The sequence below is a fragment of the Eulemur rufifrons genome, chromosome 8 (genome assembly GCF_041146395.1).
Source record: "Eulemur rufifrons isolate Redbay chromosome 8, OSU_ERuf_1, whole genome shotgun sequence".
Classification (NCBI taxonomy): domain Eukaryota; kingdom Metazoa; phylum Chordata; class Mammalia; order Primates; family Lemuridae; genus Eulemur; species Eulemur rufifrons.
Window position 1 is genome coordinate 19,205,475 of NC_090990.1, and position 68,619 is coordinate 19,274,093.

General features: G+C 46.5%; 4 protein-coding genes and 7 non-coding genes across 13 annotated transcripts; 6 read left to right on the forward strand and 5 right to left on the reverse strand.

Annotated features, from left to right (window-relative positions):
- Positions 1-1,565: 1,565 nt before the first annotated feature.
- On the forward strand, positions 1,566-1,672 carry LOC138391049 (U6 spliceosomal RNA). The gene has a single exon (XR_011234690.1). It is a non-coding gene; the product is annotated as a U6 spliceosomal RNA (small nuclear RNA).
- Positions 1,673-8,304: 6,632 nt separating this feature from the next.
- Positions 8,305-8,509, forward strand: LOC138391119 (small nucleolar RNA SNORA73 family). The gene has a single exon (XR_011234740.1). It is a non-coding gene; the product is annotated as a small nucleolar RNA SNORA73 family (small nucleolar RNA).
- Positions 8,510-9,032: 523 nt separating this feature from the next.
- Positions 9,033-9,236, forward strand: LOC138391118 (small nucleolar RNA SNORA73 family). The gene has a single exon (XR_011234739.1). It is a non-coding gene; the product is annotated as a small nucleolar RNA SNORA73 family (small nucleolar RNA).
- Positions 9,237-17,133: 7,897 nt separating this feature from the next.
- RCC1 (regulator of chromosome condensation 1) lies at positions 17,134-29,890 on the forward strand. Of its 3 annotated transcripts, none has more exons than XM_069477549.1 (11): positions 17,134-17,216; positions 22,636-22,717; positions 23,277-23,369; positions 24,582-24,769; positions 24,940-25,119; positions 25,920-26,016; positions 26,130-26,252; positions 26,765-26,920; positions 27,158-27,277; positions 27,645-27,797; positions 28,765-29,890. In XM_069477549.1, exons 2-11 carry the CDS (start codon positions 22,645-22,647, stop codon positions 28,938-28,940), a joined length of 1,359 nt encoding a protein of 452 aa, XP_069333650.1. In that variant the 5' UTR covers positions 17,134-17,216; positions 22,636-22,644; the 3' UTR covers positions 28,941-29,890. The 3 variants fall into 3 exon arrangements, with proteins under 3 accessions (XP_069333650.1, XP_069333651.1, XP_069333652.1); XM_069477550.1 differs by having other exon boundaries at positions 23,277-23,327; XM_069477551.1 differs by lacking the exon at positions 23,277-23,369.
- A 4,251-nt stretch (positions 29,891-34,141) lies between these two features.
- Positions 34,142-55,128, forward strand: TRNAU1AP (tRNA selenocysteine 1 associated protein 1). The gene is made up of 9 exons (XM_069477552.1): positions 34,142-34,222; positions 34,680-34,777; positions 40,497-40,596; positions 41,206-41,258; positions 43,746-43,877; positions 45,271-45,390; positions 47,010-47,172; positions 47,389-47,422; positions 53,797-55,128. The coding sequence occupies exons 1-9, from the start codon at positions 34,196-34,198 to the stop codon at positions 53,931-53,933; spliced, it is 864 nt and encodes a 287-aa protein (XP_069333653.1). The 5' UTR covers positions 34,142-34,195; the 3' UTR covers positions 53,934-55,128.
- A 167-nt stretch (positions 55,129-55,295) lies between these two features.
- Positions 55,296-57,791, reverse strand: LOC138389295 (putative uncharacterized protein SNHG12). Its single transcript, XM_069477553.1, has 5 exons — positions 57,755-57,791; positions 56,758-56,862; positions 56,381-56,450; positions 55,982-56,030; positions 55,296-55,420 (listed from the first exon to the last, which is right to left on the reverse strand). Exons 2-5 carry the CDS (start codon positions 56,793-56,795, stop codon positions 55,332-55,334), a joined length of 246 nt encoding a protein of 81 aa, XP_069333654.1. The 5' UTR covers positions 56,796-56,862; positions 57,755-57,791; the 3' UTR covers positions 55,296-55,331.
- On the reverse strand, positions 55,486-55,559 carry LOC138391200 (small nucleolar RNA SNORD99). The gene has a single exon (XR_011234812.1). It is a non-coding gene; the product is annotated as a small nucleolar RNA SNORD99 (small nucleolar RNA).
- On the reverse strand, positions 56,227-56,358 carry LOC138391179 (small nucleolar RNA SNORA61). The gene has a single exon (XR_011234793.1). It is a non-coding gene; the product is annotated as a small nucleolar RNA SNORA61 (small nucleolar RNA).
- On the reverse strand, positions 56,573-56,703 carry LOC138391175 (small nucleolar RNA SNORA44). The gene has a single exon (XR_011234789.1). It is a non-coding gene; the product is annotated as a small nucleolar RNA SNORA44 (small nucleolar RNA).
- Positions 57,201-57,335, reverse strand: LOC138391157 (small nucleolar RNA SNORA16B/SNORA16A family). Its single transcript, XR_011234771.1, has one exon. It is a non-coding gene; the product is annotated as a small nucleolar RNA SNORA16B/SNORA16A family (small nucleolar RNA).
- A 3,867-nt stretch (positions 57,792-61,658) lies between the features above and the next one.
- RAB42 (RAB42, member RAS oncogene family) lies at positions 61,659-63,033 on the forward strand. The gene is made up of 2 exons (XM_069477554.1): positions 61,659-61,897; positions 62,510-63,033. The coding sequence occupies exons 1-2, from the start codon at positions 61,659-61,661 to the stop codon at positions 62,931-62,933; spliced, it is 663 nt and encodes a 220-aa protein (XP_069333655.1). The 3' UTR covers positions 62,934-63,033.
- The last annotated feature ends 5,586 nt before the right edge of the window (positions 63,034-68,619 follow it).

Here is a 68,619-nt window from a genome sequence, read left to right on the forward strand (position 1 = left end):
TGGCTCACGCCTGTAATCCTAGCACTCTGGGAGGCCGAGGCGGGTGGATCGCTCGAGGTCAGGAGTTCGAGACTAGCCTGAGCAAGAGCGAGACCCCGTCTCTACTAAAAATAGAAAGAAATTATATGGACAACTAAAAATCTATATAGAAAAAATTAGCGGGGCATAGTGGCACATGCCTGTAGTCCCAGCTACTCGGGAGGCTGAGGCAGTAGGATTGCTTAAGCCGAGGAGTCTGAGGTTGCTGTGAGCTAAGCTGACGCCATGGCACTCATTCTAGCCTGGGCAACAAAGTGAGACTCTGTCTCAACAAAAAAAAAAAGAAAAAGAGGGCCGGGCGTGGTGGCTCACGCCTGTAATCCTAGCACTCTGGGAGGCCGAGGTGGGCGGATCGTTTGAGCTCAGGAGTTCGAGACCAGCCTGAGCAAGAGCGAGACCCCATCTCTACTAAAAATAGAAAGAAATTATATGGACAGCTAAAATATATATAGAAAAAATTAGCCGGGCATGGTGGCGCATGCCTGTAGTCCCAGCTACTCGGGAGGCTGAGACAGGAGGATCGCTTGAGCTCAGGAGTTTGAGGTTGCTGTGAGCTAGGCTGACGCCACGGCACTCACTCTAGCCTAGGCAACAGAGTGAGACTCTGTCTCAAAAAAAAAAAAAAAAAAAAAAAAAAAAAAAAAAAAATCTAGCCCTAGGAGGCAGAAAGGGAAAACCAGGAATCACCAGCAACCTGGACCTTTTGCTCCATCTGTCTTTTCGTGTGAATATTGATAATTCTCTCAAGAATTTTGCTTCCTGGACGGGCGCGGTGGCTCACGCCTGTAATCCTAGCACTCTGGAAGGCCGAGGCGGGTGGATGGCTCGAGGTCAGGAGTTCAAGACCAGCCTGAGCAAGAGCAAGACCCCGTCTCTACTAAAAATAGAAAGAAATTATCTGGCCAACTAAAATATATATAGAAAAAATTAGCCGGGCATGGTGGCGCATGCCTGTAGTCCCAACTACTCGGGAGGCTGAGGCAGAAGGATCTCTTAAGCCCAGGAGTTTGAGGTTGCTGTGAGCTAGGCTGACACCACGGCACTCACTCTAGCCCAGGCAACAAGGCAAGACTCTGTCTCAAAAAAAAAAAAAAAAAAAAGAATTTTGCCTCCTGTGTAGAGCATAGAGGTCATCTGACAGGAACAAACACCTTTAATTTCCCTCCATTTGGCACCTAGAAAACACACACACACACACACACACACACACACAAACATTTAATTCTTACCTCTTTCCTACCCCTGCCAAAAGAAACAAGAGTCATCTCTTGACTCTGTTTTTGCTTCAATCTATTGCCCTATCACCTGCTTTTCCTATACTCCCTTCACATAATCGATCCAATGTTAAACACCTTAAATTCCTATGCCAGGCAGCTGAGCCAAGTGGTTGACAGAGGGGAAAGAAGTGATGGAGATGTTACCTGAACAGGTTTCTTGGCATTAGTTTATGACCTCTGGTCCGTACCCACTGTTTTCCCTATCTAAAACCATATTCACTCAACTCATTAAAATCTAAACTAAATCTGGTGCTGACTTCAGCAGCACATATACTAAAATTGGAACCATACCGAGAAAATTAGCATGGCCCCTGTGCAACGATGACACACAAATTCGTGAAGCGTTCCGTATTTTTAAAATAAAATAAATCCCAACTAAAATGGCTTTCCCTGTGGTCACTAGTGACTTCTCAGTTAACTGCCATACCCAAAGTCCTATTTTCAATTAAGGTACTTGACCACTCTGGCATTTGTTGCTTTGGGCAGTGTCCTAGTCCTCAAAACTCTTCTTTCTGGGCTTGTGAGGCAGCACTGTCTTCTGGTTCTACTTCTATGATCATGCTTTCTTCGTCCTGCTGGCTTCTTCTCTGACCACTGTTTAAATGTTGGTTTTTGTACTTACACAAACTTAGGTGGAAAAATAAATAAGTAAATAAATGCTGGGTTTTTATGTCCTCTCATCACTTTCCCTGTTCTCCCAAGGTGATTTCCATCACCACTCTTATGCTGACAACTTCTAAATCTGTTTTCCACCAACTCAGATTTCTTGCTGGAACTCTAATCTCATATATCTGATTGCCCTTTGGACACATACACACCCAGGTAACTGATATGCACCTCCAATGTGGACCTTACTCTCTCCCTCCACAGCCTGCTTTCCCAATTACCAGGTTAGAAACCACTATAGGTTCAGCCTTCCAAGCCTGACACTGTGAAATCATCCTTGAGTTCCTTTCTTAAATCTGAAGTTCATTGGGACAACAAATCCTACCTCAGAAATATTTCCTGGATTGCTTGAGGCCAGGAGTTCAAGACCAGCCTGGGCAACGTAGCAAGACCCTGTCTCTACAAAAAAAAGTTTAAAAATCAGCTAGGTGCGGTGGCACATGCCTGTAGTCCCAGCTACTCAGGAGGCTGAATCAGGAGGATTCATCCCTTGAGCCCAGGAGTTGGAGGCTGCAGTGAGCTATGATCAGGCCACTGCACTTTGACCTGGGTGACAAAGTGAGATCCCGTCTCTTTAAAATATATATATATATATATATATACACACACACACACACCTATATCTCTTCTCACTTGGTTTACCATCCAAGTTCAAAGTCAACATAATTTAATAGGACTTTGATATTCTCCTCACCTGTCTCTCCCATCTATCCTCCAATACTTTTACTTCAAAACTTACTGGCCCCCAAATACCTGCAGGATAAACTTTAAACTCCTTGGCCTGGACTGCAAGATATTATATTTTGTAATTCAGCTCTCGCCTACTTTCCAGTCTCATAGAAAGCATGGACGGTTCTTCCTTTAATGTTCCTCGTCGGGCTGACTTCTCATTCTCCCTGAGACACCACAGGCCTACCTTTGTACATGCTAATTCCTCAGCCGAAAATACTGTCAACATCCACACCCCACCCCTTTACTATTCCTATAAGTTTTAGCTCAAATTTTAGCTCCGCAGCAAAACTCAGCCTTTAGTGGACTGTTCAGTTGCTATGTCCTCTGTGTTCTCAGAATACATTATTCATGTCATATAGTACTTATCATGTAGTAGTATAATTTATTGTCATGTCTATTTCCCCCACTGTGAGTTGTCAAGGAGAGAAAAAGTATTTCATTTCTGAATCCCCAGTGTCTAGCTAATGCCTAGCAAGTAATAAGTAATGCCCAATAAGTAAATGTAGAATGAGTGATTGAAACTGAATACTGTGATGTGGCCAGAGAAGTAGCAGAATTATTTGTCTTCCTTCCTCTAAAACTATCAGTTCCTAAATATTTTGGGTTGGTCACCCATTTGCAATCTTAAAAATTATTTAGAACTCCAAAGAATCTTTGTTTCTATGGGTGATATCTATCAATACTTACTATATGAAAATTAAATCTGAGAAATTTTTAAAATATGTATTAGTTCATTTTAAAATAATAATCCCATTATATGTTCACATTGGTAATATATCTATGTGAAAAAAAACTGTTTGGCTGGGTGTGGTGGCTCACGCCTGTAATCCTAGCACTCTGGGAGGCCGAGGGGGGAGAATCGCTCAAGGTCAGGAGTGCGAGACCAGCCTAAGCAAGAGCAAGACCCCGTCTCTACTAAAAACAGAAAGAAATTATTTGGACAGCTACAAATATATAGAGAAAAAAAATTAGCCGGGCATGGTGGCACATGCCTGTAGTCCCAACTACTCGGGAGGCTGAGGCAGGAGGATCGCTTGAGCCCAGAAGTCTGAGGTTGCTGTGAGCTAGGCTGATGCCACGGCACTCTACCCCGAGCAACAGAGCGAGATTCTGTCTCAAAAAAAAAAAAAAGAAAGAAAGAAAGAAAAGAAAAGGAAAAAAACTGTTTTCTGAAAATAATTAGTAAGAAGAGTGGCATTGTTTTATATTTTCTGCAAATCTCTTTAATGTCTAGTTTAATAGACAGTCCAATTCTTTTAACTGCTTCTACATTCAATCTGTTGCTATATGCTGTTTTTGTTAAAGTATATAGTTTAAGGCTTTGGTTTAAATCTCTGATACATATGTAGTTGGAAAAGGTGTCAGCCATTCTTTCAAATAAAACGTTATTCTATGAAAAAATGTGGGGTCAGGTGCAGTGGCTCATGCTTGTAATCCTAGCACTTTGGGAGGTCAAGGCTGGAGGATCACTTGAGGCCAGGAGTTTGAGACTAGCCTGCACAAGAGCAAGTCCCCATCTCTATATAAAAAACAGAAAAATGAGCCAGGCACGGTGGCACTCACCTGTAGTCCCAGCTACTTGGGAGGCTGAGGCAGGAGGATCACTTGAGCCCAGGAGTTTGAGGCTGCAGTGAGCTATGATGATCCCACTGTGCTCTAGCGTGGGAGACAGAGCAAGACTCTGTCTCAAAAAAAAAAAAAAAAAAAGTGGCTATTTCAGCTCACAACTCAATCATATAAGTGATTTCCCTAGAGACAACCAATGTACTTTTTGTATACAGCAAAAGTGATTTATGTGTACTTCCTACTTTGTCACAAGGAATATTAACGAGATAGATGTCAAAGGTTAAGAATAAAACTAATGATTTTTACTTCCTCATCAAGGACATTCCTACATGAAAGGTGATTTCTTTTTTTTAAAACTGATTTTATAAAACAACAACAAGCATGCCTGTATGAAGAATACAATGACAAGTAGAGTTTGGTGACAGGCCATTGAACTGTGCTAAGGCACCAGCAGTTTTACCCACTGATGCTTTTTACACCATCAGTGCAGATGTCAACAGAGCAAAAAAGGCAAATAAAGTCTAAGTATTATTATGAAATAGTTTTGACCTCATGGACCCTCAAAAAATGTCACAGATCCTGCGGTGTGCCGACCACACTTTGAGAACCACTGCTCTGGGGACTGTTTCACGTCTTAAAATTTGCATAATCCTACCCATGTCTTAGAATTGCTGTGAAAGTAAATAATGCCTATAAAGCATCCAGCACAAAATCTAAAATATAAGAGGGGCACCCTAAATGTTTCTTTTTTATTTTCAAGGAATTTATAGCTTAATGAAAGAATAAACAACAGATGTACACACAAAGTAAGAGTATTTTAACAAAAGTAGGCTGTTCATGTTTTAAGTGAGTCAAGAGAGGTTTCATAAAACTCATATTTCTCTTTAAGAAATTTCCTTTAGGCCGGGCGTGGTGGCTCACGCCTGTAATCCTAGCACTCTGGGAGGCCGAGGCGGGTGGATCGCTCGAGGTCACAAGTTCGAGACCAGCCTGAGCAAGAGCGAGACCCCGTCTCTACTAAAAATAGAAAGAAATTATCTGGCCAACTGAAATACATATAGAAAAAAATTAGCCGGGCATGGTGGCGCATGCCTGTAGTCCCAGCTACTCGGGAGGCTGAGGCAGGAGGATCGCTTAAGCCCAGGAGTTTGAGGTTGCTGTGAGCTAGGCTGACGCCATGGCACTCACTCTAGTCAGGGCAACAAAGCGACACTCTGTCTCAAAAAAAAAAAAAAAAGAAATTTCCTTTAGAATACTCGCAAAATATTCTAGAAACTTTCAAAAGAGTTTATTATATATAGAATTCTTACACGGTACTCATACTTTCATAAACAGGCTAACCAAATATTTTAATTGAGCACACACAACATCCTTATTTAGAATTTTGCATGTGTCATATATCATAAGCTGCTTCCAATGTGTATTTTTTTCTTTTCATTTCAATAATTTGAATCACATATTTCTTGTACTTCAGCCTCAGCAGTATACCTTTTCTGGTGGAAGTTAACAATTGCTTTTCAGCTGGATGATGTCCACGCTGTTTTAATACCCCAAATACAGTTTTTAAATTAAATTAAATTATTTTTTAGAGATAGGGTCTCGCTCTGTCACCCAGGCTGGAGTGCAGTTGCCCAATCATAGCTCATCATAACCTAGAACACCTGGGCTCAAGGGATCCTCCTGCCTCTTCTCCTGAGTAGCTATGGCTACAGGTGCCTGCCACCACACCCAGCCAATTAAAAAAAAACTTTATAGAGAGGAGATCTCATTACGTTGCCCAGGCTGGTCTCAAGCCATCCTCCCACCTGGGCCTCCCAAAGTGCTGGGATTACAGGCGTGAGCCACTGCGTGCCTGGGCCCCAAGTTCAGTTTTCTAATGCTTTGTAAAGTAGCAATACAACCTGTCATTATGAAATATTTCTTTTTAGTCATGTTGGGTTGACGCTGACCTTTTTCTTTTTCTTTAAGAATGCTACCTAGCTTAAGAAGCACCTAAACCAAGTGCTCATTTAAAATGAAGAAACAGTGCTGGGCGTGATGACTCACGCCTGTAATCCGGGCACTCTGGAAGGACAAGATGGGAGGATCGCTTGAAGACAGGAGTTCAAGACCAGCGTCAGCAAGAGCAAGACCCCGTCTCTACTTAAAATAGAAAGAAATCAGCTGGACTAGTAAAAACAGAAGAAATTAGCCAGGCCTGGTGGTGCATGCCTGTAGTCCCAGCTACTCAGGAGAATGAGGCAGGAGGATTGCTTGAGCCCAGCAGTTTGAGGTTGCCGTGAGCTACGCTGACACCATGGCACTCTAGCCCAGGCAACAGAGCGAGACTCTGTCAAACAAACAAATAAATAAAATGAAGAAATATACGTTTACCGGTTTATTATAAAGGATATTACAAAAGATACAGATGAAGAGATGAGGGCAAGGTATGGAGGAAGAAACTCAGAGCTTCCACGCTCTCCTGGGCTTGCCACCCTTCAGGAACCTCCACTATTCAGCTATGCACAAGCTCCAAACACATCATAAATGTTTCTACTCAGTATAGCCCAGCTGTGATAGCTGTCAATTTATGCAATATTCACCTAACACCATACTCAAAATTCTATCACATTTGCAACATTTCATGTGTAATATGTATCTTAAGCATTCTGTACTTGCCTCCTTTAAATTAGGAGGGTTTGTGTGTGTGGTACAATATACATAACATAAAACTTATTTTAACCAGTTTTTAAGTGTATAATTCAGTGGCTTTAAAAACATTGACACTATTTTGCATAGGAGGTTTTTAACTTTAGCCAATTCGTCTAGGAGCACTTCCATCCTATTTCCCTACTCATTTAGCAAATGTTTCCTTCACTAGTGACAGGGCAGGATCAATTCTTTTTGAGACTCTGCATTTCTCTAGATGTCTTTTTCTACTTTGCAGACTTACTATTCCAAAGGGGTTTTTTTGCTAGTTTATTTAACGGCGTATCCTACAGACTACGTGCAGTGATTGTAGAGAAGTAAACTTTCTACCCACCTATGTACCTAGAAATCCATTTTTGCAATTTATTTAATACATTCTCCAGCAAGATCCCGAGAGAAAGCCCGAGTGTCGCGAGAGGCCCTAGAGCTCAGTAGGGGTGGAGCTCAATCTGCAGTATATTCCCAGTAGCCTTAGCGAGTTTCCGATTCTCTAACTGCGCATGTTCCTGCGCAGGCGTACTAGGCATTCCTTGACTTCCGGGTACGTCATAAAGTATAAATAGGAATGCTTTAAGGTTAGTCGGTCTTTTGGAGAGCGACGTGCAGGTGTCGAGAATGCGGCTTGGTAAGTGATTTTGCCAATGTGGCTCCTCAGCCGAGTACCTGGGTTTGGCAACCAGGCTTTCCCATGAGGTTCGTGCTGTTGAGGAAGTTTGCCTTCGGGGACGTCGGAGCCCACTGCACTTACGCACGAGCGGCTTTGGGCCGGATGCGGGCCGTGGAGAGCCGGGCCTGCGCCGCTGCCACCCGACTTGCCCAGACGCTGAAGGTGCAGCACCACTTCCTCCGTCCCCTACTATCGCCTGTTGCGCTGTTTGTCTTCTTAGTGGGCGTGTTGTCCTCAATCTCCGTTCGTGTTTGAGAATTTTTATAATTTCGAAGCCAATTGCTCCAAGTTCTGCTGCCTCTTGTCTTTTGTGATGGAGGGGTAATGTAACGACCTCACATGCTCGATTTCAGTTGTTCTTTTGCTATTACCTTTCGCAGAGTACTGAGATTTCTAGTTTAGTTTGGGATGTCTGAAATTAATTAAAATTGCCGATACATGATGGATGATGGGGGGGCGGTTCTTTTTTCTTGCTCTTTTTCTTTCTTTCTTTCTTTCTTTCTTTTTTTTTTTTTTTTAACTTTTCTAGCCAGGATAGTCCATCAACAGATGATCCTTTTTGAAACCGAATTTTTTGGGGGGGGGTTGGATATAGGGGACTGCGGTGGCGTGGCTATACTGGGAAGCCTTGTCAGTTTAGATGCAAAGTTGTTTGTAAAATTGGACTCTACAACGTGGATACACCCGGGAGGTCACTCTCCCCGGGCTCTGTCCAGGTGGCATAGGGGAGCATAGGGCTCTGCCCCGTGATGTACAGTCCCTTTCCACAACGTTGGAGATAAAGCTGGGCTTTGTGTCTGCGCCTGCATATTCCTACGACTTCTCAGAGTCCTGTGGACAATGACTGGGGAGACAAACCATGCAGGAGACAGCTTTCTAGAGCAGCCAGTCTTGATCTTAATTCGTCTTCAGTTTTTTTCACTTACTGATAGGTTAATATTTTGTTTTGCAGAATTCGTTAACGACTCCAAATAACTCTTAGGGGTAAGTAAAACTCTGAATTGTTTTTGGCTTATCAGTGCTTGTGAACAATTTCTGTAATAGAAATGGGAGTGAGGTGACCCTTGTTCTCGTTAATCCAGATCTGTCTCTAAGACATTTTATTATTCTGAACTCAAAACTCTTTGCTCTATATATGCAAGTATAAACTTTGGTACATTTCTGTAGTTACAGTGACATAATTTCTTAAGTGTATGCTCATGTTCTGTGAAAAATTGCTTTTTATTAATCAGCTCAGTAACAACATAGGTAAAAGGCAGGGGTACTAACCCTAGTGGACCCTAGAAACCCAATAAGTTTATTCCATATGTGTAGTCTGAGAAAAAGAATATAGGCCTTGAAAATGTGTTGAGGGGTGATGTCTAGTAATACTGTGTTTGTCACTAACCAGAAGTGATCCAACGTGGATACCCTGGGAGGTCACTCTACCCAGGCTCTGTCCAGGTGGCGTAGGGGAGCATAGGGCTCTGCCCCATGATGTACAGTCCCTTTCCACAACGTTGGAGATAAAGCTGGGCTTTGTGTCTGCGCCTGCATATTCCTACGACTTCCCAGAGTCCTGTGGACAATGACTGGGGAGACAAACCATGCAGGAAACATGTCTAGTGTACCAAAATTTCAAGTTAAAGTCTGATCTTCAGGTGTCTAATCATTGTTTGTTTTCCTTTAGGAAAGAAGAGGAGATGTGCTTCACTATTGGGCATTGAGAATACTTAGTTGGGCATCCTTTAATTAGAGATGGTAAACTGACTTCCCTTTTTGAACAACGGGTTTGGATCTTTGGCACATGACTGGAAAAATTTGGGGCATATTTGACACCTTTTTTAAAATTGCCTTTTGAACAGAAAAATCTGTTCTAATATTAAAGACTTTTGATTCATGGAATTGGTTACAAATTCAAATTTTCATGTCACCCCATGAGGTGACAGATTACTCAGCCTTATGCCCTCCAATTGATTCCAGAAGGGGCTGAATGTTACCAGCTATGTTAAGAAAATATGGTCAACGCTTGTGAAATCCTAACTAATCTTAAATGATCTTAAAATTGCCTAGCTTTTTTGCCCATTCACAAGTACACCTGATTTTGCAAGTAATTAAATGACTAGTATAAAATGTGCAGAAACAAGCTATTATAGATGTCACTAAAGAGGGAGGTTTTGATTTTGTTTAATGTAATTATATGTAATTTGTCCAGCAACCTGTCTAAAGTATATTAAACTAATGTTTATATGGATTAAAAATAAAAATGACTAAAAAATAAAGATGACTGGTTCATTTATATATGGAAATGTTGTGGTGGCTACTTTGAATTGTACCGCTTATGAAAACTGCATGCAGCCTGATTGGTTCAATACTAATGGCTGTGATTCCTGGTCTGTGTGATCAGCTTATGATGGCAATTGTTTGTTACTTGGGAAAATTCCTGTTAGGTGCTAAGCACAATAGGAACCTGGCTATGTTTTCTTTTAATAGATTGGAAGGTAGATAGTGATTAAGGCAGGTTCATTTAAGGGTGTTCTTGCTGGACACCATCTGGGTTGAACACAGAATTAGTTGCTATACTTACCATTCTCCGTTTGCCAAAATGTAGAGGAAAATAAGACTGGGAGGTTTGTTGTAAATTCCGCAGCTGGTATGCTGGTTAGTCCGTTGCTACCTCTGAGTACGATGCAGTTGAGCCTAAGAATTGCCAGAATTAGCCTGATTGATGATGTGGCAGAGTTGAGTCACAATGGAACCCTTGTCAAACGCCTGGCACTGGCTGCCAATGTAGGAAACTAAGGCCCTGAAGGATGGGGACTGGTGGGAAACCATCTGGAAGGTAATGTTAGGTGGGGGCATGTGGAACAGCCTTGAGGCCACTTATAAGTCACTGGAGACAGGATGAAGGTTATGGGTCAAGTTGGGTTTTGAGTGGTGAGTTGTGATACTTTGAGCCTTCCCTGTGGAGGTGTTCAAAGCAGGAGGATATGTGAGGGTGGCAGCAGCTTAAACAAGGTTGATAATTGTAGCCATGATTCTGGACAATAAATAGCTTGATTTTATCTTGTGATACTTACAAAAAAATTAAAAAAATGATTTTAAAGCTAACAAGTACAGCAATGTTTAAGACATTCCTAAACCAGTAGCAATGCCTGCCTGTGCCCAGCACTGTCCTAAAGGCTTGGCATATGTTAGTTCTGTGAGATGGTTATTAATCTAACCCATCCTCTGGTGGAAAAATTGGAACAGAAAGCTAAATTGCCCAAGTCAACAGGTGGAACCTCCGCATACTCACAGGCATCAAATCCCCACTCAGGAAGAAGCTAGCTGAGAGGCAAGGTCTGTTACCCTGGACCAGCCATGTTTCCTTCTTTCACCAATCTTGTATATTAACACACACCATCTCTGGAGTGTAAATGTTCAATGAGATGAATAGTAGCTTTTCCCCAACAACCAGTGGAATTAGAGTTTTCAACTCATTCTCAGGGTGGGATTGGGTAACAGCAGTGCTGGACAGAAATACATGAATTTCTCAAGTTGTAGCTAAAGGATGGTGTCAGCAGGTGTTCTAGGTCCTACTCTGCTAAACTGCTTGCAGTTTGCCTGCCTTCAGACTTTTTCCAAACAGGCCCTTCTGGCCTTTTTCTGTGTGTAGGCAGACAGTTAATACTGGTTGTTGCCAAGCTTAGGCATTAAGACTGCCTTGGGTTGATTGCTGATACTACCACTTGCTGTCCATGAGAACTTGGGTGAGTCACTTAACCTCTGCCTTCATTTCCTCATCCATAGAATGGGGATGATAATAGAACCTATCTCATGGGGTTGTAATAAGGATTAAATGAGTTAATATTTGTAAAAAAAAAAGTTTACAATCTCTAGCACATAAATACGGTGAACTTGTTAAATAACATTCTTTATGTGACTTTTCTCAAAGAATGGGTGTAGTATCCAATACATGTTGTTGAATGAAAAAAGTCTACCACTATTCATTTATCTATTAAACCAGGCTTGGTCTCACTCAGAAACACCCTACCTTTTTAGAAGAGAAAAAGGGGAGATTGAGGAATTGGTAGCTTGCCCAACATCATCTAACTATAGTAAGTAGCAGAACCAGAACTTGAACTACAAAGCCACATTATGATATACTATTAACTTTGAGCCAGGCACTGCGATAAGATGATATATACATTATTTCATCTAATCCTTCATGCACCTCTGTAAAGTAGGTACTCTCTTTGGGCCTATTTGCAGATGAGGGAACAGGTTGGAGGACTTGAGAAACTTGCCCAAGTTTCTCTTGCCAGGAAGTGGCAGAGTGTGCATCTGTGCCAAGGCAATTGACTACAGAACCAGTATTCAGCCTACGTATCCCACCTCAAAAAATATTAACAATATTTTCATCTGGCTTAAACTGCTGGGTGTGGTGGCTCACACCTGTAAGCCCAGCACTTGAGGAGGCTGAGGCAGGAGGATCACTTGAGGCCAGGAATTCAAGACCAGTTTGGGCAACAGCAAGACCTCATCTCTACAAAAACTAAAAAATTAGCCAGGTGTAGTGGCATGTGCCTGTAGTCCTAACTACTCAGGAGGCTGAGGCAGGAAGATTGCTTGAGCCCAGGAGTTCAAAGTTATGGTGAGCTATGATTGCACCACTGCACTCCAGCCTGGGTGGCAGAGCAAGACCTTGTCTTAAAAAAAAAAAAAAAAAAAACAGAACTTTTGTGTTAGGCTAGTGTAGTAAGCACTACACCATAAAAACTCAGATTCAGTTGCAATGAATTATAAACCTATGTGCCTAACTTTAATTGATTGTGTGGAAAATACTAAAGGAAATAAGTACGGTTTCCTGAAGAGCCAGGGTCCTTTCCTGGCCACACTTTCCTGTTTCACCCCTCAGTGTCTTTGTGCACATCTTTCTCATGCACAAAGACATGGATGGAACCCATATATTTTGATAGTACTCCAAATCTGATGAAGACTTACCATGGGGTAGGCATTCTCTAATCCTCATTACAGCCCTATGTGGTGCAGGGACTTTTATTCAATCCATTTGCTAGATAAGGAAAACAATCAAGGTTAGGTTATTTATTCAAGGTCATACAAAATAGGATTTGAAGGTCTGCTGGTCTCTAGAGCCTGAACCCTTAACCATCATCCTCACCTCCCCTTCCCCCTCTAAGCATCCAGAATGGCATCACTGGCTCTTGAAGGTAGGTCTGGAACCTTGAGAATCCCTCATGATCATTAATATTCTGATCTGATTATTTTCCTTTTTTTTTTTTTTTTTGAGACAGAGTCACCCTTTGTTGCCCTGAGTAGAGTGCCATGGCATCAGCCTAGCTCACAGCAACCTCAAACTCCTGGGCTCAAGTGATCCTCCTGCCTCTCAGCCTCCCGAGTAGCTGGGACTACAAGCGCACACCACAATGCCCAGCTAATTTTTATATTTTTAGTAAAGACAGGGTCTTGCTCTTGCTCAGGCTGGTCTCGAACTCCTGAGCTCAAGCGATCCTCCTGCCTCAGCCTCCCAGAGTGCTAGGATTACAGGCAGGAGCCACCGCGCCTGACCCCCATTTACTTTTAATATGATTTATATGCTTAGGTTTGAGTCTTACCATCTTGCTATTTGTTTTCTTTATGTCTCATTTGTTCTTTGGGTTTTTCGGTCCTCCTTTTCTAGTATCTTTTTCTCATTTCATTTTATGGCTTACTAGCTATACCTCTTTGTTACTTTTGTGTTCGCTTTAGGGTTTATAGTATACATCTTTAATTTATGATAGTCTACATTTAATTGATATTATACCACTTGACTTATTGTAGTGTAGGAACCTTACAATAGAGTGATTTCATTTCTCACCCTACAGTGTTTGACATTGTTGTCATGTATTTTACTTTTATGTATTTTATAAAACCCACATCTGTCTGTTTTGATTAGTGTCAATAAAAATTTTAAAAACCCCACAGTACATGATTACAGTCACCCCTCTCTATCTGTGGGTTCCACATCCTTGGATTCAATAAACTGCAGATCAGATCAAATGTGAAACCCGAGGATACAGAGGCAGAGGGCCGACTGCATTTTATTAAAACAGGCAACTATCTTTTTTTTTTTAAGTTTTTTAAAATAAAAAATATTATATATTTACCCATTTAGTTAAATTTCTAGTGTTCTTCATTCCTTTGTGTAGATTCAGATTCTCATCTGGTATCACCTTCCTTTAGTGCAAAGGTTTTCTTTTAACATTTCTTTTAGTATGGGTCTGCTGGTCATCAGTTCTTTCAGCTTTTGTATGTCTAAAAATATCTTAATTTCACCTTCACTTTTGAAAGATATTTTTGCTAGATATACTTTACTGGATATAATTTTGCTGGAATACTTTAAAGATATTGCTCCAATGTCTTTTCGTTTGCGTTGTATGCTTGTCTTGTTCCTTTGTACATAACATGTCTTTTCTCTGACTGCTTTTAAGATGTTCTATCTATCACTGCTTTTGAGCAATCTGATGATGATATACCATGTAGTTTTCTTTTTGTTTCTTGTGCTTTGGTTTCCTTGAACTTCTTAGATCTTGTATTAGTCAGGGTTCTCCAGAGAAACAGAACCAACAGGATGCACATGTGTGGATGGATGAATGGATGGGTGGGTAGACAGAGTTTAAGGAACTAGCTCACAGGATCACAGGGGCTGGCAAATTCAAAATCTGCAGGGCAGGCTGGAAATTCCAGCAAGAGTTTTTAATTTAATTTTTTCTTTTCTTTTTGTCACACTTCTCATCTCGAGAATCCAGCAAGAGTTGATGTTGCAATCGTGGGCCAGAAAACAGTTTTGACAGAATTCCTTCTCTTAATGCCTTCACCTGATTGGATGAGGCCTACCCCCAGTATGGACAGTAATCTGTTTTCCTCAAATCACATCTTTAAAAATACCTTCATAGCAACATCTAAACTGGTATTTGACCATACATCTGGGCACCAGACCCTAGCCAAGTTGACACATAAATTTAACTGTCACAGATCTGTAGATTTACAGTTTGGACATTTTTTAGCCATTATTTCTTCAAATATCTTTTCAGTCTGCAGATCTTCTTGGCTTTTAGGGACTCGCTATCTGTATATTAAGCCATTTAAAGTTGTTCACTGATGCTCCTTTCATTTTTAAAAATTTTTTTTCTCTCTGTGCTTCATTTTGTATAGTTTCTGTTGCTAGGTCTTCAAGTTCACTAATAATTTCTTCTGCAATATCCAATCTATTGTTAATCTCATCCCTACAATATCATCTTTAATATTGTAGTTTTCATGTGGAAAAGTTCACTTTAGGACTTTTATGTCTTCATGTCTCTACTTTTTGAACATACAGAATACATTTATTATATTGTTTTAAGGTCCTTCACTTCTAATTCTATCATCTGGGTCAGTTCTGGGTCTGGTTTAATTGACTGTTCTCTTTTTTAAGGTTCACATTCAATAAATGTGCAAAAAATGATAGGGTGCAAAAAATTAAAATCAACATTTGGGTTGAGAAAAGAAAAAGATAAGTAGGGCCAATGAAGACTTCATGGAGGTAGAGATTGAACTGGGCCTTAAAGTACATCAAGAATTCCTCTAGGTGGGAAGGAAGGCACCCTGGAAGGGAGAACAGCCCAGGTAAAGGTGAGAAGGTGGGCATAGGCGTGGGCACCTTCAGAACACAGCACAGAGGCTAAAGGAGAAATGGGAAATCAATAGCTTGGGGCATTTGCGGCCTGGTGCTCCAAGCATGACACTAAAGAAATGCTTTTTGAATTGGGCTGAGTTTTTAAAGATTTCTAAGCAGGGCTTTCTCACAGAAAGCCACAATTTAGGCTGGGGATCCAGGTGGCATGAAATTGAAGGGGAGAAATGAGAGGCAGGAGCAGAAGCCAGGAGGGTTGTGCTTTAGACAAGAGGGGGAGAAATAGAAATATGAAAAGAAGAGAGAAAAGAATCAGAAAAGAAGTCAAAGTTTGAACCTGTATTTTTCAGAGAACCCTAACCTTGTCTGGAATGATATAGCAGGGGAATGGAGTCTAGAACCCTAGAAAAGTACTGAGTTTTATTTTGGACTCTTGAGTTTAATGTGTTGGGTCTTCTGGGTAGAGATGTAGGAGTGCAACTTGGGTTGGAGCTCAGAACCAGCCCAGATGGACTGACCTGTCAGTTCAAAGATGATGGCCTAGCCCTGAACAAGAGTTCAGGTCTCCTTCCACCACCTGTGTGATGACCCCAGAAAACTTGCTTAACCTCTTTGAACTTCATTGTTCTTATTTCCCGACTGTCATGAGGTTTTTGTGAGGAACAGATGAGCTCCTGGACATGAATGTGTTTCTGTTGTTAAAATACAGGGTTTTACACAATAGGCAATAATAATAATCACTTTTTGTATTTACATTAAGCCACATGAATGAGTAAGATCTTGGAGGAAGACAGCAGGGTTACAACTTGGAGAAATTTCACAGTATATCATCCAAAAGAGGAGTACAAGATGGAGGCAGAGGTAAACTTGGAGAGGTAAGAAGCCCTGAAGACAGGGGAGCGGTCTGGGGTGGGTTTTGCATGGTAGAAGAAACTCAGCTGGTGAAACACTCATCAAAGGTGTCCCTCTAGAGTTCGGGTAGTTCAGATGCCATACGATGACTGTCAGAATCAGAATCAACATGGAATGGAGAAAATACCTTCTGCAGAGGGTGCTGCCCTGCCCTGGGAAATCCCCAGGTACAATCAAATGCCCGGAGAGGTCACCTCAGAGAACTGTTTGTGTCCATCCTGAAGGAAAGCTGTGGTAACAAGAAAGAGTATTTTTTTGGTGCCTATTTTCCATCTCCCGCTCCCAAGCCCAGTCTCACTCTTCTCACTGCCCCCACCCTTGCCTCCCATTTCCCCCAAGTCCATTCTCTCTTTTGTTCTTAAAAATCTGATACTGTCATCCCTGTGCTCAAATCCCTTCCACAGTTCCCTTCAGTTGCCTCAGGATAGAGGCCAGACTCCTTACACACACAAGACCCTGTCATGCCCACGGGTACCCCAGCTCCAGTCTACTTGGCAGTTTCCCACGACCTCCCTGGGTTCTCAGGGCTCCCTGTCATTGCAAGGGCCGCTTCTCCGAGGATGCCCTGCCACTAAATTGGAAAGCCATTCTTAAGTCCCAAGCTGAGTTAGATGCCCCTACGTGTACCCTTGTCATAGCCCTGTGTGGTTGCTGATAATCTGATTTTTCATCCTTCTCCATTGAGGGCAGGGAAGATCAGTATCTTTTTTCTCTGTACAGACCCTACCACACCATATTTTCCTAAACAAACCCAGATTCAAGTAATCTTTCTGGTTGTCCGTCCATTTGTCCCGATTTGGGGTTTCCAAAATACACAACCACTGTAGCCAGGACAGAGGAGAGAGCTTGGCCAAGAGCTCCCTAGCCAGGGAGCATGCCACTTGCACTTCCCTGGGTGGCCGCCAGGGGCCGCTGGGCTCTTTGTTTTCCTTTCTCGCCCGGGGTCGGGGCCGGAGGCCTGCAGAGCGCATGCTCTGGGGCAGTTCGTGGCCCGGCCGGCGAGCGCTGGAGTTCCTGGTGGCAGTCCTGCACGGAGGTAGGTCGCGCCTGTGACCCACGGAGGGTCTGGGCGGAAGGCGGCGCGCGGGGCGGCCACAGCCGGAGCACTGGCTGGTCCGCGGCGGGCCGAGGTCGTTGTCGGCTCTCGCCTGTGTCGCGCGGCGCCGGCCCCACGTGAAGCGGGCGGCAGGAAGGCGCGGTGCGGGCGCGCGAGCCCCTGGCCTCGCGGGGCGCCCGGGCTGCGGGCCCGGCCCCGCCTCGCCGGAGCTAGGGCAGCGCGGCCCCTCTGCCGCCGCGCCTCTTACGCCCGCCCCTCGGCGCCCGCGCAGGCGGGAGATTCAAACGGCCCGAGCGCGGCGGGCGGGGTGCGCGCGGCCCGGTGACCTCGCCGGCCCTGGCGCGCAGACCTGTGGGGCTCGCGGGCTGGGTCGGGCTGGGGCTGTGTTTCCGCAGAGGGGAAGGTGGTTTTGTCCGGCATTCATTTGGAGGAAGCGGTTTGCAGAGCAGGGAGGGAACCCGGTGCGGGAGAGGGTCTGCTTTGGGGGCTCGAGGGTGAGTGGCGAGGGTCCTCTGCAGGGAAAGAAACCTCAGCGTCAACAGGCACCCAGATGACGACTTTTGACCAGTAGGTGCGGTGTGCCGTGAACTCCGCATCAGCTCAGTCTACCAACAAATTATTTGCTGGCCGTCTATTCCGTGCCGCTCTTGCAGGACTGGGGTACAGTGGTGAGGAGGGCGGGCCCCATGTGGCCTTAATGGCGCTCCGAGACTCCTTGGGGAGACCTCGTGTGGCCCACTGTTATGGTCCAGTGTGATCACCAAAGTATGCACTTGGAGTCTGGGGCGATGCTGCTGGCAAGTCATTCATTCACCAGATATTAATTGAACTCTGACCACGTGTGACATGTGTGCCCTAGCAGAGGTTGAGTGTGTGGAGTGTTACGGGAACCCCCAGCCCTGCCCAGGAGGGTCAAGGATGGTTTTCCAGGTGAGGTGACTCTTGAATGGGGTTTTGAAGGAATAGTTATTCAGGCAGCCTGGGAGCGGTGGGGTTAAGGTGATCCAGGTAGAGGGCACAGCTCAAGCAAAGGCATGGAGGTATAGGTGAGTGTTGTGGTTAGGGATACCACAGGTTTTTTAGTGATTGGAGGAGGACAGTAACAAGATACAGCAGGGACTGATGTGCAAGGCCAAGGAACACTGGGTGGGGCTGGGGAGGGAAGGTTTCACCCAAGAGCAGCATCAGAGTGGAGCTTGAAGAGATGAATTGGGAGTTCACGCAGCTCGTGTTTTGAAGACATCCTAAGAGCAGGAATCCTGTTCTGTTCGTCTTTGCAAATTCTAGTCGGGTATCTTTGAGCGACCCACCCAATCCCTCTGAGATTAGTTTCCTCATCTGTAAAATGAAGGTAAGAAGCATGTGGCTAAGGTCTAACATCTGGTGGATGCCGTGGCCCCTTTATTGGAGGAAATGAATGCACAGGCCCAGGCACAGCTTGTACACAGGGGGACCTGGTGAGGAACTCCTGGTGTGAAATATACCAGCTCTGTGCCTGGCATAACAGCAGTTCAGCAAATGTTTGTTGATACATGTGCCTTCTCCTTTCCCTCCTGGGGACCTTCTACACAAAGACATTCTTCAGCCTCTGAGTCTGGTTGGCAAGTTCTGCCACGGGCTTGGGAGAGGGAGAGGACAGCTGCTGTGCCTGTCTCCCTTTGCAGAAATGAAGCTGTGTTGAGGTCACAGGGGGGCATAGCAGGAGCACCAAGCTCCTGGTGGACTGTCTAGTCTGGTGTGCCTGCCCCCGTCATTCAACAAGGAAGGAAACTGGTGCGGTGAGGCAGGTCTGACCCTGCTGGGGTGTGGTCAGGAAACCTGGGATTTCATCCCACCTCTGTGTGGCCTGGGGCACCTTCGCTGAGCCTCTTCTCATTTGTAAATCTGGGGTAATCACACCACCGGAGGAGGGCAGGTATGAGCATTTTAGGAGAGGCTGGCACACCGAGGGTGCCTGTTAGTGGAAGTTGACACAGTATCTGACTTTTATTTGTGACTGTGTCTCACTCTTCTCCCAGATTGTAAGCTCCTTGAACATGGAAGCCGTGTTGAGAGCTCAGGGGCACTCAAAGACAAAAGAGGACTCCTTATTCCCGGCCCAGATACTCAAGACTGGACAAGGGACACACCCAGGGCAGTTAGGGAGTCTGTAAAGGACCAAACTGTGCAGTAGAGGATAGGCAGGTCTCGGGCACAGGGCTCCACCTTTTAGAAGGTGGCCTCCTCGACCTCCGCTGCCCAGTGCTGGGGCTAGAAGAGGTGAAGAATCTGGGGCAAAAGAGAACTTGTGTCTGTGGGACTGAGCCAGTGCTCTCTCCACTGCGGCAGGGAGTTGTATCCGGTGTCCTTCCCCACGTTTTTCAGTGGATCTGTCACCATGTAGCCGTCCCTCAGGGCCTCGCTGCCTCAGTGTTTCCTCTCTGGTCTCACCGTCCTCTCTCAGCTGGCTTCTGTTCTCTGCTCCTTGTACTTGGCTGAGCTCATGGGGATCCTGGGGGGGCCTGCTCAGGCTGCCTTAGCCCCTGCCTGGATCATGGTCTGCCTTTACCTGACCTGTTCTTTTTTTTTTTTTTTTTAAATCAATTCGATATACCTGGGTTCTTTTTCTGGCTCTCCTTTACTTGCTGTGTGAACTTAGGCAAATAAAGTTACCTCTCTGAGCCTCAGTTTTCTTAACCGCGAAGTAGGAGTGATAGCGCCCCCTTCTTTAGCTTGTCAAGAGAAGTAAAAGGTTTTCGCATATGGAGGACACAGTGAGTGGCCAGTGCCCCCAAGGAGGCTCATATTTTAGGAAGTAGAGTGGTATGGTTGTTAGGCATGTAGATTAAAGTCATGATCCAAAAGCCTGTCCCAGTTTTTCTGGGAGACAATGATTAGTTTAGGATGGGAGGAGGGTTCATAGAAGGTTTACCAGAGGAGGTGACTTTGAGACGGGGAGTAGAAGCTTTTCCGGTGGGATAAGGGATGGGAAGGGCTAGCCGGGCATGGTGGCACAAGCCTCCCAGCTACCCGGGAGTCTGAGGCAGTAGGATCGCTTAAGCCCAGGAGTTTGAGGTTGCTGTGAGCTAGGCTGACGCCACGGCACTCACTCTAGCCCGGGCAACAGAGCGAGACTCTGTCTCAGGAAAAAAAAAAAAAAAAGGGATGGGAAGAGCGTTCGAGGTAAAGAGATCCAAAGGGTGTGGAGAGGACAGTTAGCAGTCCATCCTGGTGTGACTGACAAGGAGACTGGAAAGAGAAGGGAGGGTGGGTCAGATGAGGAATGAGCCCAGACGTTCTGTCAGTACCAGACCCTGGAGGCCTCTGGTACCAGTCTGAGAAATGTGGGCTTTATCAGCTAGGCAGAAGGAACCACAAAGGAGTCTGAGCAGGCAAGCACCTTATTTCTAGTTTGAGGTTTGGAAAGATCGTGAATGACTTATAGAATGAGATGGGGCGGGAAGCAGGAAGACCAGAGAAAAGATGCTGTCTTTCCTCTCCTTTAGGACAGGAAGTAGGCAGAAGCAATTTCTTATAACACTCAAGGGCACCAGCTCTGGAGTCTGACCAACTTGGTTCAGTCAGATCTTGGCTTCCTCTTCCAGTCTTGAGCAAGATACTTCACCTCAGTTTTCTCATCTGTAGAGTGGGAGCGTTGTGGCCAGCTTGCAGTGAGATGCCCCAGGACATTAGCCAACAGGTGGCTAAGGGGATGTTTATTCGGTCAGCTTCAGTGCACAATGACAGACTTTTTTGTTAGTGCTCATGGTGCCAGCCACCTCACACAGCTCTTATTGTCTGATGACATTCCAGGCTCTGCTTACAGGTCATTCCAGCATCAGCGCCAAACGTGCTGACATAATTCTGTTTCCTGGCTTTTCACTTGACTTCTTGTTTTGAGTGCTTTTCCACGCTGCTACCTTCCCTCCTGGGCCCAGCTAACTACTGCAGATCCTTGTGATGAGCTGATGGGATATTTGCTTTGGAGCACAGCATCTACCTAAAACAAGAGGATATCTGTTATAGCCCATGCCCCTAACCCATCTAACTTTGCCCATCTGACATCCCTTCTCGGATGGCTCCCAATGAAAACACCTGGTAAAATGAGGCTCCAGGCCTCTCCTGTCCTGTTGGTTCTACAGTGTTCTCCATCTCACTAAATGGAAGTCTACCATCCGCCTATTATTTAAGCCCAAGCCTGGGCATCTTTGTGTTTGGCCAAGCTCATAGGGGGATCCTGGGCAGGTCAGCCAAGGATCCCCCAGATTTTTTAGGATGAACAAGTTATTCCTGATTTCCTCCCCACCCCTCACTCTCCACGTCTAATCCACCAGCAAATCTAGTCTGTCTCCTAAGTTGATCTATTTCATATACTTTTCTCTGTTGCCTCAGAGCAAATCAAGTCACTACCATCTCATTTGGTTGCCTGCAATAACCTCCTAAAAAGTCTGCCTGTTTCCACTCTTAGTGACCCTTCCAGTCCTTTCCATTTTCTTTACAGTAGCCAGGACAATCTTTTTAAAATGCAAATCTTGGCAGTGCTCCGTGGCTTACACCTGTCATCCCAGCGCTTTGGGAGGCAGAAGAGGAAGGATCGCTTGAGCCCAGGAGCTGAGGCTGCAGTGAGCTATGATGACACCACTGCACTCCAGCCCAGGCAATAGAGTGAGACCTATCTCAAAAAAATAACTAAATTAAATGGAAATCTCACGAAGACATTCTTCTGCCTAAAACTTGTCAGTATTTTCCCTACAAGGCTTGGGTGATCCAGCCCCTGCCTGCTTTGTCCCATTTGACTGACAAACTAAAGAATTTGAAAACACATGTTAATGCTCCTTGTTATACATCTTAGATATTAATAATATAGGAAAATATAAAGAAAAAAGCAAAAATTGTCCATAATCCCATTTTCTAGAGGTTACTATTGTTAATATTACATATATTTTCTTCCACTCATTTTTCTACACATTTTCATGAGTGTAATGCTTTTTTTTGTTTGTTTGTTTGTTTTTTTTTCAGAAATGAGATGATGGGCTGTTTTTCAATCTGCTTGTTTAACTTGGCAATGGTGACCGATAAATTCATCTCTGAAAGCATCACTTCTAATGGCTTCATACTGTTCTATCATGAATATACCATGTATTATTATCTAGCTAGTGCACTACTGGGACTAGTTAGATGTCTAGCAACATGGGTTGCTCTGTTTTTCTTGTTTTTTATAATGTTATGAAGAATACAGTAGAGAATATTAGGGGAACTTAATCTGTGGGTGCATGCATTATTCTGTTCTTGGCATAAATTTTGGGAAGTTGGATTGCTGGCCGTTCCTCTGCTTTTTTTAAAGTTTTTTTTGATAAATATTGCCAATTAGGAAAATGTTTGCCATTTCTGACATGTAGTATTTGACTGGGTTTTTCAGGACACAAAGATGCCACCCAAGCGCATAGCTAAGAAAAGGTCACCCCCAGAAGATGCCATCCCCAAAAGCAAGAAGGTGAAGGGTAAGTTGGCCTTCTCCTCTTTCTGGGTGGGTGCCGGCAGCCTCTTGGAGCCCTGAGAATCTGGGACTGGGATCCTTCCTCCCTGACACTTGAAGCTGAGGGGCTTGGATGACCAGGGATGCCACCTAGCTGAAGGGTTTCCTATAGCTCATTGAACCCCACCCTTGGAGAATCAGAAAGGGGCAGAGACTCGTCTAAAAGGCAATACTGGCAAAAAACTAGGTCCTAGGGCAGTAATGCATTATGGTTAGGACCACTGACTTCCAGAAGTGGGTTCAAGTCCTGGCTCTGCCACTTTCTAGCTGTGTAACCATGGTTGAGTCACTTAACCTCCCTAAATATGGATTATCCACTTCATAAAATGGAGGAGACAGCAGTACCAACCTCTGGGGGCTGTCATGAGGATTAAATGGGATAATGGCCTGGCAGCATTTGAGAGAGGTGGCTGTGGCTTCCTGTTTCCTGGAATCCTGGAGGAGGACAGGGAGGAGAGAAGAGCCAATCCAGTCTGGGAGGAGGGAGCGTGGACTCAAGCTCAGACAGTGTCTGTCTTTTGCAGGCGCGAGGGCTGCTACCTCTCGCCGCGTTCCCGGCGCCCGCTCCTGCCAAGGTGCCTGCGGGCCGAGCCCTCCTGACCAGAAAACTCGAACAGGTGGCTCCCTGCCCAGCGCACCCTCTGCGCAGCCGCAGCGGCCCTGGCAGCTGTGGCCACACCCCCGGGGGGAGGGGTAGGACACCATTGGCCCATTGCGGCCCACTGGTTGGTGCCTACGTGTCTGCAGGTGGCTCTGTCCGCTCTCCTGCCTTTTTCTCTTCAGCTGCTGGTCTGCCGCAGGATAGGGGTGGAAGGGGATGGTTTTCCTCTGTGAATAGGTCCGGGAGTTGAAAATGACAGCCTGGGGGTAGAGAGAGGCTAGGATGGAGGTTGAGGACTGTGCTCTGACCCAGATGGTCTCCCTTGGTTTCAGGGCAGACTCAGCTAATTAGCTTTATGACCCTGGGAAGGTTACTGAACTGGAAGGCTCTGTTCCCTTCCGTATAAAACGGGATCCAAATAATGAAAGTAAGTCCGTAGCATAATTTGAGGGACCACAAAGCAATTTAGAAGTAGGAGAGTAAGCAGTCAGTAAAGGGTAGACATTCTTACCTGACTGCTGGCACCATAGCTCCTTACTAATAGCTTACAGCTAATTAGGAAAACCGTCTTGTGTCCTCACTGTCCTCTTACCCTCCCACCAAGATTCATTTCACGGTATTGAATGTTTCCTTGTTTCCATTTCCTCCCTCTCACATTAATGTGTTCAGGTTCTTTTTTTTTTTCTTTTTTTTTTGAGACAGAGTCTCACTCTGTTGCCTGGGCTAGCCCGCGTGGCGTCAGCCTAGCTCACAGCAACCTCAAACTCCTGGGCTCAAGCAATCCTTCTGCCTCAGCTGCCCAAGTTGCTGGGACCACAGGCATGCGCCACCATGCCCGGCTAATTTTTTCGATATATTTTTAGTTGTCCAGATAATTTCTTTCTATTTTTAGTAGAGATGAGGTCTCACTCTTGCTCAGGCTGGTCTTGAACTCCTGACCTTGAGCAGTCCTCCCGCCTGGGCCTCCCAGAGTGCTAGGATTACAGGTGTGAGCCACCACGCCCAGCCATGTGTTCAGTTTTTAATCTTCACAAAAACCCTAGGAGATGGGAACTTTTGTTATCGCCATTTCACAGATGAGGAAACTTAGGCTTGGAAGAGGTCACACTAGTGGTCTGTGGCAGAGCAGGGGCTTGAACCCAGGTCTTTGTGATCCCAGAGCCCATGAATTGACCTCTCGTCTCTGCTGTCATCCTACACACTCAGGGCTGTCTTCTTCACCCCTCAGTCTCACACAGGTCCCATAGCACAGAACCAGGCTTGGTGCTGACACTGGGCCAGGGCGACGTGGGCCAGCTGGGGTTAGGTGAGAATGTGATGGAGAGGAAGAAGCCAGCCCTGGTGTCCATTCCGGAGGATGTTGTTCAGGCCGAGGCTGGGGGCATGCACACCGTGTGTCTAAGCAAAAATGGCCAGGTAGGTTGTGGGGATTGGCAAAGGGTTGGACAAGGCCTGGGGTCGGGGGGTTTGGGGCAGGACCTTTGAGCCACACATGAGATGGAGCTGGCTGGCCAAGCAGGGAGTGGCCTAAACAAGAATGAGCTGAGAGGCCAGATCTTGCACTAATGGGGGCATCCTGGGCACAGGTCTACTCCTTCGGCTGCAATGATGAGGGAGCCCTGGGAAGGGACACGTCAGTGGAGGGCTCGGAGATGGTCCCCGGGAAAGTGGAACTGCAAGAGAAGGTGGTACAGGTGTCAGCAGGAGACAGTCACACAGCGGCCCTTACCGAGGACGGCCGTGTCTTCCTCTGGGGCTCCTTCCGGGTAAGGCTGGGTCTGGAAGACTGCATGGGGGCCCAAAGATAATCCACCTCCATGCCTCCACTGTACTTACTGTTCGGGAGATGAAAGCCCACAGGTAGAGCCGAGGCCCGACCCAGGTCACTGGCTGCTTCCTTGACTCTGACGTTATGAAGTGTATTTCCTGGGCAAGGAATAGGTCAAGGCTGCTCCTGGGTTGAGGCTGATCCAGGAACCCTGCTGTCCTCACCCATGTCCCTGCCTTCAGTGTCCCCCTCACCTTCCCAGCTCCCTTCCACCCTTCCCAGAAGGTTAGGAAGGCAGAGATTATTGCACCTCAGAGATCTCAGTTTCCAAGGCAGGGAAGTATAGTTTAAAAAACAGATTAAACATTAAAATTGTTTTGAAACTTTGGCATTTAATTTATTTTGAAATGTCAAAAATAAAGAAATCTGATGGGGTGTTTCCTCATCTTGGCTATTTTTTTTAATTTTTATGGAGAATTTCAAACTTATATAAAAGCAATCAGAATAATATATTGAACTCTCACCTACTTGGCACACAGCTTCAACAGTTATCAGCGTGTGGCCAGACTTGTTTATTTCCACTCCGACCCACTACCCCACTCCTTGGTTATTGTAATGCAAATCCTAGGATTTCATTCATAAATGTTTCAGAATGTAGCCTGGCTCCTGTGTGCCTCTCCATACCCATCTAGTGCCACTGCCCTTCACTAGACAGCTCTGTGGCTTCCTGCAAGCCTGGATTTGACTGGTAGGGAGCAGGCAGAACTAGCCGGTAAGTGCTCCGTCCCTCCCTTCTAGGACAATAATGGTGTAATCGGGCTGTTGGAACCCATGAAGAAGAGCATGGTGCCCGTACAGGTGCAGCTGGATGCTCCTGTGGTGAAGGTAGCCTCAGGTGAGTCTGGGGGTACTTGCTGTGGGCAGGAGACTGAGAACCCTGCTCTGAGGCCGGCCCAGCCTTGGGCTTTATAGACAAGCCCTGCATCCCTGCCTTGCTTTCACCCTCAGGAAATGACCACTTGGTGATGCTAACAGCTGACGGCGACCTCTACACCTTGGGCTGCGGGGAACAGGGCCAGCTTGGCCGCGTGCCTGAGTTATTTGCCAACCGTGGTGGCCGGCAGGGCCTTGGTAGGTGACTTTGGTACCTCCAGGAGGGAAAATTGGCAAGCCACACCCTGGCAAAGGCCAAAGGCAGGACGGATTCCCTGTGTTCCAGCTCACATCAGATGGACCTGCAGTGTTGGTTAAGAACTCAGACTTTGGAGACAGACGACCTTGGGTTTGAATCCTGGTTCTGCCACCTACTGGCTAGGGGACCCTGAACATAGTTTCTTCATCCCTAAACCTACCTGCCTCCAAACCTACTTTCTTAGGTTGTTGTGAGGTTAAATGGATTAATTAGAAGAATGTCTGGCACGTGGTAGTTTCCATGTAAATGTTACTTGTAATGGCTGTGGGACTCTGAGCAAGACACTTGTATTCTCTTGGCCTCGGTTTCCTTTTCTATACAATAGGGATAAGAGTCCCTGCTTAGCCTCCCTCCAAGGGCTTTTGTAATGAAAGGGAAACAGACTCAGGGGCAGAGAGAAGAGAGGCCATGTGTGTCTGTCACTAACCATGGCTTCCTCTTCTGCCTACAGAACGACTCCTGGTCCCTAAGTGTGTGATGCTGAAATCCAGGGGAAGCCGGGGCCATGTGAAATTCCAGGATGCCTTCTGCGGTGCCTATTTCACCTTCGCCATCTCCCGTGAGGGCCACGTATATGGCTTTGGCCTCTCCAACTACCATCAGCTTGGTAAGTGCCACGCTCGGCATCAGGCATGACTCAGCGATCTGGGTTCCAGTCCTGGGTCCACCAGTCATTCATTGTGCACCCTTTGAAGGGTCATCTAACCCCTCAGAGCCACAGTTTTGTCATCGGTAAAGGGAGAATATCCATCTCCTGATGCGGATGGCCTCACTATGAGGAGCTTGAGAAGGGCAGCTCCCAGAACACTGTCACCCCTGACAGCTCTGTTCTGCTTTCCCCCAGGAACTCAAGGCACAGAATCTTGTTTCATACCTCAGAACCTAACATCCTTCAAGAATTCCACCAAGTCCTGGGTGGGCTTCTCTGGTGGCCAGCACCATACAGTCTGCATGGATTCAGAAGGTAGGGCCTCCAGGTTCTTCTCTAGGTTGGGGGTGGTGTGTTCCCTGGGCCCAGGTCTAGTCAGATTCCTGAGACCCTGGTGCCTGGAACTTGGGCCTATTCCATGGGCTGTGCCAAACATGGGTCCATGAGGGTCACCCCCGTCCCCTCAGAGTCCTCGTGCTCTTCCAAGTGTGAGTTCAAAGGGACCCTATGTGGAGGTTCTCCTAGGCCTCCCCCAGAACTGGGAAGAGACACTGCAGACCTTCCTCTGACGGCCCCGGGAGTGGGGACAAGCTCCCTTGGATGTGGGGACTCACCTGGCCTACCGCCCATTTTGCCCAGAGCATGCCCTCTGCTACTGCTCATCTCTCTCCTCCTCCCACAGGAAAAGCGTACAGCCTAGGCCGGGCTGAGTACGGGCGGCTGGGCCTTGGGGAGGGTGCTGAGGAGAAGAGCATACCCACCCTCATCTCCAGGCTGCCCGCCGTCTCCTCAGTGGCTTGTGGGGCCTCAGTGGGGTACGCTGTGACGAAAGATGGTGAGTGAGGCTGCCCACGCTCGGTCTGGTGGGGGCCTGGGGGTCGCGATTCTTGCCAAACTCCCCAGCAGGCTGTAATGTCCACCCTCAGGTGGAGCTGAGATGCACAGAATGGTATTTGTGACAGCACTTTGTTCCTGATCCTCACAAGCTCTGGCTTTGATAAACATAAAACGAGTAAACAAAGTATTTTAATAAGTGATTTGTTCCGCAGAGGAGAAAAACAGCAAAGCGGGAGATATCACTGGGGCCCAGGGAGGCAGTGGGACCTGCAGCGAGGTTTGCAGGTTCCTAACCCAGGCTTCTCTGCACTGTCCATCGCGGCCACCCCTTTCTGTACCAGCTCGTGTGTGCCAGCTTTCCAGGGAGTTGCACTTAGAATCTTATCAGGAAAAACAAGGCTCAGTAGTCAGGGTCCTGGCAAGCACCCCAGAGGAGGGTGTGAACAAGTGGCTTCCAAAGCCTGAGTGGGTGAGGTGGGCAGCCGTGGAGATTCTTTAGAAGTCAGGGGCTGGCAGAGGTGGTTGATCTGAGATTATCTGGAAAGACTTCTTGAGGAAATGGGGCTTTCACTGTACCTCAAAGTTTCAGTCCTTTGTGAAAAGCAAAGGATGGTGCCGCAAGCACGAGATCTAGAGCAGTCTCAGAGGGGGCTGGTCCTGAGAACAGGGTGGTGTAGGGCTTGGGGGTAGCAACCAGTCATGGGGGGCCTTGAATGCCATGCCTAGGAGCAGGGAGAAGCCTTTGGCAATGTGTAAGGACTGTGGTCTCTGGTTTACAAAGTTCTTTTTTATCCATCATCTCCTTGGCGTCTCCCAACTTCCCTAAACTCTCTAAGAGGCTGGGACCTTGTGAGGCTGCTATTGGCCAAGGCCAGAATTCACCCCCATGTCCCAGGTTTCTCATGCTACAAAAAGATGGGGCCAGGTGTCCTGAAGATAGCTGTCCCCGTTTCTCTCCCTTGCAGGTCGTGTTTTCGCCTGGGGCATGGGCACCAACTACCAGCTGGGCACAGGGCAGGATGAAGACGCCTGGAGCCCTGTGGAGATGACGGGCAAACAGCTGGAGAACCGTGTTGTCTTATCTGTCTCCAGCGGGGGCCAGCACACAGTCTTACTAGTCAAGAACAAGGACCAGAGCTGATGAAGCCTCTGAGGGCCTGGCCCCCCACAGCCTCCCTCACAGAATAGGAAGATTCCAGCAGGCTCTCCCCAGCCCTGAACACTGTGTCATCTGCCTTTTTCCTATCAGCAGAACAGAATCCGTTTCCTCTTTTTCTTCCTCCTCTTTGGAATCATCCTCGGACCTGCAGGATGATGGGGGGGATGGATGGGAGGTCTCTCAGAAGGAATACTGCTCACCAGGGAGCTATGTGGTTTGACTTTTGCTCCCATTTCCCTACCTTCCATGGTCCTGGGTGGGCCTGGCTTTGCCTACCAGGAAACTAAAACTTCCTTGCTTGGGAGTTTGGTGCCCACACTCTGAGAAGTTGGGGCTCCATCAAGCTCCTTTCTAGTCATGTGCCCCTTTCCTGTCCCCAGCAATCCACTGGCAGACAAATGGTACAGTCATCAGACCGGCTGCCATGGACCCATGCCTGAGGGAATCTGGAGAAAAGGCAGGGCTGCACAGCCAGGGCAACCCCAAGCCAGATGTTTGGTTCTGATCAGGTGTCCATGGGACAAAACAGAATGATCCCCCATTTGACCAAGAAGGAAGCCAACTAGCTGTTCTCCCAGAAGCACAAAGCATACACCTGCCCCTCAGGCAGTGCCCGTGTCTGCCCATCCATTTGGCTTCACCTACAGCTAAGGGCCTGAAACCTCAAAGAGAAGCCACATGTGCCGGGCAGGGTAGGACAGGGCAGGGCAGGGTGTGGGGTGAGAGAGGATGGAGGGTTTTATAAGCAAATTTACAGCAATATTGAGCGGGAAGGATGGGGAAGAGGGTTGGAGAAGAGGCTGGTCCCAAGAAGGAAGCAGCACCTTGTACAGTGGCTGAGAAAATAGTTTTGATTTTTTTAAATTGTAAAATATTTTGGAGGGGAGAGTGAAATCTTTTAAAACTTTGAATAAATCTAGAGTTTTATAAAACAGGCCACTTGTTTTCTACATACTCCCTGCTTTTTCAAGGGAGCACTGCTATGTGCCGGGCACTGTTGGGAAGGGCAAAACCTGGTGTCAAGGGTACACCTTCAGTGATGTCAAGATGTCCTGAGGTGCTGGTGTATGCCCACCAGCTGCCAAGACAGCTATTCCAAGGGCTCTTCAAATCCATCAAGAAAGGAGAAAAGAGTTGATTGAGTTTCATTTGGGTATTTATGTTTTGGGAATCGCTGAGTTTTTTTTTAAATGCTGCATATTACAGGAGAAATAGGGTAGATCTTTTAATATCCTAACCTGTGGTCCCCAAACCCTGGGCTGCAGATGGTCTGCAGTCTGCTATGGACCAGGCTGCAGAGCTCTGCCACGCCCCCCTCCCTTCCCTGCCGTTCCCCCCGCTTGGAAAAATTGTCTTCCATGAAACTTAGGAAGGGGGGACACACAGCAGGAAGCAGGAGGTGAGCTGCATGGGAGCCAATGACGCTTCATCTGTATTTATAGCTGCTCCCATCGCTGGCCTCACCATCTGAGCTCTGCCCCTCCACACCCCCAGCGAAGGGCGGTGGTGGGGGGCAGCCCCATGGAAAAATTGTCTTTTATGAAACTGGTCCCTGGTGCCAAAAAGGTTGGGGACTGCTGTTCTAATCCCAAACCAAGATTTTTGAATACAGTACATCTCAAGAAATGCTTACTGAGCTGCTTATTTTCAGCACCTGATGTTTTTATTTAAATATGATTCATTGCACAATAACTTTTCAGACAACTTATGTATATTAGTGTAGATTTTCACAAGCATTTGAGCAACCAGATCATACAATGCTGATGTGTTCAGTATGGTGGTCACAAGCTACGTGTGGCTATTTACAATTAAATAAATCTTTTTTTTTTTTTATTTGAAATAAACTTTCTCAGTTGTACAAGTCACATTTCAAGTACTCAGTGGTCACATGCAGCTAGTGCTTATGGGGTGGGACCATGCAAATAACATTTCCATCATTGCAAAGGTAGAATGGGCAGTGCAGATACTGAGTCTGTATATGTGTAACAGGAAAGTTTAGCACCAGGAGGATGCTTGGATGTCAGTGACTCTTGGAGAAATGAACATGATGTAAAAAATTTTTAAATGTATTCTGTGTTTTTTTTTTCTTTGAACTTAGTTTTGATGCGGGCACAATATATTTTTTACTTTTTCTCTTTTATTTCAGAATATTAAGAGGGTGCAAACATTTTGGTTACATAAATTGCTTTTGTACAGTTTGAGTCAGTTTTAAGTGTGCCCATCACCCAGATAGTGTGCACTGTACCAGTTAGGTATGAATTTACTCATCCCCTCCTCCCCCTCCCACCTACCTGATTTTTGATGAGTTTTATTTCCATATGTAGGCACTATGTTTTAATATTTTCTTTGTGAAAAGCATTTCTATGTGCTACTCAAACCCTACCCTCCAAAAAGTCCATTTAGATTATATTTACTGGAGTTTAACCTTTTGGCAATATAGCAGGTTGGAAGTGCCCCATTCTTAGTAACAGCTCCTGTAATTGGGACTTAAAAATGGCCTAGGCATTGTGTTGAACACTTTACATGCAATAGCTTGTTTAATCCTCACATCAGCCCTGCAAAGTAGGAATTACTGTCCCTCAGGAAAAGTCCCTGAGTGTTGAAGTGACTTGTTAGAGGTCAAGAAGTCATGAGCGAGTGGCTCATGCCTGTAATCCTAGCATTCTGGGAGGCTGAGGCAGGAGGATTGCTTGAGCTCAGGGAATTACTCAAAGTTCTAACATGCCATTATATTTCTGCTTTTGATGCCTTTGTACTTAGAGTTCCCTCTGTCTGAAAAGCTCTTCACACACACCCCCTTCCAATTGGCCTAATTCCCACCTGTCCTTCAAGAATCTACTGACAGGCGGGGCAAGGTGGTTCACACCTATAATCCTAGCACTCTGGGAGGCCAAGGCAGGAGGGTTGCTTGAGGCCAGCAGTTCAAGACTAGCTTGAGCAAGAGCAAGACCCCATCTCTACTAAAAATAGAAAAATTAGCTGGGTGTTGTGCATGTGCCTGTTGTCTGAGGCAGGCAGGAGTTTGAGGTTGCGATGAGCTATAATGACACCACTGTACTCTAGACAGGATGACGGAAAGAAGCCACAAAGTATACAGACTAGGCTGGACTCTAAATCAGTCTCTACCTGCGCGCAGAACATGTTTCTCTTTCTCATTTTGCACCGAAGAATTAATATAAAGCACTCTCTAGATGCTTTAGGTATATTAGAACATTGCCATGTACATAGATGCTCTACAATTCTTTGCTGTTGTGATTATCTTAATTTTTTTTTTATTTCCTGTAGTTAATAATTGCCTTTTCATACACTTAGTTTTATTTGTATAAGTATCAGGAATTCAGTGCCTATATCTATACCAAGTTTAAATCTTTTGTATATTCCAACATACTAAGTACTTTCAATTTTATCTTTTCCTCCATTCTTCTCCAACCTGAATTGGTTACCCCTAAGCAAAAGTACTTATAGTACAACATATGGCTCAGCTATAAGTAATATTTACAGGGTCATAATGAGAATGTTCCATTGTGCTTTAACAAAAATTACAATTAGGAGATGGAGAGAGAAGTGTGTATAGGAGGACGGTCGGTAAAGTATCTGAAACTGCAAATGAAGAGAAAGTGGTGTAAGTATACTATTTAGAAATACACAGATTCTTGGAAAAAGATTTGGAAATAGTCGTCTCAAGGGGGAAGGGAGGAGGGGGCAGAGATAGATGCGGTAAGGGCCTGCTATCATTTGTCATAAATTGACAAGTATGTTTCCAGTGCCTACTATATCCCAGATGTCATTGTAGGAATTTGATTAGAAAACAAAGTGGACAAAGATTCCTGTCTCATGAAGCTTACAATCTAAATTAAACATTTAAAAATCTTCCACATGTATAATACATTTTAAAAATAATAAGCAAAGAGCACAGCATAGTGACGGGCAAATAGTACAGAACAGCTGCCAGTTAGAACTGCCAGGTTGGAGAACTTGCTGAAGGCCTGGCATGGGGCCAAGTGCAAGTGCTTTCCCATCTTCTCATTTTTTCCTCGCCACCCTGTGAGGCAAGCACTGTGGTTACCCACAGTTAGGCTCAGAGGTTAAATAACTTGTCAAAATAATTAGCAAGAGGTGGGGCTGGGATTATGCTGTATTTGTTTGAGTCTATAGCCAAGGCACCTAACCACTACACTATTGCAGTGACAGCATAAAGCTGGAAATTTGGCAACTCGGGATTGGACCCCAGGTTTTCAGACTGATGAGTTCTTGGCTTGGGAGCACAACATCCTAAATTTAGGATATTTAGACTGGTAAGGAAGGACTTCAGGGGCCCACTGAGCCCAGAGGGAGCCTCAGAAAGAGGCCCTCAAGCACTTGGGGTGAGCTTCACTGTCAGAGATACCAATCACCACGTGCAGAGTCTTCCCATTCTTAGCACACAAGTGAGGCTGAGGGCGGGACACTCCCAGACTAGGCGCACCTCAAAATCAAACTCAGGATTATCTAGCCATTCAAATTGTTTATGATGGCCTTCTATGGGCAGGTCACTGTTCTGGGACAGGTTAGCACTCCTCGTGGTTTGGAGTAGGGTAGTGAGATTCAAGCAAGTAGGGTGACAGGACTTGGGGATTGGTTGTTGAGATGGCAAGGTTACAGTTTAGAACTCCTTTTAACCCTCCTCTCCTCCCGCCCCGGGGTCACATATAGGAATAAGGGAAGAATTCCATTCCGGCTCCAACAAAAGTCTCGTGTTTTGTGAACTGAGAAATGCGGAGTGAGGGGATGGCTGGAACGGAGCAGTGGCTCGCCCACGGTCCCAGAGGTAGTGGAACCGGATTGTCCAGGCTCCCTAAGGGGGCCTTTCACTTTTTTTTTTTAAAGTGCTTATGTTTGCAATATTTTGCAAGCATATATTAATTTAGTAAGTTGGTGTATATATGTGTATATATTGGTATTGTTTCTTTTTTAAGTATATAAAATCACAAACCCGAGAGCGCCAGTACGCCAGCGGCCCACCGGCCCGCCCACCCCGGGACTCCGCCCGAGCCCCGCCCCCCGCGGCCGGAAGCCCAGCGCCCTGCCGGGTCGCCTCAAAAACCCGGAGCGGAACATCCGGGCCCAACCCTCGCCGCTGAGTTTCGGAGCGTGCGCAGGAGGCATCGGAGGCGCATGCTCCGTGGCGGGCCCCGCAGCGCGGACTGGCTCCCGCGCCGGCCTTTGAGGCCCGCAAAGCCCCACCTGGGTGCGCGGGCATGGCGGCCAGCCTATGGATGGGCGACGTGAGTGAGGCGACCGCCCGGGGTCTGAGGGGGAGGTGGCATCTCGGTGTCGTGAGGGAAGACTGGGGAGTTTGGATCCCAAAAGGGTGGACGTGAACGGGGAGAGCGGTTCTTTCTGGTGACACAGAAGCGGGTCCCAGTTTATCCAAGTGAAGAGGCAGCGTTTGCAGGGAAGGGGTCCTGGGGCCCCACCTGAGTTCGTGGAAGGGAAAGGGAGGTGCTTTGGGGGATAGAGTGAGAGGCATCCAGAGGATTGAGGGGCGCTGTGGCTCTAGGACTGGAGGGATGGGGTTCCTAGTTCCAAGGGGGAGGCTCCCTAAAGGGGAGCAAGTTTGAAGAGGACTTGGGAGTTGAGACCACTCTGCAAAGGGAAACCTGTGCGGAGGGGGAGGGGCTCTGGAACCCAGGACGGGAACCTGGTCTCTGGCCTGAGCCCTTCTCTCTTGTTTTTAATCAGCTGGAACCCTACATGGATGAGAACTTCATCTCCAGAGCCTTTGCCACCATGGGGGAGACCGTGATGAGCGTCAAAATTATCCGAAACCGCCTCACTGGGTATGTCTGTCTTCTCAGTGCTCCCTTAATAGATCTTTCCGCGGCTGTCATTCAGGAGAATGTGAACATGGCAGAGTAAGGGCTTCTCACCACCTCCTAATAATTGTAATTATAATGTTATAAAAGCTAACATTCTGAGTGCTTAATGAGCGGAAGTGTAGCACATTGCTTAAGGACAGGAGTGGAGCCAGGGTGGGTTTGACAGCTATTTCTGCGGCGAGAGCTTGGGTAAGTTACTTAACCACTCTGTCTCATTCACATTGACTGTAAAAATGGGAACAATAATAGCATCTGCCTCCTAGAGTTATGGTGAGGATTAAGTGCGTTAATTCACGTTCAGCATTAGAACGATGTCTGACATACATGGTATATGCTCAGTAAACATAATCAGATTATTATCTGCTAGGTAATAAGGACCTTGCATTCATTATCTTTTTAAAATCATAAAAGCTATGAGCTAAGTACTATTTTTTTTTTTTTTTTGAGGCAGAGTCTCACTTTGTTGCCCAGGCTAGAGTGAGTGCCGTGGTGTCAGCCTAGCTCACAGCAACCTCAAACTCCTGAGCTCAAGGGATCCTCCTGTCTCAGTCTCCCAAGTAGTTGGGACTACAGGCATGCACCACCATGCCCGGATAATTTTTTCTATATATATTTTTAGCTGTCCATATAATTTCTTTCTATTTTTAGTAGAGATGGGGTCTCGCTCTTGCTCAGGCTGGTCTCGAACTCCTGACCTTGAGCGATCCGCCCACCTCGGCCTCCCAGAGTGCTAGGATTACAGGCGTGAGCCACCGCGCCCAGCCTGCTAAGTACTATTATTAGAGAAGCTTAGTAACTCTTTTTTTTTTTTTTTTTTGAGACAGAGTCTCACTTTGTTGCCCAGGCTAGACTGAGTGCCGTGGCGTCAGCTTAGCTCACAGCAACCTCAGACTCCTCGGCTTAAGCGATCCTACTGCCTCAGCCTCCCGAGTAGCTGGGACTATAGGCATGCGCCACTATGCCCGGCTAATTTTTCTATATATATTTTTAGTTGTCCAGCTAATTTCTTTCTATTTTTAGTAGAGACGGGGTCTCGCTCTTGCTCAGGCTGGTCTCGAACTCCTGACCTTGAGCGATCCACCCGCCTTGGCCTCCCAGAGTGCTAGGATTATAGGCGTGAGCCACCGCGCCCGGCCAGTAACTCTTAAAGTTACACATCTATTAAATAACAAGCCAGGACTCAAATTCAAGTCTGTTCTCAAAGCTCATGAGTGCTCTTAATTCTTAAGCCATTCATTTTAAAAAATTATTTATAGAGACACTACTATGTATTATGTTCGAGGTTCCTGGCTGAAATAAGCCAGACATAGTCCCTGCTCATGGAGTTTACTTGATTCTACTGAGGAAATGAGACAATAAATAAATTTAAAAAAAAACCAAAATGCAGAATATTTTCGGATAGTGGTGCTCTGTTACTTCTAGTTTCTTCTTTCTCTTTGGGGTCATAGTTTTTCTTCAGGTTCTGGTTAGAAATGAGAGGATTTTCTTATCAGTTTGATAGTATTTATTGAGCATCTACTGTTTGCCAGGTACTTTACTACATGTGGCTTGCTAAAACATCAAATGGTTTAAAAATAGATTCCTTATGAATGATCTGTGGGACAAAAATAAATAAATAAAAATAGAGGTGAGAGATCTGAAGTGTGGCCCACTCTGTGGCTCTTTGGTGAACAGGTACTTTGTGTATTTACAACCGCATTACTCAGTGACAGATTTTCTGACTGGTAGATCATGCCCACCTAAATATTTCTCTTTCTGCTCTTGTAGACAAAAATGCCCAGATATTCAGCTATTGCTATGAAAATTCATTCTGTAATACTTTCTACTTTTTAAAACACTGGCGTAGGGGCCGGGCATGGTGGCTCATGCCTATAATCCTAGCAATCTGGGAGGCCAAGGCGGGAGGATCGCTCAAGGTCAGGAGTTCAAGACCAGCCTGAGCAAGAGTGAGACCCTGTCTCTACTAAAAATAGAAAGAAATTAGCTGGACAACTAAAAATATATAGAAAAAATTAGCCGGGCATGGTGGCACATGCCTGTAGTCCCAGCTACTCAGGAGGCTGAGGCAGTAGGATCACTTGAGCCCAGGAGTTTGAGGTTGCTGTGAGCTAGGCTGACGCCACAGCACTCTAGCCCAGGCAACAGAGCAAGACTCTGTCTCAATAAAAAATAAAACACTGGCATAGACTCTCACATTTTAATATTTATTGAAATAAGATTTGGAAGTATCTTTTCTTACTCATGGTTAGTAAACTCTAGCTGTTACTTATGGTGGTACCTACAGACATATTTACATCCTGCCTCATTTAACAAAGGCTTTGGGCCGGGCGCGGTGGCTCACGCCTGTAATCCTAGCACTCTGGGAGGCCGAGGCGGGTGGATCGCTCAAGGTCAGGAGTTCGAGACCAGCCTGAGCAAGAGCGAGACCCCGTCTCTACTAAAAATAGAAAAAAATTATATGGACAACTAAAAATATATATATAGAAAAATTAGCCAGGCATAGTGGCGCATGCCTGTAGTCCCAGCTACTCGGGAGGCTGAGGCAGGAGGATCGCTTGAGCCCAGGAGTTTGAGGTTGCTGTGAGCTAGGCTGACGCCACGGCACTCACTCTAGCCTGGGCAACAAAGTGAGACTCTGTCTCAAAAAAAAAAAAAAAAAAGAGATGGTGTGTGTGAAGTGACTAGCACAGTGCCTGGTCCACAGTGCTCACTAATGGTCAGCTCTTACTGGTGGTGGTCTTTATACCTGTGGACCTTAAAATCCTAGCACACTAGACAGAAGTCACAGATTTGGCCCATAGTTCTTCTTAGTATCGGCAAACATTTATAGAGCTCATAGATACTGTTCTGCTATCCCTGGTCTCAGATACTCTGCCCTCCCATCTCCTCATGGCTGTGTGTTATTCAAACTGAATATGTAAAGGAGTATTTCCAGAAAAGTTTATTTCACTGGTGCTAGCTGTATAAGGTGATGTTAAGAAAAATTGACATTTTCAGTATAAATCTCATAGTAGGAAGGGATGCCAAAGGGTATGGCCATATCCTCCTACTTATGTCTCCTAGTGAGACACTTTCAAAAGTAGAATATTGAGGCCGGGCGCGGTGGCTCACGCCTGTAATCCTAGCACTCTGGGAGGCCGAGGCGGGTGGATCGCTCGAGGTCAGGAGTTCGAGACCAGCCTGAGCAAGAGTGAGACCCCGTCTCTACTAAAAATAGAAAGAAATTATATGGACAACTAAAATATATATATAGAAAAAATTAGCCGGGCATGGTGGTGCATGCCTGTAGTCCCAGCTACTCGGGAGGCTGAGACAGGAGGATCGCTTGAGCCCAGGAGTTTGAGGTTGCTGTGAGCTAGGCTGAAGCCACGGCACTCACTCTAGCCCGGGCAACAGAGTGAGACTCTGTCTCAAAAAAAAAAAAAAAAAAAAAAGTAGAATATTGGGAATGTCACAGACACCCCGCAGTTTGGTACTGTCCATGGGTTTACATTGTCTGTCCTACTAGACTGTTTCCAGAGGAGGATGTTCCTCAACTCTGTATCACCCTGTCACCCTGGCCTGTGATAGGTTAGCAAAAAACCTTTTTTTTTTTTCTTTGCAAGCAGGCAAAGTGCCAAAGTTTATTAAGCATAATTCATTCTGGAGAAGGAATGGGTCAAATGTTGAGTGGAGGACACCAAAAAACTTTTTTAAATTATGAAAACTTTCAAACAAAACTAAAGATAGTATAATAAACACTCATACTCACCACCTAATTTCAACATTTATAAATATGCTGCCAGATTTACCTTATCTATCTACCTATATATCTATATTTACATAAATATATCTATATTACATATAGATATTAAATATAAGCAAAGTCAGGCCAGGCATAGTGGCTCATGCCTGTAGTCCCAGCACTATTAGAGGCTGAGGCGGGAGGATCACTTGGAGGCCAGGAGTTCGAGACCGGGGCAACATAGATCCCGTCTCTACAAAAAATTTTTAAAATTAGCCAGACATGGTGGCCTGCACCTGTAGTCCTAGCTACTCAGGAGGCTGAGGCAGGAGAATCACTTGAGCACAGGAGTTTGAGGTTGTAGTGATCATGCCTCTGCACTCTATCCTGGGTGACAGAGCCAGACTTTGTCTCTGAAAAAACAAATGTCTTCAAACATTCATACATGAAGTTCATGCTGGTAAAAAAGGAAAAGAAAGAGAGAGAGGGAGGGAGGAAGGAAGGAAGGAAGAAAAGATTTTAAAAAGAGATTTAGAAAAAAAAAGTCTATCTGTATTTATCTAAATATAAGAAATATCTTCCTATCTATATTTACTAGATAGATGATTTCTTTTTGCTGAACCATATGAAAGTAAGTTACAAGCATTGGATACTTCACTGCTAAATAAATATCTCTGCATATAAATATTGCCAAAAACTGAACATTGTCTTATCTAACCACAATGTTCATATTGCACTAACAAAATTAACAATGGGCTGGGCGCGGTGGCTCACGCCTGTAATCCTAGCACTCTGGGAGGCCGAGGCAGGAGGATCACTCCAGGTCAGGAGTTCGAGACCAGCCTGAGCAAGAGCGAGACCCGCCCCCCCCCCCCATCTCTACTAAAAATAGAAAGAAATTATCTGGACAACTAAAAATATAGAAAAAATTAGCCGGGCATGGTGGCACATGCCTGTAGTCCCAGCTACTTGGGAGGCTGAGGCAGAAGGATTGCTTGAGCCTGGGAGTTTGAGGTTGCTGTGAGCTAGGCTGACACCAGGGCAACAGAGCGAGACTCTGTCTCAAAAAAGGAAAAAAAAAATTAACAATGATTCCCTAATACCATATAATAACCAGTCTCCATCTAAGTTTTTATAACGGCCCTCAGGATATCTTTGATAGTTTTGTTGTTTCATAATGAATTAAGATTCAAGATTCCTGCATTGCATTTAGTTCTTCTAAGTCTCTTTTAACATATGAAAGCCCACCTCTTTCTCTTCCCATTAACATGGATGTTTTAAGGGGGTAGGATTAGTTGTCTTACATAACGTCCTATCGGTTGGTTTATTTCCTTGCAGTAGGTGTTTTACTTAGTCTGTCCCTAATATTTCCTGTCAACTGGATTTTAGATCTAAAGACTTGTTTGGATTGCATAATATAACTTTTTTGCAAGACTACACATGATACAGTGCATAAATAAAATGTTTACTAAGTAAGTCTGAGACTGGCCCAGATTGGCAATCCTTATATTAAGTCTTGTTAGGTATGGCAGGGAGCAAAAACAGTGTGGGCTCTTAATTAGAAAACCATTTCTCCCTCCCTTCAGGCCAAGACTCATCTGGGTATCCCCCCCAGTCCCCTGGGCTAGAGTGCTGTGGTGTCAGCCTAGCTCACAGCAACCCCAAACTCCTGGGCTCAAGTGATTGTCCTGCCTCAGCCTCCCAAATAGCTGGAACTACAGGCATGTGCCACCATGCCTGGCTAATTTTTTCTATTTTTAGTTGCCTGGCTAAATTTTTTTTCTATTTTTAGTAGAGATGGGGAGCGGGAGCAATGGCTTGTTCTTCCTGAGGCTGGTCTCAAACTCCTGACCTCAAGCAATCCTCCCGCCTCAGCCTCCCAGAGTGCTATGAGCCACTGTGCCTGGGCCTCATCTGGGTATCTTTAACCATTCTCTTTCTCTGCTTTCTTTCCAGAATCCCAGCTGGCTACTGCTTTGTAGAATTCGCAGATTTGGCCACAGCTGAGAAGTGTTTGCATAAAATTAATGGAAAACCCCTTCCAGGAGCCACACCTGTAAGGACATTTAGATACTGATGATGTAGCCATTTTTATTGTCATTGATTACTACCATCTATTGAATCGCTACTGTATACTTATATCATTTTATTTAATCCTATAACTGCCCTGTACAGTGGGCATTGTTATCTTTGACAGCCCATGAAACTGAAGCTCAGGGAAGTGAAATAACTTGCCCAAGGCAACAGGTAGTAAGTGGCAGAGCCAGGATTCAAACTGAAGATTGGTTGACTTCAGAATCCATGCCCTTCCCACTCTGCCTCCCATAACAGAAGACTTGAAACTCTAGACCTCTTGCCTGCTTGAGAAACTAGAACAGGCTGGCAGCAGCAAGGACACGTTTCAAGAGAGTTACATTCTGCTCTTCCCACAGTTACTTAGCTTACAGCTGCACCAGCTGGCACACCTGGGCTCATAGAACCATGGAGCTGGCAGTGCCCTTAGCGGTCATCCGTGCAACCCCCTCATTTTATACAGGAGAGAAAGCTGAGGCTTAGAGAGGGGGAGATGTTTTGGCCAAGGTAATTTATTTCAGTTTTTTTCAAATATTGTTTGACTCTTGAAACACCTTTCTCTGTTTTAGTTTGTTTGTTTTTAAATTTCCAGGCAAAACGTTTTAAACTGAACTATGCTACTTATGGGAAACAACCAGATAACAGGTAAGCACAGAGTAATGTCTAGCTAGAGGCACAATATGTCACTGTGCCAGTCACTGCTAAAAAGGAGAAATGGGTCCAGGTACAGTGGCTCATACCTGGAATCCTAGCACTTTGGGAGGCCGAGGCAGGAGGTTTGAGACCAACTTTAGCAAGAGCGAGGCCCCATCTCTACGAAAAAAAAAAAAAAAAATTAGCCAGGCATGGTAGTGCACGCCTGTAGTCCCAACTACTTGCTGCTAATGCTGAGGCAGGAGGATCACTTGAGCCCAGGAGTTTGAGGTTGCAATAAGCTGTGATGACACCACTGTACTCTAGCCTGGGCAACAAAGGGAGACCATCTTCAAAACACACACAAAAAAAGGAGGACTGGGAGCTGAGTTTGGCTGCACTGTGCCCCCTCTCAAGGAAGATCTTCCTGGTGTGCCTTCTGTCAAGGCCATGTCTTTTCTATGTGTGTCCCCTCCCCAGCCTTCCAACTTATTACTCCCCACAGTATGGAGGTTTTATTTTGTACAATTGACCTGTTGTAGCAAAATACATCGGTTGGCAGTTTCACATTGCTGTTTGAAAGCTTTAAGACAATGTATCGGGCCAGGCGTAGTGGCTCAGGCCTGTAAACCCAGCACTTTGGGAGGCTGAGGCAGTGGGATCTCTTGAGGCCTGGAGTTGGAGACCAGCCTGGGCAACATAGAGACCCAGTCTCTACAAAAAGATGATTATTATTATTTTTTTTTTTTTTTTGAGACAGAGTGTCTCTCTGTTGCCCCAGGTAGAGTACAGTGGTGTCATTGTAGCTCATAGCATCCTCAAACTCCTAGGCTCAAGCAATCCTCCTGCCTCAGCCTCCTGAGCAGCTGGGACTACAGGTGTGCACCATGACAGCCAGGTAATTTTTCTAGGTTTTAGTAGAGATACGGGGGTGAGAGTGGGCGGGGGGGGGGTAGGTCTTGCTCTTGCTGAGGCTGGTCTCGAACTCCTGAGCTCAAGCAGTCCTCCCGCCTTGTCCTCCCAGAGTGCTAGGCTTATAGGCATGAGCCACCATGACCAGCCAACAAAAGAAGTTTTTTAAAAATAGCCAGGCATGGTGGTGCATGCCTGTAGTCCCAGCCACTTGAGAGGCTGAGGCAGGAGGATGGCTTGAGCCCAGGAGTTTGAGGCTGCAGTGAGCTGTAATCAGTTGGGCAACAGAACAAGACCCTGTCCCTTAAAAAAAATTTGTATCAAAAGCTTTGAAAACAGTTGGATCCCTTGACCCCATAATTCTAGTTTTAGGATTTATGCATGAATGTGTGCAAAGATTAGCCTCAAACATGTTCCTTGAAGTATTATGTATAATGGGCAAAGTTGGGGAAAACTCGAATATCCTAATAATAGTGAAGTGGTTAAATTATAATGTGTTCATTAATTTGAATGCTGTGTGTTCATTAACAAGTCTTTATGTATCATTAACAAGTTGCAGAACATTGACATGCCCAGATGTTGGCGATATGTTGAAAGTCAAAAAATGCTAGTAACAAAACATGATGAATTGTATCCAATTTTTGTAAATTGAGAAGAAAAGCCTTGGAAAAAAGACAAAAGTATATATTAAAGCATTCATAGTGATTATGTTCAAATGGTTGGGTTATTGATAATTTTATTTTCTTTGTGCTTTTATGTGTTCTGATTTTATACAAGGAATATGTATCATACTTGAAATAAGAGTATTGCTTGTTGATTTATTTTTTGAATAGAATTGATCTCCTAGAGCAGGAGTTGGCAAACTTTGGCCTGATTTGTATTACCTACAAGCTAGAAACAGTTTTAACATTCTTAAAGGATTATAAAAACAGGCAAAAGAAAGAAAGCATGGCAGAGACCATAGGTACCCTATAAGGCCTAAAATATTTACTACTTGGCTTTTATAGAAAAAGTTTACTGACCCCTGTTCTCAAAGTTTAGGGGGTTCATTTTAGCTAGGCTTTACTTCCTTAGGAGACAACTAGTTCTTATTCTCGGTCTTTTAACATTTGTGTTAAAAATGTGCAATAAATGCAGAATGTTTTATCTTTTGAGTGCCTCAAAGTTGCCCTTCTGACCCCATCCTCCCATATGCACTCGAAAAACTTGAAGCCAGACAGGCTTTGTGTACTGGGTGAGGGATTTGGGACAGAGACTTCTTCCATACTCTTTTTCCGGGATTGCTATAATGGAACAAAGTAGGGCCTGGTTAACTAAACCCATCGGTGTGTTGTTCCCTAAGAGGCCCAGGAGATGTTTACCTGGAATATGCCAAAAAGCTCTTCAGAGCAGAGGGTTTTTGTTTGCTTGCTTGCTTATTTTTTTTTTGGACTAGTCAAGTGCAGTAGTGAGAAGGGGAAAATAGTAGAACAAGGAATTCAATCTGTAACTGACTGTGAACAATCAAGTGAGATAACTCACTGCTTTTGGACCACCTGAGAGCAGAGGTTTTGGTCTTTGTCTCTGAATCTTGTTCTCCCCTCTCAGCCCTGAGTACTCCCTCTTTGTGGGGGACCTGACCCCAGACGTGGACGATGGCATGCTGTATGAATTCTTCGTGAAAGTCTACCCCTCCTGTCGGGGAGGCAAGGTGGTTTTGGACCAGACAGGCGTGTCTAAGTAAGGCCTTACTGTTATTGATGCCCGTACTTTTCTCTTTCCCAGGTGGAGATGTTTTAGAAAGGCCATGTAGCATGGCAGTGTGAGCTCTGGAGTGTGAGCCCAGCTCCAGTGCTGGTAGGAATAATGCAGTATATGAGTTACTGAGCCTCTCTGATCCTGTCTTCATCTGCAAAATGGGGCTGGTAATAGTATCTGCTCATAGGGTTGATGTAAGGATTAAAGGATATCATATAAATAAGTCACATGGGAAATTATTTATAGGTGTTTGCTATTTTATCTGTTACTGTTACTGAGCCTTTCAGTGTAGTTAGAAGTTTTCCACTTCAAAAATGGAAAAACTGGCCGGGCGCGGTGGCTCACGCCTGTAATCCTAGCACTCTGGGAGGCCGAGGCGGGTGGATCGCTCGAGGTCAGGAGTTCAAGACCAGCCTGAGCAAGAGTGAGACCCCGTCTCTACTAAAAATAGAAAGAAATTATATGGACTACTAAAATATATATATACAAAAAATTAGCCGGGCATGGTGGCGCATGCCTGTAGTCCCAGCTACTCGGGAGGCTGAGGCGGTAGGATTGCTTAAGCCCAGGAGTTTGAGGTTGCTGTGAGCTAGACTGACGCCATGGCACTCACTCTAGCCCGGGCAACAGAGTGAGACTCTGTCTCAAAAAAAAAAAAAAAAAGAAAGAAAAATGGAAAAACCTTAAGAAAAGCTCATTCTTGGTCAGCATAGTATTTAGAAGCTCCGGCCTTGGGAGTCTGACAGACGTGGCTTTGAATCCTGCTTCTGTTATGACTTTTGGTGGGTTACTAAACCTCTCTGAACTTTAGTTACCTCCTCAGTATAATGTCGATACTACCTTCATGGGATTGTTGACCAGTTTGATGAGATGACCCTGGGGAAGTAATCAGCACTGTGCCTAGGAAATAAGTGCTTGTTAACTTCAGCTAGACTATGAGCTCAGGAAAACATTAGGGCAGACTCTGTAAGTATTTACTCAATTAATTTCTTCAACTTTTACTGCTACTGCTACTACCACAGTGATAATGATAATAGTTACTTTCCAGTAGATTGGGAAGGAAGCTCCTATTTGGGAAGGAGCCCAAGGAAAATGTCAAGTGTCGAGGAAAATGGGGAACTGAACATGGGAATTCCTGCAGATCTCAGGATCGTCCTGTGTTTGAATCCTGACACTGCTCTGTGCTCACCTCCACTAATGGGACTGTTGTCCCTTCCCTTAGTTTGATGGCTCTCTTGCCCTTCTCAGCCCCTTCTCCTTTCTGTGTTCCTGCCCATCTTCCTGCCCTTCCCTCTTCTCCAATCCTCCATTCTTAGACTTTCATCACATTTGTGATCTAAATAATGTGTTGGGTTTTTTTTTTTTTTTCCTGCAGGGGTTATGGTTTTGTGAAATTCACAGATGAATTGGAACAGAAGCGAGCACTGACGGAGTGCCAGGGAGCAGTGGGACTGGGGTCTAAACCTGTGCGGCTGAGTGTGGCAATCCCTAAAGCGTGAGTCCTGTAGGGAAGGTAGAGGGGATCTGGACTCCCCTCCCTGCACCCCAATCTGGACACCCCTCATCTGTTTGCTGAGAGTCAGGGCATCCCCATACTGGGTGGGAGACTGCGAGGGAGGTTCAGTTCAAGCCACAAGTAGCTGAATGGCTGCTATTTGCCAGGCTGTGTCCTGGGTATTGGAGATGAACTAGCATAACCCGCCCCTCCAGAAGTGTATAGTTGGGGGTAGAGCTGTGATTGGGGGAGGCAGATATATTCAGACGTTGCCCATGGCAATATTGGATAAGCTGTGTGGCTATATATACCTGATATTCTTGCTCTTTGCCCAGTAGTGCCGCTGTTGGGAACTTATCTACAGAATTAATAAGAATTAAAGAAAAGGAAAAAAATTACTTCCAGTTTTAGCCTTATTTATATTAACGAGACCTACAAACTGCCTGTGAATGTCCCTTGCTATGGGAATGGGTAAGAATTAATGTTGCAGACATCCTGTAGAATATTATATACATCTCTGTTATGGCTGTCATGCCAGGTAGAAAACCGTTCTTAACTTAGAACTCCAAGCAGGTTTCTCCTGCAGATGTAAGACAAATTTTCTCTGAATGGAACCTTTCCTCCTTCAGCCAAGTTAATGATGCTCAACTGGGGGTGATTTTGCCCCCAAGGGGACATTGGCAACATCGGGAGGTATTTTTGGTTATCACAATGGAAGATGTACTAATGGCATCTAGTGGGGAGCAGCCAAGGATGCGGCTAAACATCCTACAATTCGTAGGACAGCTCCCCCTGCCATGGAAACAGTGTCAAGGCTGGTACACTCTGCACCAAAACTACAAGAGTAGCTGAACTACTAGGGTAGAACATCCACGTGGCCATTTTTTTTAAAGCAACAAAGATTTTGAGGTTCTTTTTGGTTTGTGTTTAATACATTGAAGATCGTCCTGATTTCCCCCCAAAATGTTACTTGTTGTATATTCTATCATATAAAAACTTGAAAGAGCAGGCTGGTCAACATAGTGAGATCCCATCTCTACAAAAAATTTAAACATTAAAAAAAAAAAAAAAACTAGCCAGGCATGGCAGCACACACCTGTAGTCCTAGCTGCTTGGGAGGCTGAGGTAGGGGGATGGCTTGAGCCCAGGAGTTGGAGGTGCAGAGAGCTGTGATTTGTTTATTCATTTTTAATTACAAAAGTGAAGTTCTTTCTTTTTTTCCTCAGTTTCCTCAGTATATACAGTTTTCTATATAGTTGCACAATCATTTTTTTTTTTAAACAGCTGCAGGATATTCTTTTGTTAGTCCTGACAAAGTTTGATTAGAGAGACAAACCTAACCATTAAAACCTCTTGTCTTAAAAGTGTGGGCTCTAGAGCCAGACAGCCTGGGTTTGAATCTCTTATTAGCTGTGTGGCTTTGGACAAATTACTTAACCTCTCTCTATACCTCAGTTTCCTCATCTGTAAAATAAGAATAATGGTATACTTATTGCACAGGGATGTTGTGAGGATTAAATGAGTTAATCTGCATAAAGCACTTAAAACAGTCTCTGGCCACTTAGCCAGTGTTATGGAAATGTTGCTTATATTTGTTTATTTTTGTTTCTTTATTTAAGGAGCCGGGTAAAGCCAGTGGAATATAGTCAAATGTATAGTTACAGCTACAACCAGTATTACCAGCAGTATCAGAACTACTATGCCCAGTGGGGCTATGACCAGAACACAGGCAGCTACAGCTACAGTTACCCCCAGTATGGCTATACTCAGAGCACCATGCAGGTAATGGTGATTTGGCAAGTCTGGCCTTCTTGGGTTAAGTCTCTCCCCTAGAAACGGGTCATTCTCCAGGATGGGATTGGTCAGGGCTGGGACTTGGGCTTTGGAAAAAATGGGGAAAGCTAAAATAGCCTTGTTCCTCTTGTTAAAAATAAGGCATTGTGGTCATGGGCCACAATTTCACCATGCTCTTCACCCACCTCTCTGGTCTCTTGACAGACGTATGAAGAAGTTGGAGACGATGCATTGGAAGGTAAGAGTTTATTCATTCATTCCTCCATTGACCATTGTCAAGTGACTATCTTGTGGCTGGCACTGTGCCTTCAGCTAGATACTGAGAGACAGCAAGGTAAATTCAGCTCTGGAAGAACATACATTCTAGTGAGAGAGCCAGATGCATATGTGATTACTAAGATGTGATGTGTGTCACCCAGAGTTATGAATGCACATCCCAGAGAGCCTGGGACAAGCAGCTACAGGGGAGGAAGCCCATCATTCCCTAGACGTGTGGCATTCTATCCCAGGATGTAGGTCTCTAACTGTAATACTATTACCTTGTATTTGTTTGATGGTTTATAAAATTCATTTTATTTGGAAGATACAGTAAAGTATAACGAAGAAACTGAAAATCACCCCCTAATCCTGCATTGTAGTAATAGCCATTACTAATTTTTTATTAAAAGTATTTATTGTAATTTTTATTCAATTTAACAGAAGAAAAAGGAAAGTACAACTGAAGGAATTGCTAAAACTTCAAATGTTTTTTCAAACAAGATACTAATGGTTCTTAAAAGATTTTCTAAGGTTTTAAAAAACTGGAAAACAATTAAAAATAATTTTTTCAACATCGTTCTGAATAGATATTAAGTTTTCAGGAAATAAAATTTAAACAGTTTTATAAAAGCAGATATTGATTTCTAAGTAAAGAAAAAACTTTTTTGTCTTTTTAATTTTTTTATTTTTAATTATTATGGGTACATAATAGTTATATATAATAAAACTTTTTTTAAAGTACATTTTAAACTTTTAAGTTTAAAATCTATTTTGAGGATTATTCTTCAAGAGAAGGTCACAGCAAAATGTCCTTTAAAGGAAACAGATCACCTTCAGGCCAAGAACAAACTTGTATAATTCATACATTTTTAAAGCACTTTCACGTGTGCCCTCTCATCTGATTCCAACAGTGGTGACCCTGTGGAGTGGGCTGGGCAGGACACAGGAACTCCAATTGACAGATGGGGAACTAGCGGCCCAGAAAGCCCGAATGATCCGTTGTGGGTCACAGTGACTCGGGGCAAAGTAAGGATTGGAGTCCCTGTCTTTCTGTATTCAAGTCTCCAGCTCCTTCCCCCAGAAACACTGCCTGCATTCTGCAGATAATTAGCCGAATTATAAGATCTGTAGGTAACTCCTTAGAATTTCCCAATCTCTTTTGCATCCATTAGTCATATAATGATAGCCAACATATTTTATGCCACGCACTGCTCCCTGGGAACTCTGTGATGGATAGGTGCCGTTCTAATACCCATTCTACAGAAAAGAAAACTGAGGCTTACACAGCTATTCATAGCGGTAGCTAACAGTTATTGAGGCTTTACTATGTGCAGAACACTGTCCTAAGCACTTTACGTGTATTAAATCATTTAATCTTCACAATAGTTTTGAGGTAAGTGCTACAATTACCCTGATTTTATAATAGAAAAGTGAGATAAAGAAGTTAGAGTACTTGTTCAAGATTAAAATAGTTGCAAGTTGCAACATAGTAGCAAGAGGTAGAATCAGTCTTAGAATCCCTGCAGTCTTGCCGGGTTTTTCATGCTCTTTACCAGTGAGTGCATTATCATGCTTCCCATTGGAACCTCATCTCCCCCCGGTGGGGTGGGCACTGCAGGGATGGTTGCCCTTCTCCATCTGTCCCTGGCTTCAGTAGGGCATCTTCTAGGCCCTGTCTTCTGAGTAAGGAAGGGGGCTTTATTATATGTATACCCACAGACTTTAGCACACACAGACACCTGACCTTGACCAACCCCTTCACTAGTCTCTCCCCATCAGCTGTCACCTACACTGAGTGGAGTAACCAGGTGGGTCTTGGTTACAGTTGCTTTCTTACAGTTTCTATCTAGAGCCTCTGTAGATGCTCAGAGCTTAAATCTTACAATTTAGATTAAAATGACAAAGAGATCCTTCAGATTGTAGGTACAGGCTCAGTACTTAGGTGCCAAGATTCAGTACTGACTGATTTCAAAAGGGAAACAGACTCTTAAGAGTAAGTGAGGCCAGGCACATGGCTCATGCCTGTAATCCTAGCACTCTGGGAGGCCGAGGCAGGATTGCTTGAGGTCAGGAGTTCGAGACCAGCTTGAGCAAGAGTGAGACCCCGTCTCTACTAAAAATAGGAAGAAATTAGCTGGACAACTAAAAATATATAGAAAAAATTAGCTGGGCATGGCAGCACATGCCTGTAGTCCCAGCTACTCGGGAGGCTGAGGCAGGAGGATCGCTTGAGCCCAGGAGTTTGAGGTTGCTGTGAGCTAGGCTGACGCCACGGCACTCACTCTAGCCTGGGCAACAGAGTGAGACTCTGTCTCAAAAAAAAAAAAAAAAAAAAAGAAACAGAACCGATAAGATATATTTATGTATTAAGAGATTTATTTTAAGGAATTGGCTCACACACTTGTGGGGTGTGGCAAGGCTAACATCTGTATGGCAGGTGTGCAGCCTGAAAACCCAGACACTGGTTGGTGTTGTAGTCATGAGTCTGGCATTTGTAGGGCAAGGCTGCCAGATGGAAAACTAGGGCAGGATTTCTCTGTTACTCTTGAGGCAGAATTCCTTCTCTGGGAAACTCGTTTTTGCTCTTAGGGCCTTCAAGTAATTAGATGAGGCCTCACCCACATTAGAGAAGATAATCATTACTTCAAGTCAACCGATTGCAGGTGTTAATTACACCTACAAAATACCTTCACAGCAATATCTAGACTGGTGTTTGACCAAACAACTGGGTACCATTAGCCTAGCCAAGTTGACACCTAAAATTTTAACCGTCACAATGTTTCTATAAAGTTGGTTTATGCCCTTTGAACTAGTAATTTTGCTGGAAAGATTTTTAACCCAAAGTGATAACCATCAGAACAGATAAATATCCAATATTAGAGGATTTGTTAAAGAAATAATGGTAGCAACTTTTTAAAAATCTTGTCTTTTTCTGAGTTTGACATAGCAAAATGTTCTCAGTGAGAAAAGACCAGATGTAAATAGAATATGTTGCAGGATCCCAGTTAGGTTTTTGGTTTTTATTTTGAGATATAATTGACAAAACATAAAATTTACCCTTTTATTTATTTATTTATTTATTTGTTTATTTTGAGACAGTCTCACTCTGTCACCCGGGCTAGAGTACCGTGGCATCAGCCTAGCTCACAGCAACCTCAAACTTCCGGGCTCAAGCAATCCTCCTGCCTCAGCCTCCCGAGTAGCTGGGACTACAGGCATGCGCCACCATGCCCGGCTAATTTTTTCTATATATTTTTAGTTGTCCAGCTAATTTCTATTTTTAGTAGAGATGGGGATCTTGCTCTTGCTCAGGCTGGTCTCAAACTCCTGAGTTGACACGATCTACCTGCCTCGGCCTCCCAGAGTGCTAGGATTACAGGCATGAGCCACCACACCACGGCCTCTTTGCTTTATTTTTTTAAGAGACAGATTGTCACTATGTTGCCCAGGCTGGCCTTGAATACTTGGATTGAAGTGGTCCTCCCACCTTACCCTTCTGAGTAGCTGGGACTACAAGTGCACCACCATGCCTGGCTGTTGCCCATTTTAAAAACTGGGTTGTCTTTTTACTCTTGAGTTGTAAGAGTATTTATTCTAGATACTAGTCTGTTATCAGACATATGATTTACAAAGATTTTCTCCCATTTCATGGGTTATCTTTTCACTTTCCTGATATACTTTGAAACACAAAAATTTTTAATTCATACTTAGTCCAGTTTCTCTATTTTTCTTTTGTTTCTTATGCTTTTGATATCATAAATATGAAATACCTGTTTTAGTCCAAGAGTTTTATGGTTTTAGCTCTTTCATTTATGTCTTATCCATCCATTGTTAATTTTTTTAAAATCATTGTTAGTTTTTGTATAAGGTGTGAGGTAGGGTCCAATGTCATCCTTTTCCACATGGAAATCAAGTTGTCCTAGTGCCATTTGTTGAACACTAGTTTGTTTTGTTTTGTTTCTTTAGACAGGGTCTTTCTTTGTCACCCAGGCTAGAGTGCAGTGGCATGATCATAGCTGACTGTAACCTCTAACTCCAAGCAATCCTTCTGCCTTAGTTTCCTGAGTAGCTGCAGGCATGTGACACCACACCCAGCTAATTATTTTTTTTTTTTTTTTAGAGATGGGGTCTTGCTCTGTTGCCCAGGCTGGTCTCAAACACCTGGCCTCAAGCAATCCTCCCACCTCAGCCTTCCAAAGTGCCGGGATTACAGGCGTGAGCCACCATGCCCAGCTGTAGACTGTTCTTTACCCACTGAATTATCTCGGTGCCTTTATCAAAAACCAGTTTACTACAGATGTATAGAGGTTTTTTTTTTTTTGGATTCTTCATCCTATTCCATTGATCTCTATGTGTAGCCATAGACCATGGCCAAAGAATTTTTATTTCTGTAGCTTTCAAGTATGTTTTGAAATGGGGAAGTGTGAGTCCTCAATTTTTTTCCCCAAGATTGTTTTGGCTATTCTGGGTCCTTTGCATTCTTATAAATTTTAAGATCAGCTTGTCAGTTACTGCCAAAAAGACAGCTGAGATTATCAGCCATACTGATAATGATTTTTACAACTGTTTATTGTGAAATACATATATTGAAAAACACATAAATGTACAGTTTAACATGTAATTATATAGCAATTGCCCATGAAACTTTCATCTAGATCAAAAGGTAGGAGGAGGCCAGGTACAGCAGCTCACACCTGTAATTCTAGCACTTTGGGAGGCCGAGGTAGGAGGATTACTTGAGCCCAGGAGTTCGAGTCCAGCCTGGGCAATAGTGAAACCCCCATCTCTACAAAAGATAAAAAAAAATTACCTGGGCATGGTGGTATATGCCTGTATTCCCAGCTATTTGGGAGGTTGAGGCAGGAGGATCACTTGAGCCCAGGACTTGGAGGCTGCAATGAGCTATGATCACGCCACTGCAATCTAGCCTGGGTGACAGAGCGAGACTCTGTCTCAAGAAAAAAAAATAAAAAGTAGAACAAGAGTGGGGCGTGGTGGCACACTCCTATAGTCCCAGCTACTCAGGAGGCTAAGGAGGGAGGATCACTTGTACTCAGGAGTTTGAGGCTAACATGGGAACATGTTGAGACTCTCATCTCTAAAAAGTAGAACAAAGCCTGCTCCAGAGACTCCCTTCCTCAGATCAAAACCCACAAGCCTGCCAGGGAAAACTACTGTGTTGATTTTTGTGGTAACCATTTTCTTCTTTCTCTTCATAGTTTATCACTTAGCTGTACATAGCTAAACAGTATGGTTTAGTTTTGCTGGTTTTTTTAACTTTAAATATTGCAGTTATACTTTATGTATTGTGTTGCTTTTTTCATTCAGCACCCACCCAGCATTCTGTGAGATTCATCCAAATTATGTGCAGCTGAAGTTCATTTTCCTTTTTTTCTAGAGATAGGGTCTTGCTGTGTTGCCCAGTCCTGGCCTCCAGTGATCTTCATCAGCCTCTCCAGTACCTGTGATTACAGGCAGAAGCCACCCTGCCTGGCTCCTAATATTTTTTAAAGAATAGTTTACTTGATATGGTATTTTTAATACTATTATATATTTTGTCATGATTTCTAAAGAACAAGTACCACTTTTACAATCAAAAAAGATTAAGGCCGGGTGTGCTGGCTCACGCCTGTAATCCTAGCACTCTGGGAGGCTGAGCTGGGCGGATTGTTTGAGCTCAGGAGTTCAAGACCAGCCTGAGCAAGAGCGAGACCCCATGTCTACTAAAAAAATAGAAATAAATTAGCTGGACAACTAAAAATGCATAGAAAAAATTGGCTGGGCATGGTGGTGCATGCCTGTAGTCCCAGCTACTCAGGAGGCTGAGGCAGTAGGATTGCTTGAGCCCCGGAGTTTGAGGTTGCTGTGAGCTAGGCTGACGCCACAGCACTCTAGCCTGGGCAACAGAGTGAGACTCTGTCTCAAAAAAAAAAAAAAGATTCAAATGCAGGACTCGGCCTCTCAGCCCCTATGAAAGACCACAGTTCTTTCATTAGGCATTTGTCAGATCTTCAGATGGTACTTTGGACTTAATAACTTTGATCAAACTTTCCAAACCCAAATTTGAAATGAGGACCAGACCAGAAAATCTAGGGTACATGATGGCTGGAGACAGGTACAGCTTTCAATAATATGTGTAATAACAGCCGCCACTATTACGTTTTCCAAGTACGCATGATCCTACTTTCCTCCTCCCAGGAACCCTGCAAGGCAGTGAAATCAGCCCCTAAGAGAGGAAACTGACAGAAAGGATAGGGACCTTACCCTAGAACAGTCTTGGTTGATGGGAACTGCATCAAGTCCTTTGCAGCTGTCCCCTAGCCTTCCCTGACCTCATCCTTGCTTTCCTTCCAGACCCCATGCCACAGCTGGATGTGACTGAGGCCAACAAGGAGTTCATGGAGCAGAGCGAGGAGCTGTATGACGCACTAATGGACTGTCACTGGCAGCCCCTGGACACAGTGTCTTCTGAGATCCCTGCTGTGATGTAGCAAGGACAAAGAACGTGTCAGAAAGGACTGTGCGAGGAAGATGAGACTCTTTTTTTAAAAAATTTTGAAGCCTTTTTTGAAATGATTTGTAATGACTGAGCATTTCTCAAGGTTATGAATATTTATGCCGTGCTGCAGCCTTTACTTGACAGCAGTTCATTTGGCAGGGGACCAACTGCTGAACAAAGTTCAGATTGCTATTTTGGTCACAACCACTTGCCCCATGCAGTTGTCCATACTCCTAGAGATAAGAACGGTTTGGGGATATCCACAGTGGGTAATGACTCATTTAGTAAACCCCAGGCAAGTAAACCATTAAGGCTCTCTACAGCCTGAGCACCTGCTGTATGTCATTGTTGTGTCTGATATTTTAGGGTCCCCCCAACAAACTTAACTCCATGGCTACTAGCTAGGTAGAAAGGGCATTCTGGGGATGGAAGGACCATGGCTCAGTGAGTAATGTGTGGTGGTAAGTGATGGAGGATGCTGAGCCTAGAGAAAAAGGTTCACGCCGAGGTAGGGAGATCGTTTGAGCTCAGGAGTTTGAGACCAGCCTGAGCAAGAGACCTGGTTTCTACTAAAAAAAATAATTAGCTGGACAACTGAAAATAGACAGGAAAAAATTAGACGGGCATGGTGGCGCATGCCTGTAGTCCCAGCTACTTGGGAGGCTGAGGCAGGAGGATTGCTTGAGCGCCGGAGTTTGAGGTTGCTGTGAGCTAGGCTGACGCCACAGCACTCTAGCCAGGGCAACAGAGCAAGACTCTGTCTCAAAAAAAAAAAGGCTCAAGACTTGGTGCATGCCATCATCTGTTGCAGTATCTGCAAGGCCTGGATCACATTAGGGACTGGCCTGCCAAAGGGCCATCTGTGTGTCAAGATCCCCAAACCCCACCCATTTCTTGGCCTTAATTGCCTTAAGTAGTTTCCATGAGAAATGGTGGCAGAGAAGGGATTAACTTGACCAAGGTGAGTCAATGCTAGACCACCTGTCAACCTTAAGCCCATCTCGTTTTCCAAATAAATTAGGAGATCCCATTTTCCAATTTATATAGTACAAGGACATTTGCTAGCCCTTCCTGAAAATTTCAGGGTTCATAGAACTTACAGCTGATCTAATTTTGTGCTAGAAGATTGGGGATCACTGCTTCAAGCCAACGGGGTCACAGAAGCCTTCAAAGATCTTAACAGGGACCTAAAACAGACTCAGGTCCAGCAAAGGAAAAAATAAAAATGCAGTTATAGAATTGACTGTTATTTCTAAGATGTTAACCTTTTCCAAGTTTGGGTCTACAGAATATTAAATGGGGAATAACCAACAATTTGAGGGACAAGACACAAACATACTTCCAGAGTCTTTTATTGATCATCTATATAGTTCAACATCAGATACATACATTAGCCAAAAAAAAAAAAGGTTCTGTGCTTGGAGTTCAGTTTCCACCTGAAATAACCTGTTGTCTTTGCCTCTTCCCATAGCAAGTCTCCTGAAAACAGAGTAAGCGAGTGTCAGTGCTGTCCCCATTAATCCCTACCCAGGCACTTTCCCAGGTGCTGGTCTCAGTCCCATATCCGCATTGCTCATCCACAGATGTCCACTCAGATTAGGTTTCATCCTGGACCAGTCATCCTAAAGGAATACCCTGAGCTAGATGAACTATCAATCTACCCACTCTCCCTTGTTGGGGGGAAGCTGAGGTCAAACCAAAGGATGTGTCGTGAGCTCCAGCCACTGCGGAACATTTGCAGCTCCGTCCTCCATGCTCCACTGAACTCCCAGCAGTATGTGGTCATGGCTGTAGGCTGGGCACATCTAACAGACCAAGCCATGCTGTGAGCACTTATCTTTGCCTTCTGGTCATGAACAGCTAATAAATACAGCACATAACAGGACTAGATGTAAATGTTTTAAAAAGCTGAGACCTTTACACAGACCTGAGTAAACACATCTCTATTTGCTACATTATTTAGGACAGGCCTCACTAACTCAAGCACTACCTGAAGCTACAAGGAAGCTGTGACAAAGCGTCAGGTATTCACGAACTTACCCAACTCAGTAGCTCCATAATCACAGATGAGGACAGCTTTACCGCTAACCTAGATCCAACATAAAAGGACACCCTCAATCAAGTCAAGAAAGCTGATAAATCCCTCCCTGAATACAATAAAATTGGTCAGCAATCGCTACTCAACTCCCACAGCTTCACATATATTCCCCCTTTAGCCTTGTTTCCTTTCCCCTGTAAAGCTCCCATTTTACAGGGGATAGGAAACAAGTTCAAAGAGAATTCAACCTTGTTTGAAACTAGCCCACATGCTATATACCAGACTATAACACTGCAAGGCCAGCTTCAGTATTACTTTTCCTCCTTTTACGACCACCAAGACCGGTGTTCAGATCCGATGGGAAAGGGAACCGGAGGGCAAGCTGTCAACATCAACATTACCTTAAAGCACAGCCCGGGAAACATGCTGGTCTCTTCGCTATCAGATACTGCCGGGAAACTCAGGGGCAACCTGCAGAACAAAAGCTTAGTGTGAAAGCTCTAAACCAAGAAGTTGACCCAACACGCCCATTTACACGGAAATTGATGGCAAACACCTGGATTCAGGTGGAAGGCTAACGCCAGGTCCTGAAACATTATAGGAAAGGCGAGTGGCAGCTGCAGGTATTGTGCTGACCTGAGCTGTCAAAGTCTCTCCAGGTTGCTCTCGCATGCAGTTGGAGATCCCATGGCCACAAGCAGCCACAGCCCTTGGAAACATGCTGTTCTGTCCCCACTATCCCTACAGCTCCCAAAGTAGGTCTCCAAAACAAACCTACCCAGGTGTCCCGAGATTGTTCTGTCTCATCACTGTCATGACCTCTGGAGTCCTCACTCCCCAAGAAAATCAACTTCAGTCATCCTGGAATCTTCATCGGGCACAACTAAAATGAGAACACGATTATCTTGAACAATCTCATTGTTCCCGTCATTTGGTCCTCTGGTCTGACTGGCCTCTGGTCCTGATACTGATGCCTTAAGCTTTTCAGGTAAGTGACCCAGTGCGTTGCTATATGTGTCACATGCCACTGATTTCCCCTGTACGCATGTCCAATCCACTCCCAACTACCTTTCCCTGTTGGTTCTTGGCCTGGGCAAAGTACTTCCCAAAAGCCTTATTCTGGGTAACCGTATGCGTAAGACCCCACCTTTCTGCTAGCGTGGAAACAGACAATTCTAATACAGGTTTCTGGCTATCCCCGAGAAATGGCAGGGACAATGAAACTGTATTTTCCCAAAATGTTGCAGATCAGTTACAACAAACGGAACGGCGACCGTCAAGGAAAACTGTCACTCTGGGCTCCTTTTTGACCACAGCAGCTATGTGGAAGCAGCTGCAGCTTCGATAAGGGCCACGGGGCAATTCGGGTCACAGGCAGCCACAAACCCAAATTGCTGTTCAGCCACCTGACTCATCTAAATCCTGTGCATCGTTCCTGCCTATTGAAATACATTTACCCAGACACTCTGGTGACTGAAAAAGAGTCATCCTGTAGGTCCCAACCACCGCTAAGTTGTGATGCAAAAACGGGTCTGAATAACCAAAACCTGTCCTCTTGAAAACCTTGTCCTTATATCCACCACGGTGACCCCCAGAAAACTCGAGCGCAGTCACTTGCCCAAGGCCACCCAGCTGATAACCGTGACAGGCGGACTCAACCCGGAGGTCCTCATGGCACCAGCACGCGCCCCCTCCCCAAACTAAGCCACTTCGGGCCCAAGGCTTCATCCCCGCGGCCCCAGGCGCTCGTTCGTGCGCCCGCCCGCGTTACTCACCCGTCATGCCCGAGCCTAGGCTGGAGGAGGGCGCGGCCCCCGGCCCCCAGCCCCCGTCACAGCACGTGCGGCCGACGCGGCTTCCCGGACCTGGGCCTCACCGGGCGGCAAGGACCGGCTCCTCCAAGCCGCGGTCAACATCGCGCCGCCTCTGGGAGCAGCCCGGGGAGTGCGGGCGGCGGCCTCCAGGCCGAGGAGGAAGGGCGCAGACGGCAGGAGGCCGGGCTGCCTGTCCAGAGCGCAGCCGACACTGCCATGGCGGGCAGAAAGGACGGGATGCGCGGGGAGGAGGCTTATATAGGCCGTCCCGGCGGCCGCGCGCGTGGCGCTGCACCCTGGGAGTTGTAGTTCCAGGGGCCTCCGGCGCCCGCGGCGCGTCACCGCCAGCCCTGCGCGCGTGCCCGGAGGAGGCGCCTTCGCTTCTCGGTACCCGGCGCTGGGCTCACAGGGAGGCGGCAGACCCGCGGTGCCCTCTGCAGTTCAGTCCCTGGGATGATTTTCAAAGTCGGGAAATTAACCCTCTGAGCTGGGAAAGGGCTCAGCCCGGAGCGCGGTGGGGAAGCGGGCGAGCAGCGACTGAGCGGGTTCCGGGAGGGCTCAGATGATCATCTTAGTCAAGCCTTGTCTCTTCCACTAATGTATGAATTACTGAGCGCTTACTATTTAAACTGTGCTCAATTATGTCGTCTACTTTTCATAATAACTCTGAGTATAGGTATCTTAATTATGCCCTTTTACAGATAAGAAAACTGAGGAATGGACCACATAGCTGGCAAGCGAGCTTAAGTACTGGATATCCAGAGTCCACCCCTGAGTCCACATTCATGGTGCTATGTTTTGTCCATGGAATGAATGAATAAACATCAATATAAAAATCTTCCCCGGCCGGGCGTGGTAGCTCACTAATCCTAGCACTCTGGGAGGCCCAGGCAGGAGGATCGATTGACCTCAGGAGTTCGAGAGACCAGCCTGAGCAAAATCGAGACCCCGTCTCTACTAAAAAAATAGAAAAAACTAGCTGGACAACTAAAGAATAGAAAAAAATTAGCTAGGCATGGTGGTGCGCACCTGTAGTCCCAGCTACTCAGGAGGCTGAGGCAGGAGGATTGCTTGAGCCCAGGAGTTTGAGGTTGCTGTGAGCTAGGCTGACACCAGGGCACTCTAGCCCAGGTGACAGAGTGAGGCTCTGTCTCAAAAAAAAAAAAAAAACCACAGGAATTTTTGTCTTTTTTCCCCTACTGCTGTATAAGTGCCTGGTATATAAAAGATGGCCAGCACTTATTGAAATAATTACTAAGTAAATGAGTGAATAAAACTTGGCCAAGGTCACATACTAGTGAGTGGCAGTTGAAACTACAACGCAGATCTGTTCTAACGCAAATGTGCATCACCTCAACTGCTGTGTTACACAGTTCCTCCAGGAAGACCCTGCAAAGCGGGTACCATGATTTGCCTCACTTAGCAGAAGAGGAAGCAAGGTTCAGGGACGAGAAATAACTTGCCCCTGGGGTCACACAGAGAGTCCATGGCAAAGGTCAGCTGACATCTGGATTCAAGTGCGGGGAGCAGTCAGAGGCAGACACATGACACCAGCCCACAGCAGGAGCATGTGGGAGAAGGAGGAAGTTCAGGAAGCCAGATGCTGACAGTGCACTGCCCACAGGGGCTGACCAGAAAGGCTTCAAGGAGAGCTGGGTTCAAACTCCACCTCCAGCTGTTTCATGCCTCTCTGCCTTTGCCCAGTGGCCCTGCCTGCAGTACCTGTCTTTGACCTTCCCAGATCCCACTCATCACTAGAGACTCAGCATCACCTCCTCTGAAAGGTCTTTTTTGACCCTTTGGCACCCTGAACCCAGCTCTATTGTGGTATTTGGCTGAATGAACAGAGGGATGAATGCTTAGCACTTACCCACTTCATTTATTCATCCAACCATAAATACTTACTGAGTTCCTACTCCATGCCAAGCACTGAGTTAAGCACTGAGGGTACAACCACCAGTCCCTGCCTGCAAGGGGCTTGCAGCCTAGGAGACAGCAGAAGTCACAGGTGGACAAAAGTGCATGTGACCTCATCTGGCCAGTCAATGTGGGGCTTCCCAAGCACAGGGATCCACACTGAGGCCCGAAGTAGGGTTAGTTAGTCCTTGGAAGAGCAGAGAAGGAGTGTTCCTGGCAGAGGGGCTGGGGAGAGGAAAGGTGTTCAGCATGGCTGGAATTCATAGCACCAGTGGAAGAGAAGGAGCTGAGGGCATCCGCAGGGGCCAGATGCAAAAGGTGAACAGAGTGAGGTGGGAGAACATTCTGATGCAGGGATCCCTGGGACAGGATCTCTTGGCGTGGCAAGTGCTGGCAGGGGAAGACCCTCCCCCAACACATACCCCCTTTCTGAGGCTCCTCCTGGTTCCCAGGTCCTCGGATTCCTCTCTCTTCTACTCCTGGAGACTTGGGCCCTTTCAGGCTCTTCCGTGCAGGTGACCAATGGCCAGAAGACGTGATAAAATGGCTTTCCATTGATTTATTTAGAATTAACCAGAAGAAACCTGGGCCTTTCCAGATCCCCAACCTGTCCAGCCAAAAACAGAAAGAGCAAACAAGGCTTCAGCCTTGTGTAGCCTTGGCAGCCAGTCTCAGTCCTTGCTGAGTGACCTATTTAACTTCTCTGAGCCTCAGTTTTCTCATCTGTAAAAACGGTAGGAATAACAATACCTATTCACAAGGTTGTTTTAGAAAGACATGATGGTATGATGATTTGCAACAGTGAGGACTTCCCCACCATCGCCAATTTGCCAGAACAAGTTAAACTGGTAAAAGCCACCCGCAGCAGGACAGTGGGATTGCTAAAGGAGTGAACCGATAGGCTAAAGCTGTCTGCAACCAGCCAGGACTCCAGCCTTGATGCCCTGGGTTTCCAGAAGGCCAGCCTGGAAAGCGTGGAATGGCCCTTGGAAGCGTATGTGCCTGCCTGCCCCTGGCCTCTAACCCAAGCAAGACCCAACTACAGTGTCCTGGTTCTCATGGGACCTGCCTTGGGGTCCCCTTTTGTGGCATCAGAGGAGTAATGAAGGGTGAGACAAACCTGGATGTGAGTCCAGCTCTGTGTGACCCAGGACAAGCCATGCCGCTGAGCCTCAGTGCCCTCGGCTCTAAAATGGGCACACTGTGGCCCTATCAAGGGGTTGCTGCCCACAAATCGTAAAGAACTGATCATCTGGCCTGATAAATGTTAGTTGTCTGGTCTGCAGGTCAACTGCCCTCCCTCTAGAATTGCAGTTGTCTGTGTCTGTCCTGCCTCCTCAACCAGGCTGTGTCCAAGTCCCTTCTGGGGCCCTGGCGCCCAACACAGACAGGCATGGAGGAAGCAGTGGGGGCTGTTGAACGTTGAACCTGAACATTGAACCAGAGGCCCCTGGCAGGGCTAATGGGGCTCTAGGAAAGGGGCAGCTGGGCGGGGAGGGAGCACCTATAACCACCCACTTTCCAGCAGCAGGGGCCCGACAGGGAAGCAATGGGGGTGGGGGTGGAGCTGGAGAGTAAATGAATGAAGTGAATGTTCTAGCACTTAGTCCCTTAGGTCAGCCCACTCTAGGGTTCTCCTCCCCACATTGTCTAGGTTAATCCTTTTATCCGGTGAAGTAGGGGTTATTATTATCCCCATTTTACACAGGAGAAGGTTGAGGTTCAGAGACCGTGACGTGCCCAGGTGTTTCCGCTCGGTCGGACTCCCTCGAGTCTGGTCCCCCTTGTGCTGGAAAAGTCCCAGGCTCCCCCGCCCCCCGTCCTCCCTGCCGGTGCCTGCAGGCTGGAGCAGGGGCGGCGCCGGCCTTCGGGGAGGGCCCGGGGTCGGGGGAGGGCCGGACAGGGCAGGGCCGGCCGGACAAACAGCCGCAGGGCCGCGGCGGGGGACATGGAGGCCGGGGGCTGCCGCTACCAGTTTCGGATCGCGCTGCTGGGGGACGCGGCGGTGGGCAAGACGTCGCTGCTGCGGCGCTACGTGGCGGGCGCGCCGGGGGCCCCGGAGCCCGAGCCCGAGCCCGACCCTGAGCCCACGGTGGGCGTCGAGGTCTACCGCCGCGCGCTGCAGCTACGGGCCGGGCCGCGCGTCAAACTGCAGCTCTGGGACACCGCGGGCCAGGAGCGCTTCAGGTGCGGGCCGGCTGGGGTGCGGTGGGGTGGGAGGCGGCTCGTGGGAGGGGCCCCCAGACGTGCCAACCTCAGCGGTCAAGTAGAGGTCTGGGGTCCCCGCGGCTGGGTCCCGGTCCGCTGGGCCAGACCCTACCTCATGGGGTCGCTCATCCTACAATATTGCGGGGTGGGCCAAGCCCCAGAGGAACATTCAGTCCTGGGGGGAGGGGAATTGCACCCCGACATTGAACTCTGGACCTGGGTGCTGAGACAGGCCACGGAGCACAGACGGGCAGTGTCAAGGAGTTGTCAAAGGAAGAGAGGTTTGTGTTGGCCACGAAGGATCAGTGGGAGTTTGCAGGGGAGAGAACGGAGAAGCAAAGTCCTGAAGGCAGGAACCCTCATGGGAGTGGAGGGACAGTCTGAAGAGTCTGAGAATCACACTTGCTTCCTAACTGGGAGCACCCAGTCTCTTGGGAGAACCACAGACACCCAGATAGAAGCACCCGGCAGTGTGCAATGTGCTATTATGGGGTGTGAGGCGTTCTGTGGTTCCCAGCCGGGAGGAGGTCCTGACTCGGAGGGTGTCTTGAAGAAATAAGCCTCTCCCAATGTCCCTCCCCACCTCCCCAGGTGCATCACCAGGTCCTTTTACCAGAATGTGGTGGGTGTCCTGCTGGTCTTTGATGTGACAAACAGGAAGTCCTTTGAACACATCCAAGACTGGCACCAGGAAGTCATGGCCACTCAAGGCCCTGACAAGGCGATTTTCCTGCTGGTTGGCCACAAGAGTGACCTGCAGACCACCCGTTGTGTCTCGGCCCAGGAGGCAGAGGAGCTGGCCACCTCCCTGGGCATGGCCTTCATGGAGACCTCAGCCAAATCCAACAGCAATGTGGACCTGGCCTTTGACACCCTTGCCAATGCTATCCAGCAGGCCCTGCATCAGGGGGACATCAAGCTGGAAGAGCACTGGGGGGGTGTCCGGCTCATCCACAAGACTCACACCTCCAGGTCCCCCAGCAAGCAGCAGCACCCGGGCCCATGCCAGTGTTAAAGGTTAAAGCAGTGCCAACTTCAGACCTGCTGGTGGGAGGGGGAGTGTGTCTCCCTGGAGGACAGAAGACAGAATAAAAGTATCCTGACACAGTCATGCCTCCTGGATTTTGGGGTCTTGGCTCAGCCCCTTTCTATAGAAATGTCTTAGAGGCCAAGTGTGCAACTTCCTGTCCTTGAGCCTTAGTTACTCATCTGTGCATGGGGCTCATAAAAGATCCCCCCTCACAGGGAGGTTGTGGTCATGAATGAGATAAAGGACAAGAGGTGCTCACCCAAAGCTGCCCCACTGTGAACTGAATGACAAAAGCTGCCATCCCCACTTTCTCCTGTCTTGGCTGCGATGAGGCCACTCTGGCGGCATTCCTGGGCCGGGCTGGGACGCTGAGATGCGTCCGGACGCTGCAGCACAGGCAAGGACAGGTGCGGGGGATTCCCATGTGAGCCTGGCTTGGGGCCTCCTTAGGTCCTCAGGCTGGGCTGAGTCTGGGCATGGGATTAAGGTGTGGTGTCAAACCCAGGGCTGTCGCCAATGTCCCCACCCCGAGGCCAGGGGCTGAATCTGGATCTGGAAGGCAGGGAGGAATGTAAATGAGCAGCAACTATGTTGGACACAGTGGACACTATGGTGAGCCACCAGTATCCCCCTTCTGCGCCGAGGAACCCATCAACCCTCCCCCAGCTGCAAGGAGTCCTGCTGGATGGTGGACGTCACCCCTCTGGGAACTGCCTACCCCTCAGGGGCAGCCCACATCCAATATCCACCTATTGGGAGAATTTCAAGGCCTTCCCCAACTCTGGACAACTCTGAAGGTCAGCCCAGATTCATCACTCTGTACGGGCTTCACTGAGGACATTGTTGTGACAACATCACAGCCAAGCTCTCCCTCTGCCCCATCCTGCTTCCTCCCCTTCCTTCCCCAACCATGTATCCATCTCAAGAATACCACCTCATAAACGTCCGCACACTAATCTCCATCTCAGAATACGTCCCCTGGGGAACCCAGCTGGGCAGGGAACGTCCTGGGGGCGATTAGGGAAGGTTTCTGGAGGAGATGGTGTTTATGGTGGGCAGAGTCTCAGCAGGTATAGAGGGTGTATGTCTTGGGGGGTATCATCGTGCCAGTGGGCATGGATAGGGCAATTGCCACAGCAAAAAGCACAACCACTTAACTCACTTTGTGACCTTGGGCCAGTTACTCCACCTCCTGAAGCCTCAGTTTCCCCTTCAGGAACATGTAACTGATAATCCCGCCTTCCTAGGGTTCTTGGGAGGTTTTCAATCAGAGTGAGTTTCTTAGCTTCCTCCCCATGGAGTTGGATTAGGACGAGTCTCCCTATGCACCTGGCCTTGCCTCCTCTTTTTAAAAAAACCACCTCATTCGTCCTCGGGACAATAGGAGGTCAGCGCAATTATCCTCATTTCAGGGATAGGAAACCTGGGGCCAAGAGAGGGAAATTATTTGCTTTAGGGCATATTTTCATTCCTTCATCAAACTTTTTTAAATGAGCATCTACCCTGTTCTAGTCTCTGAGGATACAGCTATGAACATGACAGAAAAGCCCTCCTGGGGCTGACAGTCTACGGGAAGAGTGAATGAACCAGGTAAATAAATGAGCTCAATGATTCCCAGTTGTGGGGCACGCTCTGGAAACCACAGATCAGGGTGCTGGGGGCTCCTTTAGAGTAGGTGGTCAGCGAGAGCCTCTCTGAGATGACCCTGAACTGAGACCTGGAGGGAAAGAGAAGCCAAAAGCAGAGCAGAGATCTGGACGGAAGGAACAGTAACTGTAGCCAGCATCTGACTGGCACTTCTTACGTACCAGGGGGTTTATATGTGTTCACTCAGTCCTCACAATAAGCATGGAAAGCAGGTAATATCATTTCATTTTACCAGTGAGGAGACAGGCCCAGAGAGGTTAAGTGACTTGCCTAAAGTCTCACACCCAGTAAGTAGAGGAGAGGGACTAGCAAGAGCAACAGCCCTGAGGCAAGAAAGGCCCAGGCTGTCTGTAGAAATTCACAGATCTGCATGGCTGCAATGGCGGGAAGAAGCAGGTAATGACCCTCAACTCGGTCTGCAGTTTCTGGCCTCCCAGAGTTTCCCGGTTCAGGAGCACAGGCCTAAACGGAAGCTTGTTTGGGAGACAAGCGCTGGCCCAGGGGAAGCTGCCAGGTGTTGGAAACAAGTCCCCAAAACTCTAGGGGGAGAGAGGAAAGGGAACTGACCCCCTCCTCTCTCAAAGTGCTGGCCAAAGGAGTTGGAGAACCAGTCCCCAGAAGCCCTGGCCCCCCCAGGGCAAGGCCCACCACCCAGGAAGAGACAATACCCATTGTCCCCGCTGCCCCCCCCAGAGTGTGCAGCAGGCTGGAATCACACATCTAACTCTCTCAGCCTGTTTCCCAAATGTAAGATGGGGATAATAGTAGATTCTGTCACACACGGTTGTGAGATTAAGTGGCATGCTACATGAGCTCCTACCACACACACGGGCTCATGCACCGTAAGCTGTTCCTGTTGCCAGGGGCTTATTCCTAACCCACAGCAACCCAGTGAGGCCAGCTGATCTTGTCCGTGTCACAGATCGGGACCTCAAGTCCAGCGCAGGGAAACTGATGTGCCTGAACTGGTGAAGCCGGGCAGCTCCGCACCGGTAACCTTGTCTCCACTGCCTCAGGCCGGCCTCGGGGAGGGTTGTGCCTCAAGCCTCAGGGCTCTGATCCCACCGCAACACGCCCCCTCAGTGTGGCAGATCCTCTCGAGACTGTGGGTGGCTTTGACGGGTGTGTGCCTGCCCAAGCAGGGAGGCAGCCCAGCCCAGCCCCCGGGCTAGAGGAAAGGCCAAGAACACCAGCAGAGAGGGGGGAGTCAGAGGGCTGGGCCACCTGGAGACTGGAGCTTCACTTGCACAGCTGTTCAGAATCTGGCCTTCTCTCCTTGGAGCAGGACCTGTGCTCATTTGCCATTGCTGTCACAGTTCAGGGCCCCTGGCCTCTAGTCTAGATGGTGACACTCCTCTTGAGGCTCTCCTGTGATTCAGCATCCACATCACCCCAGAGGAATCTTTTTAAAGTAGAGATTTGGGCCTGTGCAGTGGGAGTTCAAGACCATCCTGAGCAAGAGTGAGACCCCTTCTCTACAAAAGAAATAGAAAAATTAGTCGTGCATGGTGGTGCACACGTGTAGTCCCAGCTACTCCAGGAGGCTGAGGCAAGAGGATCGCCTGAGCCCAGGCATTCGAAGCTGCAGTGAGCTACGATCAGGCCACTATACTATAGCCCAGGTTACAGAGAAAGACCCTGTTTCAAAAAAAAAAAGAAAAAAAGGACAGATTGGACCTGGCTACTCCCCTGCTAGAATCCCCTCCCCCGCGCCCCCCCCCACCGGCTCCCCATCACCTAGCAGTGGTCTCCAAACTTTTGGCACCAGGAACCGGTTTCATGGAAGACAGTTTTTTCACGGACAGGGGGCAGGGAGGGTTTGGGATGATTCAAGCGCATGACATTTATTGTGTACTTTATTTCTATTATTATTACATTGTAATACATAATAAAATAATTATACAACTCACCGTAATGCAGAATCAGTCGGAGCCCTGAGCTTGCTGTCCTGTAACTAGACAGTCCCATCTGGGGGTGATGGGAGACAGTGACTGATCTAACAGGGGCAGAGCTCAGGCAGTGATGCAAGTGATGGGGAGCAGCTGTAAATACAGATGAAGCTTCGCTTGCTCGCCCACCTCCCTCGCGCCCCCCACTACTACTGTGCGGTCCGGTTCCTGACAGGCCACAGACTGGTACCAGTCTGCCCCACAGCCTGGGAGTTGGGGACCACAGGCCTACAGGATAAAATCCAAACCCTTCACTCTTGTCCAAGCTCTTCCTTACCTGGAGCATCACCTCCCACCCACCTTGCCCAGCCAAATTCTGAACCACTTGCAGCTCTAGGTTTTGCACATTGCTGTTTCCTGTGCCAGGACAGTCCCAGCTCTCTCTGCTCTTCCTGGGTTATGTGATCTGCCTGCAACACTCAGGTAAATATCACCTCCCTTTAACAACCACATTATCCCAGCTGCCAAAGATAGGGCGGGCTTTGCAGGGATTGGATCCCAGCTCCTCTGTGTACTAACTGTAGGACCCTGAGCAACTCACTTCATCTCTCTAAGCCTCAGTGGACTCATCTGTAAAATGGGGATAATAATACCTCTCAGGGTTTTTGTATTTTTTTTTGTTTGTTTTTATTGAGACAAAGTCTCACTCTGTCACCCAGGCTGGAGTGCAGCGGTCTGATCATAGCTCACTGCAGCCTTGAATGCCTGGACTCAGGTGATCCTCCTGTCTCAGCCTCCCAAGTAGCTGGGACTACCGGTGCATGCCACCACACCCAGCTAATTTTATTTTTTGTAGAGATAGGGTCTTACCATGTTGCCCAGACTTGTCTCCAACTCCTGGGGTCAAGTGATCCTCTTGCCTCGGCCTCCCAAAGTGCTGGGATTACAGGTGTGAGTCACTGTGCCTGGCCTACTCTCAGAGTTTTAGAAAGGATTAAATAAGAAATCAAAGGCAGTATTTGTCACACACTAAGAGTTGACAAAATGGAAGTCTCCACCTCTTTACCCGGAAAGTTTCTCTATTAATCATGGAAGAGAGACTACCAAAGTAACCACACTGAGGAAGTAACAAGGATTCCAGACTCTATTCTTTTTTTTTTTTTTTTTTTTGAGACAGAGTCTTGCTTTGTTGCCCTGGCTAGAGTGAGTGCCGTGGCGTCAGCCTAGCTCACAGCAACCTCAAACTCCTGGGCTTAAGCGATCCTACTGCCTCAGCCTCCCGAGTAGCTGGGACTACAGGCATGCGCCACCATGCCCGGCTAATTTTTTCTATATATATTTTAGTTGTCCATATAGTTTCTTTCTATTTTTAGTAGAGACGGGGTCTCGCTCTTGCTCAGGCTGGTCTCGAACTCCTGACCTTGAGTGATCCACCCGCCTCGGCCTCCCAGAGTGCTAGGATTACAGGCGTGAGCCACCGCACCCGGCCCAGACTCTATTCTTAAAGGTCCTGACCCCCTTCTGGAGGTGTGGCCTTGGCTCTGCTTTCTAAGGGTGAAGTTCCAGAATCTTCTCTTTGGGTCTATCCCTATTCTATGCAAGCAAAATTCCTTCTCCAAGCAGGGATCAGGCCAAACCCTCCAGCCATAGCAGCTATGACAAAGTCAGGCTCTGGAGCCTCCAGAACTTTCTGTGAGCTGCTTCCTTGCCTTGAAACACCCTGTCCTCCCACCTCTTCTTTGGGCTGAAAACCTTGCAATTCAGATCTGAATATGTCTCCTCTGCCTCTTAGATGGAACAGAGCTGAGGTCTGCCACCCATGGGACATTTTCTGAAGACCCTCCCTGCTCAGAGAGCCCCTGAAAGCTAGTAGGAGGAGAAAGGAACCACCTTGTCCACATGCACAGCCTGGAACTGACGTCATGTGGGAGCCAGCCTCTACCTCTCCCTCTCTCGGCCTCAGCCTCTTCACATACTAAAATGATACTGAGTCCTAACTAACACAGTAGTTAGAGGATTAAATATGGCGACCTGTGTTAAGCACCCAATAAATGTCAAGTTCCTCCTGCTAACAAGCCTCTTTTGTATCTTTCATGTGTTCCTGTGACTCGAATGTCCCTCCTCCATCTTTGTCA

Bases quoted from the DNA above. Each gene is read 5' to 3' on its own strand.
- LOC138389295 (XM_069477553.1), bottom strand. From the start codon at position 56,795: ATGACAGTGATGAGACAGAACAATCTCGGGACACCTGG. The intron at 56,031-56,380 runs GTAATGTTGATG...TGTTGGATCTAG, and splicing joins TTCCCGGGCTGTGCTTTAAG to GTTAGCGGTAAAGCTGTCCT. The intron at 55,421-55,981 runs GTAAGTTCGTGA...CTCTGTTTTCAG, and splicing joins TTATGGAGCTACTGAGTTGG to GAGACTTGCTATGGGAAGAG.
- RAB42 (XM_069477554.1), top strand. From the start codon at position 61,659: ATGGAGGCCGGGGGCTGCCGCTACCAGTTTCGGATCGCGCTGCTGGGG. The intron at 61,898-62,509 runs GTGCGGGCCGGC...CCACCTCCCCAG, and splicing joins GCGGGCCAGGAGCGCTTCAG to GTGCATCACCAGGTCCTTTT.
- TRNAU1AP (XM_069477552.1), top strand. From the start codon at position 34,196: ATGGCGGCCAGCCTATGGATGGGCGAC. The intron at 40,597-41,205 runs GTAAGGACATTT...TTAAATTTCCAG, and splicing joins CCCTTCCAGGAGCCACACCT to GCAAAACGTTTTAAACTGAA. The intron at 45,391-47,009 runs GTGAGTCCTGTA...TCTTTATTTAAG, and splicing joins AGTGTGGCAATCCCTAAAGC to GAGCCGGGTAAAGCCAGTGG.
- RCC1 (XM_069477549.1), top strand. From the start codon at position 22,645: ATGCCACCCAAGCGCATAGCTAAGAAAAGGTCACCCCCAGAAGATGCC. The intron at 26,017-26,129 runs GTGAGTCTGGGG...TTTCACCCTCAG, and splicing joins TGTGGTGAAGGTAGCCTCAG to GAAATGACCACTTGGTGATG. The intron at 27,278-27,644 runs GTAGGGCCTCCA...CTCCTCCCACAG, and splicing joins AGTCTGCATGGATTCAGAAG to GAAAAGCGTACAGCCTAGGC.